This window comes from Acipenser ruthenus, chromosome 23 (genome assembly GCF_902713425.1).
Source record: "Acipenser ruthenus chromosome 23, fAciRut3.2 maternal haplotype, whole genome shotgun sequence".
NCBI lineage: Eukaryota > Metazoa > Chordata > Actinopteri > Acipenseriformes > Acipenseridae > Acipenser > Acipenser ruthenus.
Window position 1 is genome coordinate 20,828,500 of NC_081211.1, and position 68,445 is coordinate 20,896,944.

The 68,445-nt window shown below is 37.5% G+C and overlaps 2 protein-coding genes across 3 annotated transcripts; both read right to left on the minus strand.

Annotated features, from left to right (window-relative positions):
• Positions 1-12,213: 12,213 nt before the first annotated feature.
• LOC117413341 (protein diaphanous homolog 1-like) lies at positions 12,214-50,874 on the minus strand. 2 transcript variants are annotated; one of them, XM_058996800.1, is made up of 18 exons: positions 50,121-50,874; positions 30,411-30,437; positions 29,423-29,581; positions 28,875-28,976; positions 28,458-28,588; positions 27,750-27,836; positions 27,201-27,264; positions 26,652-26,791; positions 25,896-26,007; positions 25,677-25,787; positions 25,188-25,306; positions 23,067-23,183; positions 21,083-21,198; positions 19,585-19,649; positions 17,856-18,035; positions 14,686-15,309; positions 12,958-13,072; positions 12,214-12,281 (listed from the first exon to the last, which is right to left on the minus strand). In XM_058996800.1, exons 1-18 carry the CDS (start codon positions 50,226-50,228, stop codon positions 12,229-12,231), a joined length of 2,430 nt encoding a protein of 809 aa, XP_058852783.1. In that variant the 5' UTR covers positions 50,229-50,874; the 3' UTR covers positions 12,214-12,228. The 2 variants fall into 2 exon arrangements, with proteins under 2 accessions (XP_058852783.1, XP_058852784.1); XM_058996801.1 differs by lacking the exon at positions 30,411-30,437 and having other exon boundaries at positions 50,121-50,873.
• A 2,811-nt stretch (positions 50,875-53,685) lies between these two features.
• Positions 53,686-55,514, minus strand: LOC117412966 (small integral membrane protein 32-like). Its single transcript, XM_058997281.1, has 2 exons — positions 54,812-55,514; positions 53,686-54,440 (listed from the first exon to the last, which is right to left on the minus strand). Exon 2 carries the CDS (start codon positions 54,410-54,412, stop codon positions 54,089-54,091), a length of 324 nt encoding a protein of 107 aa, XP_058853264.1. The 5' UTR covers positions 54,413-54,440; positions 54,812-55,514; the 3' UTR covers positions 53,686-54,088.
• Between the last annotated feature and the right edge of the window lie 12,931 nt (positions 55,515-68,445).

Here is a 68,445-nt window from a genome sequence, read left to right on the forward strand (position 1 = left end):
AGTGCTCTCCCTTTATAACGCTGTAGTCGGGATACTGTGCCATTGAATTTCAGCCTTACAAAAACAAAATGCTAATGCTATAAAAAAAAGGCATTTTAGGGTACACTGGGAGATATAGCCATACCACCTTATACCGTAAGGGTTGTGCTATGAAGTGGGTAACATTGCATATACAGTAGTAGCCTAGTGTATACTTGCTGGTGGAGAGGTACTGTACTTGTACTCAAGATTAGAGGGGGGGAAAAAAAAGATTACAGAGCAAACTTGTACAAATTAAGGTAAATGTTTGCTTCTCACTTTTTCATCTTTGATCCAGCTTATGGTTTACACCAAAACTGCCAACTTATATTATCTTCCACAGTGGAAAATACAAAATTACTTCTGCCACGTTTTTTATTTTTTATTTCTCCACTTCAACGTGCTTGCATCAACACCTTGCAACCTGCACAGGCACAATATTAATTAACATTCTACTTTCTAATTATTTTAGAAAACGCTCCAGCTCAGCCTTGTAATTTATTGAATTTAAAAATGATAAATCATAAAAAAATGAAATGCAGGCCCACAGTTATCAGATCAGCTCAAGGCACTTGATTCTGATTTCTGTAACTATGCAAATTTTCAAGAAACAGAGTGCGTGCGTGTGTGTGTGTGTGTGTTTGTGTGTGTGTATGGGGGGTGGGGGGGGTGAGAGTATTTTACTGCGGAAATCTTATTATTTACACCCAACGGGGGTTTGGAAAGCAGTTCTACTCAAGAAAAAAAAAAAAAAAGAAAAAAAAGCTGTCATTATGAGGGTAGCATTTTTCATTTCATATATGGCATCATAATAACAACTTCAGAAAGAAGTCATCTTATGCATTATCCTGTTCCCATTTATGTTAATGAAGTTATTTTTTTTTCTTCTATGCAGGAATTAATTGTGTGTGCATCAATCTTCTTGAAAGCCCTGCATACTTAAATGATAAGCACAGGGTGTTAATGTAGCAATCTTGTCATCTGGCTCTTTGAAGCTACTTTTTTTTAGATCAGTAGCATCAAAAGTACAAAATCAGCTGGCTGCAATGTGACCCTTAATGTGAGTGGAGGGGGCGTGATGACAATGCGGAGATAATCAATAGGCACTCTACAGGACTTCTCTTCTTTTCAAAGGACAAGAATAAAAATACAAATTCAGCAGAATATGTTTTATCCAAACTGCTCAAGGGGCATACAAAATATATATATAAAAATAGACAAACAGTTTAGGAACTAGAAGCTACAATTTGTTATTCTTATTACAACATGCCCAATTAATTTCCAAATCCATTTAAAGCAGCAGCACACATTTTCATTGTATTTACAACCAATGCATAAAGGCTTTACCATTCCAATAAAATCGTATTGGAAGCATTCATTTTACAGCAAAGCTAACCAGAATCTAGATTTTAAATAGTCACGGGTGTCATTTCATGATATATTATCAATAAACAAGGAAAAGACCACGACACATGTTAATGTTATTAAACAAATCCCAAGAACCCGATCCCACTGATAAAAAACAAAACTGGAAAATGGTTCGGAATGTTTAGCACATAAAATGACAGCCGGTACAAGGTTTCTAAGGTTGCTATTAAATAATGGTATAGCTGGTAATAACTTCATAACATGGAAAATGTAGTTTAGATTTGGTACATTCTCACATCATAATTGTGCTCATTAATTGTAACAAAAGCAATAAAAAGAAAAAATTGGACATGTGCAAATGCTGTATATTGAATATTAATAATTAAGCAATGCAAATATGCCTGGAGAAAGGTTTTTAATTGGCCACACTGAGTAACTGTCTGTATGTTTCATTAATAAAGCCTAAATGAGTTTTCAATTTTTGGGAAAAAAATAAATAAATCAAATGCAAAACTGTTGTACCACGGATACAGTACCAAATTCTCAATTATAATAGCACCGTGCATGTATGTAAACTAAGCTACTAAAAACATCAAACTCCACTTTAAAGTACTCTCCCCTGGAAACTAACCATCTTAATTAATAAAGTGTTTGTCTTATGCCTGCATGCTTTTTTAACACATTCAACTGCATCTCTTGTCATAATTGCCACAAGTAGGATTCTAAATGGGGACAACCCCAACTATCCATGAAGCTGAAGCATGGCACAGTGGAGGCAATGAAGAGATTGATGAAACCAGCAGTCTGGAAAGCCTCAATGTACATCTCAAGGAACCCAGACACAAACAAACAAATAAATAAATAAATAAATATGTAATGGAAGATGGCATGAAGGTGACCACTTTAGATCTAAAGCCTGCTGAATTTAGTTGCACTGGTAATGCAGAACTAGTAGAGAAACATAGTCCTAGACACATCTATACTGCTAATACATATCGGACAAGGCAATACTTAAATATACAACGTATGTACTGTATATGTGTACAGTATGTATATACAGACGTGCTCAAATTTGTTGGTACCCTTACAGCTCATTGAAATAATGCTTCATTCCATCCAAAAGTGATGAAATTAAAAGCTATTTTATCATGTATACTTGCATGCCTTTGGTATGTCATAGCAAAGAAGCTGTGAAAAGAGATGAATTATTGCTTATTCTACAAAGATATTCTAAAATGGCCTGGACACATTTGTTGGTACCCCTTAGAAAAGATAATAAATAATTGGATTATAGTGACATTTCAAACTAATTAGTTTCTTTAATTAGTATCACACATGTCTCTAATCTTGTAATCAGTCATTCAGCCTATTTAAATGGAGAAAAGTAGTCATTGTGCTGTTTGGTATCATTGTGTGCACCACACTGAACATGGACCAGAGAAAGCAAAGGAGAGAGTTGTCTGAGGAGATCAGAAAGAAAATAATAGACAAGCATGGTAAAGGTAAAGGCTACAAGACCATCTCCAAGCAGCTTGATGTTCCTGTGACAACAGTTGCAAATATTATTAAGAAGTTTAAGGTCCATGGAACTGTAGCCAACCTCCCTGGGCGCGGCCGCAAGAGGAAAATCGACCCCAGATTGAACAGAAGGATAGTGCGAATGGTAGAAAAAGAACCAAGGATAACTGCCAAAGAGATACAAGCTGAACTCCAAGGTGAAGGTACGTCAGTTTCTGATCACACCATCCGTCGCTTTTTGAGCGAAAGTGGGCTCCATGGAAGAAGACCCAGGAGGACTCCACTTTTGAAAGAAAAACATAAAAAAGCCAGACTGGAATTTGCTAAAATGCATATTGACAAGCCACAATCCTTCTAGGAGAATGTCCTTTGGACAGATGAGTCAAAACTGGAGTTTTTGGCAAGTCACATCAGCTCTATGTTCACAGACGAAAAAATGAAGCTTTCAAAGAAAAGGACACCATACCTACAGTGAAACATGGAGAAGGCTCGGTTATGTTTTGGGGCTGCTTTGCTGCGCCTGGCACAGGGTGCCTTGAATCTGTGCAGGGCACAATGAAATCTCAAGACTATCAAGGCATTCTGGAGCGAAACGTACTGCCCAGTGTCAGAAAGCTCTGTCTCAGTCGCAGGTCATGGGTCCTCCAACAGGATAATGACCCAAAACACACAGCTAAAAGCACCCAAGAATGGATAAGAACAAAACATTGGACTATTCTGAAGTGGCCTTCTGAGTCCTGATCTGAATCCTATCGAACATCTATGGAAAGAGCTGAAACTTGCAGTCTGGAGAAGGCACCCATCAAACCTGAGACAGCTGGAGCAGTTTGCTCAGGAAGAGTGGGCCAAACTACCTGTTAACAGGTGCAGAAGTCTCATTGAGAGCTACAGAAAACGTTTGATTGCAGTGATTGCCTCTAAAGGTTGTGCAACAAAATATTAGGTTAGCGGTCCCATCATTTTTGTCCATGCCATTTCCATTTGTTTTATTATTTACAATATTATGTTGAATAAAATATCAAAAGCAAAGTCTGATTTCTATTAAATATGGAATAAACAATGGTGGATGCCAATTACTTTTGTCAGTTTCAAGTTATTTCAGAGAAAATTGTGCATTCTTTGTTTTTTGTGGAGGGGTACCAACAAATTTGAGCACGTCTGTATGTATGTGTGGATGTATTTAAAAGAAACACCCACATTAAGGTTTGCTTTGTCCGATTTTCCAAGCTGCCACAGGGGTTTTATGGCTTTAGCATGTCAAATTAGACAGTACAAGCCAATACCTAAAAGTAAAGTTAACAGTTTGTGGTTGAACTGTTTTTATAATAACGCTGTAGCTATTTTATTGATTCCTATTTCACTCGAACTATACGAGTTGTACCGAGTTTGTACAGTACTGTATAAAATAATTGATTTATTCACTGCAGTTCTTTCAACCATTTTCATAAGGACATTTAACTAAAAATAAACTGGTAAATACTATAATACTGTAAACGTGTGAGTTCTGTTATTTACATGCATGTTAATGCCATGGCTCATGTGCACCCATGGTTAACTCGACACCTAGGATAAGTCCACACTAAATGGCATCCCCATGAGGTGTCAAGTTAACCGAGGATGACTGTACGTATATATATATATATATATATATATATATATATATAAAATAAATTGAAGGAATTGAGAGTATTCTGGCAGATTCCCCTGAAGGCCTTAGAAAGCCCTCTGGTGATACACCCACACATGCACAAAACACACAAAGGCTCTCAAAAATCCCAGGCGTCATAATAATACATATTGAATAAACTCTGGGTAGCAGATAAACAAATATTTGAAGAGCACTACATCAAATAAAAAACATATTTGTATATAGCATTGGGAAAAAGAATACACTCACTGTATTCAGAAAATTTGCATTTATTGGATTGGATTGCCCATCTCGAAAATCAGATATGATTGGATTTCAGAACAAAGAGAGAACAGAAGAAATGTGACCCATACATGCAGAAGCACAGCACATCATTAAAACTGCAGTAAAGTGAATCATTACAAATTAATGTGACATTACAGAAGAAATGAAGAAAAAAAAATACAAAAGCCTTAAAAGCTTTTTTTTTTTTTTTCTTAAAAGAAAGAAAAAATTATAATTATGAAAACCCTGCATCTGATCATACTGTATCTATGCAGGATACATATAAAGCAAACAGGTTTTAAACATAATTAATCCTGAATCCTTAAACAGCTAGCACCTTATATTTTCAATATATGTGTTGCTTTAGCACGGCAAGTCTCTCTCCATGCATCTCCTTTGGAGATGGTAAACTATAAGCGGATACTAATGATTCTGTAAAAGAATTACGGAAAATAATTTTATGTGCGTTGCCAAAGCACACCACGTAAAATCCCTAAAGCGGATTTGGGTACAAGGTAGTCAAAATAAAGGCTGGTACTTTGTTAATAAAAGGGGGAAAACATAGGATGGATATATATGTGGTAGGTATCCACAGTAGCTCAAATTGGTCACTTTAATTTAAATTAGATACAAAAGAAAATAAAAAAAAAAAACAGCTACTGAAAGCTCTGAGATTTCTGTTGTCTTGTCAATTCTGGCAATGCTTTTAATAACGCTTTTGATCTAATAGATCATTAAATACTTAACTTGCAAATTTCAGCTTCCACCCTGAGTTAATTAGGTAGGTCATTGAATGCATTAGTCAGCCTAGGTGAAACTGGTTTCACTGCCAGATGGCACGATGACTGGTGTGTTCTGAAAGGGTAAAATCCCCATGGTTGATGAATAAGTCTTATACATTCTTTATATAAAATTGACTCCTGCAGGATGGTTGAACACATTAAAATAAGTATGTATAATTATATGTATTAATAATTGGAGGAATCATAGCACTGTCTTTGAACTAATTGGTCCAGCTTGCAAATCTGCACTTCAAAACACAACTGGATCAATCAGGGGGCTAGCATATTAAAATATATTAAAATTCCAGTAAACAAACAAACAACAAAAAAAGTAGCGTGAGTGTGGACTCTCAAAGAAACAAAATTACAGGCACTATTACAGATCAATGGGAATGTTTAAATCTAGTAAAATGGTTTAGTTTTAATATTGCAATCTTTCAGAAAACAATTCATAAAAGTGGTCAAATAAGTCTCCTAACTGCATATAATTTTGAACCCTTCTGGATTGTATTGTGTGCTCAAACAGACACACCTGAGGTTTTGTTTTAACAGAAAGTCCTCCCTGGAATCTAAAATATGGCAAACGTAATAACTTATATAAATCAAAGTACAGAAAAACCTTTAAAGGCCACTTCAATAAAATGTCCTGCAATTATCGCCGTTTTTTACAGTCCTGAGTTGCTCCTATTGGTGGCAATGTAAATTCACCTTCTGCAGTCATCTGCAGTCCCAAACATATTAAAAGTCTGTATTAAATTACCTCTTTAAGACCAACATGCTGTAAACGACCAACTTATTTTTCTGAAAAACAGATGCAACATTAAGAAACTAAAGCAATAAGTCCCAAACATATCAAGTTATCTTTTTTTTTTTTTATTTAACTGAAAACTTGGATGCAACTGACTTGCCCATTTGAATCAGAAATGTTTTTTTTTTTTTTTTTTTTTAAATACATATAAAAAAACTGTTAAATAAATTGTCAATTGAATTTGCGAGAAAATATAAATCCTATATTTATGTGTCACTAGAAATCAGGAGTAAGGCCACATTTTGTTGGTCCCAAGTTTTTATTTTTTATTTCAGTACAGTGATTTATAGCCATTTCTGAAATGTGACAGGGTTAATTAAGTTTACATTTGGTTTCTTTTTCGAATGTCCTTATTTTCCCATGCGGCTACTGATGGTCCACTAGTTTCTTTGGGGGGAGGTATTTAGTACTTAACTCCAATCCATGGCCCATAGCTGATAACTTCAGAAGGTTACTGTAGGCTGCTGCAGATATAGGTCAGCTTCTCCCAGTAGGGATTAGTAACGAGGGAACACTACTAGATTTCTACATCTACTTCTTTCACAATCTATGTATCTTTCAATGATCTCCAAACCAAACCTTCCCTCTCTCCATCCGCTTATATGCCCATGACAGGAAAAAGAGCTAAACAGATATAAAAATAGACAGATGGAAATAGACAGAGAACACTGAAAAGGGCACAGTGTGTTTTGTGTCAGATGTAATAACATTTTATATTGCATCAGTTCAGGCTGTGGTAAAAATAAATAAATAATCATTTTTTTAAAGTCAGCTATGACATTTTTAACTTTGATATTAAAAATGGATTAAAGCCTAAAGGTTTCAGATGCCTAAGGACCGTAATCAGTAGCCGTTGACAATCCAGATATACGGATACAGTTTATTAGTGATGATCTGCGACAGACAACTAATAAAACACATTGGCATTGCAATTGTTCTTGGAGCCAGTGATGTTCCTTTGCTTGTGTGTGTGTGTGTGTTTTTTTTTTTTTCCTGCCCCCCCCCCCCCCCCTCCTCCTCTCCCCCATCCCTGATTCAACCACAGTTCTGTGCAATGGTCTACAGCCATATGAACACAGAGGTTTTTGACTGACTTTCCTGATAAATACGCAGCAGGCTAAAACATTAAAGACAAATTACTTAATGCCATGCACACTGCCATATATCTTCTACATTAGCCTGTGCCCACAGAAAACCTGTAATTTCCACAGATTCAGTAACACATTATACATTAATGGGATCTAAATATGGTTCCAAAATGAACTGAAATTCAATGTGCATCTCATCTCATGCCGTATTTTTCTGACTTTTTATGCCCCAATGTCCCAACTTTTTTACATTGAAATGAAGCTTTATAAACGAATCCGAATTAGTGGCTGGCATGGTTTCAGTGAATTTTAAACCCTGGCTTAGCTCTCAAATCCCCTTATGGGGGAGTAGCATGTACACTATCTGAGTTAGCAGCAGTTCCCTTTCCGCGGCTAGCATACTTTACACAATTTGGCACATATCAGTGTGAGTGTTATTAAGCAGTTGACAGAAACAAGTGTTTGCAGACAGATGCTAAACCTACTGCTGCCCTTAGGGAAAGCAGGTTCTAATGGCTACTCTAACCTCTGAAGACAAGAGTCTGACAGTGATTCGCTGCAGGAGACAAATATAAATACAGTACACATGGAGGTAACACAGACATAATATAATGGCTGAGTATCTGAAGTTATGGATGAACACATGTATGGACAAACTAACTAAAGAACTAAATAAATTAACTTGTTGCATTGTGTTACAGTACATGCATGAACAATATACTTGCATGGAAGAAAAAAAAAAAAAAGGAAGGCCCTAATCTAAAGAATAAAAAAATCACATTGGATCAAATGGCTTGTAAATATGATGTAAAATATATGAAAAAGATCTGTATCATTGATATGACCTCAGGTTAAAACAATGTGGCAGTGAAATTTGGTTATTTTTTTCACCAGTATTTCCGAAGTCCTTACTGTACCTAAACGGTTTGTGAGATATAAAGCTTTGACAATATGGTTGTGGATTCTTTGTAAAATAACTGGCAAGAAAAGGACTCCAAAGTGAAGTGGAGTTTCCAAAACAGTGAACCATTACAAGCTGAAATGGTTTATGAGATATTGGCAGTTGTAGGTGTGACGGAATTGCATTTTTCTACAAGCTTCCCACACAGCGATATTAATGATGATTTCCATTACTTGAGAGTAGGTGTTAAAACTGCATACTAATATTGGACTCAGCGCTCGCCAAGATAAGCACCAACTAAGACATAGCTTCTTTTACTGTAAACTAATGTGATTCATCTGCGTTTTTTTTCCATCTGATGATGTAGATATCCTTCTGCCTGGTGTTGATGGCTGAAGCGTAATGCTGGCTCCAGGGATCAGGCTATTTTGCCTCCTTGGTGCATCAGCACACACAACGGCTGCAATGCTGGCTCCAGGGATTAACCACAGTGCGGCCTCCCTAGAGCATCAGCATGACAACCATGTGGATTGAGCTGAGTAAGGTACTTCTCTGGGGTCTTCAAGTGGGCACCTTCCATCCTTGGTGTTTTGTCGACTAGTCCACAACACCATAAGAGGGCTCGACAGTGATTCTGGTGTCCCAGCATCCCCCCCCCCCCCTCACTTGGCTAAGCCCAGCTTACTTACCTTCCTTTCTTTCTACTGTGCTTGAGGTCCCCAACCAGAATCTTTTCATCTCAACCTGTGCTAGTTGCTGCTCCTCTCTGCTGCTTCAGATAAGTTCTTCACTATGCGTTGCAACTCTTGACAACTGAATCCGATGTCTCTGAGAAACCGGGTTGTGGAGAGTGCCAAAAATTCTCGACAACCCATCTCCACTGGGCTAAACCTGGACTCTCCATCGTCGCTGTCCAACTTCAGCAGCTAGTTGAGCGTACCGAAGTTTCTCGCATCCACAGCATCCTCCTATGGCACTGTTAACTCTACTAGGTGAACAAGGTATGCTGATCCAGACCATAAGACAATATCAGGTCGAAGGTTAGTGGTGGCAATCTCAGGTGGGAAAATAAGCCGTTGGACAACATCTGGCATCATCTTCCAGTCTCTAGCAGCTTCCAGTCCAGTTGTCCTAGACGAGTTTTGGTTTTAATACCTTTTCTTGGAGGTTGCTCCCCTGGACGGAGGAATGTTGTCCTTCTTGTGTCACATATTGCTGGAATTGGTGGCAACCTGTTAGTCATGCTGCGCTTGTCTTCCAATGCTAAGGCCATACATCGCAAAACCTGGTCATGATGCCAAGTAAACCGTCCTTGGCTAGGACCCACCTTACATCCTGTCAAAATGTGTCTTAAATGTAGCAGGCGATGAACACAAAGGACACCACGGATCCTCTCCTACCCATAGATTAAGGATTCTGTGGTGATTGGAGAATATCACATGTTGACCTGATGAAAAAAACGATCCCGCTGTTGTCCATAGATCTCGCCAGCTGATCTTGCGTTGTTCCACACTGTCCCATCTCGTCCATTCTCCCTGCTTGGCTTGGGAAACTGCCTTTACGCACCTCATCCTCGCCTCCTGATTTTGCACCTCATTGACTACTAGCTTCCTCCATTGAGCTGGGACTACTTTGTGCCATGTAGGAGGAGCTGAACTGAGACCAAGGCCTCCACTTCCATGCTGTACTTGCCCCATGATATCACGGATACAAAGGGCAGCCTATTCATCTTCCACAGCTTCCTTTGCCGCCTACTTTCTTTCAGTTTTCAACACAGGTTCTGCCTCCCTCACACATTTGTCGTGTGACTCTACCAACGTCATTTCCAATCAAACCTTGGCACACTTATACTCCTCTGTTAGATCCGAGACTGGCAGTTGCAGTATCCCTTTACCATACAGTCCCACTCTGCTGAGGCAGCGTGGAACTCCTAACCATTTCCTGACATATGAACTGATTAACGCATCCAGCTTCTCTACTGTTATCAAGGAAACCTCATACACAGTGGCAACAGATGCCTGGGAAGTAAACCAAATTGAAAGCACCAGAGTAAGTTTGCCCGCTAAAGTGCTTCTGTCTAGGTTCTTCAACCCTTGCACTGCTTGTTGTCTCACTTCTCCCACACAAACTGTGTCCTTTAGGTCCCCACCATACCACCTCCCAAGACTTTTCACAAGCTTCTCAGACACGTGGGCTTGAATTGCATTCGTACCCATTCAATGTTACCGATTAGTTTGCCCAATAACCGATTAGTGCAGGCTGCTTTGTCATGTCATCCATGTACGCTCTAATTGGTTGCAGTCGAATTCCAGAAGCCAAGCGTTCTCCTCCCACTACCCATTTTGACGCCCTAATTACTTCCAAAGCCAAATTATTCCAATTTCTAGACACTGCCATGTAGTGGTGAATCCTGAAAAACAAAATTGCTAATTTCTGAACTAGGCTTTCACTAAATTTGTTATTGTCCTCGATACACTGAAGAAATCAAATGCTGCCCAGAGAAGTTCATGTGGTACTGAACCCTATGCAATAACTAAATTCTGGAATGTCACATGGAGTTCCTTCCTTTCCTTTCTAGGTGTTTGAATTTCTGCCAGATCACAATGATGTGCTCTAAGCATCTTGGGAAACCTGGAATACTGGCTTTCTGAACTGAAGTGTCAATGAAAATATCTACATCAATAAATCTAATTACAAAAAAATAAAATGTTTTGAAAAAACAAACACATTGAATTAACCCAATTTTCTGCAACAGACATGCACAGATGTAGTTTCTGAAAAAAATTCTGCCTGGAAAAAAAAAAAAAAAAAGCATTTTGTTCAATTAATGACCCCAGCCAGTGATTCCATTAACCACATTTCTGTTTTTTTATGTACCGAGCTGTGACCTTTAATTGAATATAATGAAACAGAAGAACTACCTTTGCTATCCTCTCTGGCATTTACATGCACCCTTCACACTGGTCTGCCTGACTCATTTTATAGATACAACTATTACTACCCAAGGGAGCTGATCCCATTAGCAAAGCTGGATTTTTTTTTTTTTAACCAAATGTCTCATCTGCCAACATCAACCATTTTCCCCATTAGAAACTTTGCAAATAGGAGAGATTTTCCCCTAAGAAATAAAGCCCTTCTACAGCAATGTGACATCCCTCTTGCTTTGAAAGCTGCTTTATAGGATTGTTAGTTAGCACTGTAGCTTTAAATCATGTGCAACTACACTGGCTGTTTGAAATTCTATTTAAGTTAAATTACAAGCACTAAAGGGGTTGTGACTTGATATAATGTTGCTACTTAGACAATTTACAGCTCTATAAACGTTAAAGACAAATAGCTTAAAAGTTTAGATATTAACTTATTTACTGGAGGGATCAGCATTCAACACCATCCCATCCTAATTTTGTGCAAGAATAGCTCACCACAAAGAATTACAGTATTTATACCACCAACTTGGCTAAGTTCCTGTGATTGGATATCATACATTTCTCTAGTTATCCACTACTGTAGATCCTTTTTGTTATCCTAAACTATAAAGTGCATTTGCATTAAAAGTTTTACAGCAGCAGTGTAAAACATGAGGGCCCCTCAAGGCAGAATTGAGTTCTGCAGGCAATTCTTAGCAAATTCTCATCAGCACAGCATTGTGCCTACACAGTCATCCAGAAAACCCATTTACAGTGAAAATGCACTAGATTAGCAAGTTTCCTTTTTTTTTTTTTTTTTCGTTGGTTGTTCAGGTAAAGCCCATACATCTTTCAGGGCAAATGACCAATGCTCTTTGTCACAGAATCCCATAGGTGCTTATAATCCAAACTTTTTTCGGCAGAGTTTCAGTGTATTAATGTAAAATATAATTTAAGAAATGCACTCTTACCTTTAGATGCTATAAGGGCCGAAAGTTGGGAGGAAAAAGAAAGGAACAAAAAGTTAGCAAAGTCATACATAACAAACCAATCCTACCACTAATATTACCCTCATTCTCAATTTTTAGGTTTCACGGATGCAGATTTGCTCTAACACTGGACTACTTTACTATCTTAGATAAGGTAGTGCAATATCAGTGTGAATCAGAGTCTGTGAAGCCAGCCACAGAACATTAACCATGTATTTGAATTGCGCTTGTTTAAAGCATACAAACGCAAGCTGGCTATATTTTCTCCCTTAATTTTGTGTGCCTTTAGTTTTGAAACAAAATCTTCAAAAGAGGCGCATTCCAAGACAAAGAACTGATGAGCAGGGTTAGGGTCAATTCCTGTTTTTCAATTCCAATTCCTTTCTAAAATCAATTCCAATTCCCTTTTAATCAATTCCAACACGGCATTGATCAAAATTGCAATTAGAAGTATTCTGTTCAAATGAGCTTCTCACAGTGGCAACAGGTTACTTAAATTGAAGTCACAGTTAGGCAATTACATTGGTTTCAAATGAAAGCAGTTGAACAATCACAACAGTTACTATGTCTAAAAATATCAATTCCAATTCCTTTGAAGGAATTGGACGAAAGTGAGGCAGGTATTGACCCCAACCCTGCCTTTTTTCAGTGAATCAAAGCTACTTACACTTGGTCTGTGCAGAGAAGGCCAGGGTGAGTTTAGCAAACAGTTCATTGTTTTCAAATTTATCTTCTTTCACCTTTGTCCAGAAACTCTTCTCAGACAGTTCCTCTGGCGCAATCTATATTATAGACAAGAATACAAGTTGGATGGTGACCAAAACACATATGGGCCTATACAGTATTTTGTTTCACCGAGGGCGAATTACCCACTCCAAAGTAAATCTACTTCATGGGCAATTTGCTTTAATTGCGTGTCCTAGGTTTGAAATCCCCAAAAAACATTAGACACTTCCATGTTAAATGAGCACTGTTGTTCCATAATAAAATAAATCACTTTCTTCCTCTGGCTCCTAGAGGTAGTGGTATGTTGTGACCCACTGGCTCCACATGCCAAGTTGCGTAGCTCTATTAATCACTTAGTCAAACATGGGAGACACTCTTTTTCACTGAAGTGGGTTCCTATCCCACAGCTATATATCCAAAACATTACAATTTTTAAGGCTAGTATCCTGTCTTCAAAACCTTAAACCAGACAAAGCTTTGCAAGTGTGTGTGTGTTTGCATTGTGAGGACCAGCAATTACAATTCATGTCAGTGTTCTAGTGTGGGTCCGGAGTTTCTCATCCACACTCCATAAACTTCAGTAATTTAAATCTGATAAAGCAGTTGTCAGTCCTTGATTACAGAGTAATGTGCCTTCAACTTTGGAGGTATGTGCCTGAACAAACTGCTCTTGTTCAATAATTCCAAGGCTTATTCTATAATACTGTGGGATATTTCTCAAAACAGTTACATAATCATTTCATTAAAACATGCATTATTTGTGGAAGTTTATGTCTAAGAAATTGACTTACACTTTTAAATCCTAACTACTTTTTAGCAATAGAATCCTGTTGTAATCAAGAGCTCAATTTTCTCATCTCCTTTCACAATGGGTCTATATAAATCCCTGTCAGAAAGGAATGGTAATTAACATATATTCTTGTTCAGTTTTCATAAGTCCTATCATACAATTAAGGTTTTTATTCTTTCTTTTTCTTTTCATCACAGAAAGTGTGTCTGAAAGGTACAGACTTCCATGGATACCAGCCTTTCATTATCGTGTGCCCGAATACAGGAAGGGGGGAGAAAAAGTGTGCGGCAGGATTTTGTATTATTAGAATTTAAATTACAAAAGAATGCTGTCCTTTCTAGCCAATCTAATTAACTTTCATTTGCCAGTTAAAAGAAATGGGATTATTAAAAAGCAGTTTCTGTGACACCCTCGTCAAAGGCCTTTCACCACTCAGAAAATGAAAAGAGCTCAATGAAAAAAGGAAAAGTATAACGCTCATGAACTCCAGAGAAGCTATTAAACTGTAGCTTTAGGCTAAAAGGATACAGTCAGTTTGGATTTTTTTATTTTTTTTATTTTATTTATTTATTTTTTCACTATTTCAGGCTAGCAATACCATACAGTAGCTCGGTTCCCAGGTTTAAATCCCAGGCACGACTTGGTATTTTAATACATGATTTTTAAGGGGGTTGAACATGAAGGGAAAACAAATTAAAAAAAAGGTGTTTGCTTTCAGCATTTTAGTTAATATGCATTAAACTGTATATTTAATTTATATTTTGTAATTATTTATCCTGGAATTACCAAAGAATCAATAAGAGAAGATAAGTATTTAGAAGAGATATAAATTGTTAAGCTGGTTGCTAAAACGGTCCTGTTCCCCTTATTGTATCTTACCTTTGACCAGTTAGCCCTTTTGAGTTGCACCTCTGGCTTGTAGTCCTTCTTGGGCACCAACCCAAACGGAAGAACTGGGACAGAAAACCCCCAGCCAGGGGGAGGAGGTGGGGGTGCCCCTGGCCCGCCTGGGGGAGGGGGAGGAGGTGGCATCCCAGGTCCACCTGGAAATGGAGGGGGTGGAGGGGGCATTCCTGCTTGCCCCGGCAATGGTGGGGGTGGAGGCGGCATTCCTGCTTGCCCCGGCAGCGGAGGGGGTGGAGGGGGCATTCCTGCTTGTCCTGGTAGGGGAGGAGGTGGAGGGGGCATTCCTGCTTGTCCTGGTAGGGGAGGAGGTGGAGGGGGCATTCCTGTTTGCCCTGGCAACGGAGGGGGTGGAGGGGGCATTCCTGTTTGCCCTGGCAACGGAGGGGGTGGAGGGGGCATTCCTGCTTGCCCTGGTAAAGGGGGAGGGGGCGGAGGTGGTGGCATTCCCATTTGCCCAGGAAGGGGAGGTGGAGGAGGAGGCAAGGGCATTCCCACATGCCCTGGTAGTGGGGGAGCTGGTGGTGGTCCTGCCACTGGAACTGGCACTGTGATGATCTTGGTTTTTGCATCTTGCAGTTCTAGAGACAGCTTGTTAATCTGAAGAAAGAAGAATACAGATTGTTACGGAAACAGATCTACTACAGTTTCAGCTGTGTCGGTTGGCCTTGCAAACATAATTACCTGTAATGGTTACTTCTGACAATCTGAGTACTGAGAAGCAGTTACCACAATGCAACCCATAAGGATGATGCAAGTGCCAACTTTCAACAAACATGTACAAATTGAAGTAGTGGATTAATGTTTTAATATTGATTTGTATGTATTCAATTAAAATCAACTGCACTGGTAGAGAACATGTTACTACCATCAAACCTATTACCAACCAACCCAAGTTAAAGTGACTATTTTATGCAGTCTTGCCTCAAATCACCACTTAACTCTTTTTGATTAGTTTTCTACAACTGGTAGTTCCATTGTGCTAATGTAAAAAAATGTGCAAAATCTGAATTTGCAATTCTGCTTGAACACCTGGAAACACAGCAAGTCCCATCACGACAGGAGATACAACAAACTGGCTTCAGCGGCAATGAGATCATAATGACCTTTTTCTGTATAAACTGGTCTTACATCTAAAGGCACTTCTATTGGTTACAGAAGCTTAGTCATGACTGATTTTAATGATCACACCTACAGTGTTCATGAACAGTCAGAAGCAATACATAATGTACATTTGTTACCACACTATCCTGTCAGATAAAATACACATGCCAGATTTTGAAAATGTCTCATACATCCTAAAATCAGATACATCATTTTAAAAACACCACAGCAAGACACATTTCTTTGCCTCGACTGAAACTGCATGAGGTAGTTTTTCAATTGTCATCACTTTCAGGCTGGAACCCCGTGGACACTGAAGAGCATCTTTATCCATATTAGAGACCAGTATTTCATTCTGAGACTCTGGATAAGAGACTTTTACAGATTGACAAATGACCCTTGAGGTAAAACTTCCTTTGATGAATGTTAACAAATAAACTGCAACTCATGTATGTGTACTTTCTTAATTAAAAAAAATAAAATAAAATTATATATATATATATATATATATATATATATATATATATATATATATATATATATATATATATATATATATAGTTTTTTTTTGTTTTGTTTTTGTTTTTAAATTAAGAAAGTAGACATACTGACGGGTTTCAATTGTTGTTGTCTGTAGCAGAAAAAAACTACTAGAGTGTATTTTGAGAAGTGAAAGCATGTTTAGCATGGTCGAGCAGACTAGATGCACTTCTATGATACTTTAACTCACTTTGACAGTAGATACAAGTAACCCTCTTTCTATGCAATGAACCGTCAGTTTAAAAAAAATAAATAAACGTCCAATTCACAAGTCTTTCAGTTTGAGTGCACTGCTACAGAATGTGGTTCCATGACAAATTTTATATTCAAAAAATGACTACTCATTCAATCCTGGCATGCACTGAAATTACACATGAATTACAGTATGCCAAGAGGGACAAGACAGGAGCGCCATCTCCCAAAACAAGAAGTTAAATTGCAGAAGTTAATTGACAGCCCTAATTATATATATATATATATATATATATATATATATATATATATATATATATATATATATATATATATATATATATATATATATATAAATAAATAAAATCACACACACAATCAATCTCAGTTAACTCACAGAGATGCCATTTAGTGTTGACTTATCCAGGGTGTGTGTTAACCACCATGCGTGCACATGCACCATGGCATTAACATGCATACAAGTAACATAACTCACACATTTACAGTAATTTATAAGTTTATTTTGTCAAATGTCCTTATGAAAACGGTTGAAAGAACTGCAGTGAATAAATCAATTACAGTACACAGTACTGTTCAAACTCGGTACTCATATGGTTCGATTGAAATAAGAATTAATAAAATAACTACAGGGTTATTTTTACGAAAACAATCAAACCACAAACTGTTGACTATACTTTTAGTTATTGGCTTGTACTGTCTAATTTGACCAATTAAATAGCAAAAGTTAACAATGTACATTATACAGAATTAGTTCGGTGAACAAAAACAATAAACTTTCAGTTTCACACAGAAATCAAGCATTGTCGACTGTTTCGAATGCAAAAACATCTGCTTTGAAAGTTCTGCTGACAAGTTTGTTATCCCAATTAACCTGAGCTTTAAAGCCAATTGAACAAGAACTCATTTTTCGCTTCTCAATCATTGTGAACTGATACTGTAACCAGCTGCACTTGGTCATTGCGAATGAATGAATGTAAGATCTGTTTCCAGTCAGAGGTCAGTCAAGTGAAACAAGAGTGTCAAGTAGAGTTCAGTATGTTTAACATACCTTTATCAAGGGAAATTATGTTTGATACAAACAGTGGAGGTACTTATAGGCTTTTGATGCCATTGAACTACACTCACTTATTTCTATTTAAATCTATTAATGTGTTTATGATTTCATTTTCAGTTAATGATGTAACAATCTACTATTCTTTTCTATGTAAACCTTCAGGCATCATGGTATTGAGTCTATGTATCCATTTTTTTTCCTGTAGATATATATATAGATATAGATAGATATACACCTCTTCTTGAAGGTTGTCAATCTTGCTCTGCAGTTGTTTGTTCTCCGTTTCTTTATTTTGCTTCTCCAAGATCACTGCTTCTTTCTCTGAATTCAGATCTTTCACATACAGTTCAAAATCACTCTCCTTCTTCTTCAGCTCTGCATGGAGCTCATGTCGGGCAGTTAGCTCAGTATCAAGCTGGTGAGGAAAATAGTATATAAAAGATTAAAAAAAGGTACAAATCAGTACAGTCAGATCTGTCAGCTAATTCTGAAAAATCCATGCAAATCGCTAACTTAAATGGCCGCTAATTACACAATACACTGTAAACTACACAATTATTGGTTTGTCTTGCATCACTAAAATGTATGAGGCCATATTTCCAAAGCCTTTCCTTTATTCTAGAATCACAATGCTGTGTTGGCAGAGGGGACGTTTGCTGTTGGGAATCTAGCCATTGAAACAGAAGGAACTGTCAGCTGAGATGCCAGGACCTTCATTTATACCACAGCTTCTCCAACACCACGATCAGTTATTTATAATTAAGGCTTTTCTGTTATCAATTTTAACTGCACTATAACTTATTCACTCGACAGACCCTCTTATAAACTAGGTGTGTTTGTGTCAAATCATTTTGACACAAACACTGTCTATATATAGACAGACAGACAGACAGACAGACAGACAGACAGACAGACACACACACGCGCGCGAGCACACAAGATGTTTCAGTGACTTTGACAGCAGTCTAATTGTATCCCAAGTCACAAATGTAATTATCCCCTATCAGACAGGCCCGAATGAAGGTCAGATTATCACTATAATCAGTGTGAAAAATGCTGCTCGGTAATGAAATTTCAGGGGGCCTGCCCGCACGTCACTGCACTTGCACATCTCCGCAAACGCTGACAGCCAAATTATTTTTTTTAAATTAAAAAAAAAAAACACATGGCCTTGCAATCTCCAGATAAGGGTCGACCTCTTTCTTTCCGGGGGAGCTATTACAGGTGTCTGATTTTCAGAATAAAGGAAACCATCGCGAAGCTGTCAGGAGGCACAACCTGCTGACACCAGGGTGCAGGGGTAGAGAGAAGGGGCTGTCGCTCAAAGGCAGAAATGAATTGCTTCAATGCAGCAAATATGAAGAGGGTGTCAAATGTTTTTTTTTTTTTTTTTATGACATTCAGATAGGCTAGACTTTATAGCAATTAAATATAGTTACAAAAAGAGTTTCTGGAGCAAGCAAATTGAAGCTTCTTGTGTTATCTGGGTCGAGACAGTGGTTGTAAAACACCTGCTCTGCTAAAATAATAATGCAAAAGGATCTATAGGCTACTAATCAGTTGAGTTGATGTACTAATGCATCTTCCCCAGAACAGAATGAACATTAGGTCAGATGCTAATACCAGTGAGCTTAGCAGCATCATCACTGGCCTCACGTTTGTGGTGCTGAATAGGTTCCATGCTTCTGTATCTTGCTTTAATGCAGCTAAGTTTATAATTTTGAAAGAAAAAAAGGAACATTCACAACTCAGTACATACTAAGTAATCGAAAGTTGTTGCTTCTTAATGTTGTATTTGAAAAAGCTTTAGGCCCTGAGAAAAGAAGATCCAAAGATTGAGCAAAAAGTAGAGGGGCAGTGAAATTGCTCATGCCAATATGAAGTACTGGATTTTAAAGCCTTAGTTGTCAGTTGCAAATTCCCCAGCAGTCAAATGTGTATTCAATTAATGTGGATTACTGTACCTTCTTCTCCAGGTCAATAGCTTTAGCTTCACTCTTCTCTACTTTGATCTGGTCTACCATGTTATCTGTAGAAATAAAGATTCAATAAAGTACTTTACAAAAAGAGACAAAGTTATTTTAAGATTGAATATCAAGTATAATTTTGTAGGCAAGAAATGGCTGAAAAAATCCTACCCCACCTACTTAATAAATTGAATTATGGTGGGATAAAAAACAAACTGCACATTTCTTTTAAAACCACAGAATACTTAAATGATGGTCTTTTTACTCACTGCAGATCAGACGTGATCACTTAAGTTCAATCAATGTTAAGTGAAGGAAGAATACTGAAGGCAGCAGAGACAGAAAAATGACATTTTTGACACTGTTCCTATACAGGACCTGCTACTTGCTCCGAGTGCACTTTAATTTCTGATCATCAGAGCAGTATATGAAGCCCCTTTCACACTGGCACTCCTACCCGGGTCCCGACCTGGTTCTGGCTAACCAGGTCACAATCCCACGTAGTGTGAAACCACGTATCTGGGTCGTACCTGGGTTGACTAGAGTTGCAATGACCCAACTCAGGATGTGGGTCGACAGCTTTAGCCCAGGTCGAGCGAGAGAAAATGCATGACAGCAGTTCAGAAGCCGAGGATATAACAAACTGCCACGCCTGCGTGGCGGTTACACTTCCACACGGAACATTTCTCTTTATTCTGTTTAGACATATTTTTGTTGACGGAGGGAGACACACCATTAGCTAGACTGCAGCAGGGATGAAGAAATATTTGCCCATAATCAACATTTGGGCCGACAGTTCAATCCAGAGAAGCTTGGATGGAATTGATCCACGCATTGTGTATTTGCTTCCGTCACCCAGGTCAATCCTGCTTCTTCAAAAGCAGTGTGAAATCGCATAGCCGACCCGGATAGAGCATGCCAGTGTAAAAGGGTCTATGTGCTTGCTTCCCTACAGCTATGCCCTTAGTTGATTACTCCCAGTGATGCTGGGAGACAAATATGTTCAATTTTAATCCAATAGTAATACAGTACACAATTATGGTATGAATATTTTCTTACAATAATATAACTGTGCTGCTTCTTGAATCCTTTTATCAGGTTGAACACCTTGCTCATTTCTCTAAAAATATTATCATTATTATTATTATTATTATTATTTAAAATATATAAGAAACTAAGGCCTGGTCTAAATCAAAGTTGTGGCACCACCGTATCTATTAAATTATACCAATGGCATCAACATTGTTTTAATTCAGACCCAAGTCTAAAACATTTGTCTAACTCATAGTTTTACCTCTACATTTATGACTATGAATTTATGGAGGAGCAAATGCAAAAATAGAACTAACAAATGTTAGCTTGCTCCTAAACAACCTTTTAAATAAACAGTTAATAAACAATTAAGGCTTCTTTTGCTGCACCCCGGTAACCCCATTACCTTCCGCAACAGCATTTGAAAAAGGGGTAAAAAATAAATCAAAAGAATGGGCCTTACCAATTAATCCTTCTACATCAAGTTTAAACCTTTTACATCTGAAGTCAGGATCTGCACCGTTCTTATGCAAGATTATCTGGGAAATGCATTCATCTATAAGCTTGAAGTACTGAGGTCTGGAAAAGAAAAGCATTCAAATAAAACAAAAGAAGAAAGTCTTGACATTTAACCCAGCTGAAGTTATATTTTTTCTTAGATTTACCAAGGGGGAAAATAGTCCACATATATAAAAGTGCACGTGTGTTTAGTATGCAGTCTGCAGTTAAAACACTTACTTTAGTTGAAATATGCAGAAAAACTCTTCCTGAATTAGTAGATATTTTTTTAGTGGTACAAGACGATACAGTAAATACAATTAGAAACACAGGTGGTTTAAAAAAATAAACATCAATTGAAACAGGGGTATTTTGTATTTTTATTAAAACGTTTTTTTTTTTTTACGGTGGAGTAGAGTGACATCCAGTGGATTTTGAAATTGATTACACTTTTTAAAAATTAATATAATTTCTTAAACCTAAAATGTATTAAGCTTATCCAGTTAACTGTCAGAAAACAAGTGTCCTTAAACAAGTTGAATTTCAGGCTGGAGTTTTAATTTTGAGGGATTCATTTGCTTTTTCTATCTATTTACAGAATCAAAGTGCCCTCAGGTTGTTTGAGATATTAACTGTTTATATCAGGGTTAAAGCAATCTCCCTCTCTGCTGTATTTCCCCTTTCTAATTTCTTAGATGTTTAGTTTCTCTGCACTCTATTTCAGATGGTTCTATTGTGTGACAGAGTATTACCTTGGGGGTAATAGAATTGCTATGGTAAAAATCACTCACTCTTTTCTCAATCTCCATTCACAGCAAACCCATTAAACAGGCCTGCAATTCAGTCTCTCTGGAAAGCTTCAATAAGGTCTCCAAATGAAAAAGTGCACAATGTGGCACTAACATTTAACCCATTAATCACTCAGTGTTGCAGACAGCAAACTTCCAGCCTAAATTAAAATGAACAGGTCTAATCCCAGAGCTGTCTCGGAACCTCTGCAACTACCCTGTAGCCAGGCAACTGTTTTAATAATGCGTGTTTGTGTGAGAGTGGTGACACTACAGGCTGATGACTTAACACAGTCTGGCACCTGAAAGCAATACAGACACACATAATAGATATCCACAAATAAGAACATTGTGTGCATCTTAACTTCTGTTTTCCTTTCTACTTTTTATAGTTTCTGAGGGATGCATTAACTATGGATTAAATAAAACATTTTTTTTTTTATTCCTTGTAAATTAATTTAAACAAGAATATTTCACCAAGGCTGAGTTCTCATTTCTAGCAGGGAGCCTGAGGCAATAGCCAGCTTTTTGTCACATCAATCACATATAGAAATACAAAGAAAATATATTGTGTAATTCCACATGATGAATTTGATGTCAAAATACAACTACAAGTTGTCAGAAGTGTCATAACTTGTTATTGATATAGGGTTATGGTGTTCCATAAAAAAAGAAAAAAGAAAAATGCATGAATAAGTTTAGGGACTGGGGCATGGAAGGGGTAAACAGACCCAAGCTGATGTTAAAATTCTCTGACAGCATCTCATGCGGATTTGCGGCAAAAATAAATAAATCAGTTAATTAATATAGAGGGAGGTTGATTCATACCAACCACGAATCACATTTAATCATATTCAAGAGCTAGCTATCTGTCAGACTGCCAATAGCTGTATAGTGCTTTTGGTTACGTACCTTGGTTAAGATGGCCTACCCACTATTTGTTAAGTTACTTTTGTGTGAGACCTGGTTCAAGTCTTGCATCATTGGGGAGGGGGACTGAAATATGATGTAAGGGGAGGGGGTTCAGATTTTATGCAGAAATCTTCAGTTGGCCAGGCATGTCAGTATATCGTACCCTATACATAATTTCTATATCACAACATAGATCAAGTAGAGGATTATCAATGAAGTGGTAAATCGAATGTGTAACCCATTCCTTACCTTGCTAAGTAGTCATTGCGAATGAGGAGGAAGTGCTGCAAAACAGACAGGAAGTAAGGCTCTGCTTTCGTGTCTTTCACAGTGTTTTGAAGGACCTGGAAAACTTCAGTCACATCAGTGGCCAAGTGGGTTAAGGATAGTTACAGACGCAATACAAAAACAACACACATAGTTCACAGTGCATCTGTATAAACTACAGGAGCCAGTCATCCACACCCCACACCTTAAATTTCATTGAGGTCAAAGTAAAATGCAAAGGACAATTTGGAGTAAATAGTGTGGAGATTGTCAATATAATATACACATTTTGGGCTACAATCTTATTTGCATTTGTGTATTTTATTTGAGATGGTAAGCCAAAATTAAGCAAATAATTCTTCATTGTAACTGCAGTACAAAGATGGGCACCCTGTCCTTGTGGATGTTCTTAACACCCCGAGTAAACCAAAGCCACCTGAAATAATGAGGCTCTTTTGCAAGTTGGCCAAAGTTTCAAAACTATCCATAACTTCAGGTACTGGCTGTCTCAACTGGTAACAACAAGGGCTCTTAACTTCACATACTGTACTGTACATCTGTTAAGCCAGCATATGCAGTGTATCTGAATTGGATGCAGAAATACGCATGTATAGTACCTCCCAGCAGTAACCCAAGATATCAAAGGTGATACAGTAGAGAGCATTAGGCAAATGTCATGCTGCTATTTAATAATGTTACTAATTTTTTTTTTTTTTATATATCCTCTGCAAACTTTCTGCATGAATATTTAAACACGATAATTGCAAATCACCCTACGCATTCTCTGCAATTGTTGTGTTAATGCTGCAGATAATTGTCTGTGTGTCCATTCAGCACATTAACTGCAGCTGGAAAAGGAGCCACGCAGGAATAATGACCCAATCAGAGCTCCTTTGTGCTGATGAATACCTTCTTGTCATGAAATAAGTGTGCAGCAACGATCTGCATAGAAATAAGGTAAAACTAGGTCATCAGATGCACTTTTTTTTTTTTTCCTTTAACAATCTTTTTGATTATACAGGTAATTTTAGTAAACTGTGTATGTGTGTGTGTGTGTATATATAATGGGGGGGGGGAGGGGGGGGGCTTCATTATGTTTTTTTGTTTTTTTTTAATATACATGTATACATTTTAATAATGAAAACCTTTGTAACTAATGCAATGCCTGGTGTATATTTCAAGTTTCAAACACATTGTGTTTTTTAGGTTTCATTTTGACAGGTTATTGGATAAAGTCTTAGTGTCCTTGAAGTGATATTAAAAGAGTTTGACTAAATTCTATATGCATAAATCCAATGAAGGATAACTGCACATCTTGTGGCCAGATAACACCCATTAACTGAACTGTAATCGGTGAGGAAAAGAATAACAAATAATTGAATAGGACATCAAAATAAATGCATAAAAAGATAAATTAATAAAGCAATTATGAATTACAAACACCATTTGCTACTGTGGGGTTAAACTATTCAATTTCAATTTATCTTAATTTGTTTAATACTATCAATTAAGTATTTCAATTCAGTATGTTCTGGGAGCCATCTGGTGGTGATTTTGATAATGGCAGGCTTTTAAAACTAACTAAAGAAACAAGGTTGGAGTTGCTCCAAACTGACATTTTGGAAAGGAAAATAGGCCAGCTGTTGATTTTTTAGTTGCGTAGCCTACCCCAAGAAGTAAGAGCAAGCTCTGCTAAGTAACTTGGATTTTCAACACACAGTACTTGTGATATTCAGTACTTAAATTATAAGATAAAATGACAGCAAAGATGCAAAGTAATATGAACACTTAAAGGTGCATTCAAAATTCATTTATCTACCTTTCAGTAGCCAGATCAAGTCGTTTTTAAGGCACAATATATGACCATAAAGACTCACACCACGCATGTAGCATTCTTCTTTACTGAAAGTGTGGGACAAGTGAATGAGTTATATTTTTCCTCTGAAAGAAGCACTAAGTTCTGTACCTGCAAGTTGAATATAAGCTGGGCAGTGAAAATGGTCCTGATGGTAAATGATTGAAACACCTTCACTTACTGTACCGGTTTATTCCAGTTCACAGTATGTGCATCCCTGACAAACCAGACACCAGTGCAAAGGATATTCCATCTCTATGCGGACATCTTCCAATCGGGCTCTCAGCTCTTCAGAGTCATCTTCTGAATGGTCATCAAACACAGACAGCTGCACTTTCAGCTCTTCATTCTCAATCTGACGCAGTTCCTAGATATACCCACAAACAAAACAAATGTCAGATCATGTCCTATTCATCTGTGTCAAATATACTGTAGCTACTTGAACATGTTTCAAAAAGTTTTATTGTTACCAGCAAAGGTTCTTTGTTCACTATCAAGTCAATAGCCCTGTTTGAGAGTTGTCGCTGGAACCCCAAATACTATTTTATGACAAGTAACTTTCTAAAATGACCCTAAAGAACCTTGTTAGACTTAAATCAAAGATTAACTTTATAATTATATAATTCTTAGTGTATTATGTACTTATTTTGTTGTTTCTGACATTTCAAAAAGGGTACCCGCTCCAAAGCTAGGTATGGTTAACAGGAAAATGCTTAATAAAAACAAACAAAAAGTACCGTAAGGATATCTTTCAGCCCCTGTCTCATCAGCTCGCTCCGTATGTGAATTCTGAAGTCCAGTTCATCGCCTTGAGTGATGAGGGCGTTGATCAGCTGCATGCAACCTGCCTAAATGCAAACCCACATGCTGTTAATTCAAGAGATTCTATGTATTGTACATTCAATATCTAACATAAAAATGGACATGTTTCTGAAGTTCTTAAAATAAAGATTTACCTTCAAAGTTACTCCTGACTTTCTCATTCCAGAAAGCAGTGGCTGGAACCTCTCAATATCTTCATTCTCAGCATGCTCTGTAATGGCTTCCAGCACACGCTCACTGACATGCCTTGATACATTTTAAAACATTTCAGAATTAGCAAACTCATACACCTTGAAACTTTACTTAGATTGTGTTTTAACACTAAGAATCAAGCTAAAGCAATCCCTAGCACAATTAAGGTTAACATTATCAAGAATGAAATGACCTTCTAATGATCTGCAATGAACAAACTGAAAACTGGATGCTACCTCGGTCTGAATGACACAAGGATAGAGAGCTTTAAAAAAACTTGCTAGTAATTCCTCTTGGAACGGAGAGACATTCTAGCAGACAAATGTATCAAACAGAGTAGACACATTCTCATTTTAGTTAGAATGTACAAAGGATAAATATTTCATGACTTACATTCTAATCTATAAAGCACATAGCCAAGTGTTCAAAGGTTAGAACCTGCGTGCAACACTGAATTAACAAGAATTCCATCTGAATAAAAAGTAAGAGTTTTTGAAATTGTTAAAAGCATGAAAACTCTTGATCAAATCTGCATGAATGGATCTTCTATACGTGATGAATCAATCTCATAGCAATACAAGTAGGTATCAATAGTTTACGCATCTATCTATCTATTTGGGGCCATTATCTGTGTTTAGAACCATAAAGGTACATATGATGGGAGCCATCACAAAGGTATCTACAGCACGATTACTTACAGATTGTCAGAGTGATCCAAGATACAGATCGCAGATACCAGTTTCACAGCATCTACCATGATGTGAGGTACTCTGGGATTGATGGCTCGGACAAGCAGGGGAATCCCATCCTCCGATTTCAGCATGGCTTTTATACCATGCTATCAAAGAGAAAACAAACATACACTGATATTTAAGGATGAAAAAAAAGCTAATTTATTAGAACACAGAAGTGCCCAAATGTTGAAAATGGCTCAAAAAGCAATAATTGTTTAACATTAAAATAATAAGGTTAGAAATGTGCATGTACATGGTATACATTCAAGTTTATAAAATAGTGAGAGAGAGAGTGAGAGAGGGAGTGAGAGAGAAAGAGAGAGAGAGAGAGAGAGAGAGAGAGAGAACCCATGTCTGCATGGGTTTTGCAAAGTGATATATAATGACAAACTGAAATTATAACCTGTAGCACAGTGTCTAAATACTTGTTGGAAGGTAGAGCACATGTTTCTAAATAAAATTACATCATATACTAGTTTATCATTTATCTAGTTTTTTATTAAGGTCACCTACCATGTTGTTCATGAAGGCTTTTAGGCACCTGATGACCTCATGTTGACACTTAACACCAATTGCACTATAAAAAGGTCAAATAAATCAGTTAATAAATATAAAATAGTTTACATTTTAATTACAAAAGGTAAGAAGACTGCTGGACAATAATATCCTGGCTAACATAATATTACAAACTAATTCTTAATAGGGTTGATGCAATACAAGTAGGTATCAATACTAAAATCTGCATGTTAGGGCACAGCCGAAGAAACCCAACCATATTTGATTTAAAATAAAAATACCTACACAATTTATGTTACACCTGCTGAGGGCATAACTGACCACTTTAGAGAGACGGTAAAAGTGTCAAGTTTACGAGGTACCATGTTTCTACAGTACCAGCTCCTTGACTTAGTTAAATATACTAAAATGAATCAATGAAAGCGAGTAATTGCTTTATACTACTGAAGCACCACATGGTATAAAAAAAAAATTCTACTGTGTTGGCAATGGGTCGGATTAAGAAAAGAAACTAAATAAAAACATTTAATGAAATGATCAATTTACCTGTATGGATCGTCTTTATCATCCTGTAACTTCTTCAAAATATCCAGCAGCAATGCCAAACCTTCAGCCCCGAAATTCTGGACCCAGCTGCAAGAAAATATACAAAAGCCATTTATTCCAAGTACATTAACACAAATGACAGATCCTGACACCTATATACTTTGCCGTAATCCTTATACATGGCAAAACGGAGGAAGATTAAAAAAAAATCCGCCAGTAGATTTGTAGTGAGATACCCAGACAGCTTGGAATGTTGTTGTTCATGCTATTTCATAAGTAAACCCAGTTCTACAGTATCAGGGAAGCATTAATACAGCTAGACAGAAGTTAAAAGTGAAGTAGTTCATCATATGAAAGTAATACGACCACACACTAGACATGGGAGTTTAAAGGAGTGCTAAGCAAGCTAAATGTTATTCTTTTTCAATTAGGGACATGCAGGCATTTCAAAGACCACATTATATGTGAAAAGTTGCTGCTGCTTCCTGGTGCCTAATCACTTCATGTGTACTGCAGTTCACTCCAATGGTTTAGCTGCAATGAGACCATGTGACCTGGAGCAAAGGTACCAGAATGCAGCTATTTAGTGTTTTATATAGTGTTCTGCTTGAAAGAAATGGCAACCCCGAATTGAAAAGTAAATGCAATTTAAATCAGGACCTCTCCTTTAACCCTGCCCGTCATCTTTAAATATTCAGCATTTCTTACCTAACAGGATTGTTATTGAGTGAAACTCTCAAGGACTCCAGGCAGCTTAGCAGCTGACCTTCTCTTAACCCACACTTCAGCTCCTGGATATACATCACCGCTGATCTAGAACTCTCCTTCTGACTTTGGCCCTTAGCAAAGCAAAACGAGACAAATAAGCCTAATAGAGGAATAACCGGAATTGTGATTTAAAACTAAAAAAAAACATTAAATCATGAAATAACCAGGGAGAACTGTAAGAAATACAAAATAGTAAGAGCAGGAATAATGTTATTTCATTTTTCTCAACAAAACAACCAATTTAAAAGACACAATGTCAGGAGAAACCGATTCATCTTTCTTCGATTCAGCAAAAAAACATTTTAAATAGATGAAAGTGGCTGGCTGACATTATACAGATCAGGTGCCTGCACTCACAGCTTTAGAGGTATGCAGATACTGGGAGACCATTTCTCTTTTAATGGAGATGTCCTTTGCTCGCAAGGGCTGCTGTTTTTCACCAATCAGATTCATATCCACCTGGACAAGAGAAAGAACATGTTTACCGTACGAGCCTATAGACACTCCACAAGTAATACTTTTCTCTCATTCACACTGATGAAGGAAAAGTAATACTAAAAGTTCACAGGTGAAAAAAAGGTCATGAAAGTCAAAGGCCAAACAGTTTATTTTTCTTAACATTCACACTAAAAAGTAGCACATATGCTGTTCTTTTCTATTTTACAAAAAGATCAGTTGAACACATTAAAAGGGCTGTTCCATGAAAATGGTGGGCTGGTTACATTGATAAGTCACCCATATCAGACTAATAGCAAGCGCAAGATTTTTACAGTCATCTTTCACAGAAATGTGTAAAAAAAAAAGTCTTAGTCTTGCCAGCATAACTTACATTACATTTGCATGACATGCCTGTACTCCTATTTCAGTGGGAAGAGAATCACTAAGACAGTAGGCTCAGAACCTACCAGCATCTGTTCAAAGAGTTCCAGCACAGTATTGTCAGGCAGGTCGTTAAGCATAGCAGACTGAGATGGGACCTCGTAATGTGAGGCAGAGGGGTGCCGCTGGGAGACATACGGCTTCTCTTTTTCCTTCTTCGTTCTCATGCTGGTGAAGCGCTCCAGCTGTATGGAGATGCAAAGAACAATTAGAGACATGCAACAAGAAATGATACTGTAGATCTTCAGAATGGACAGGAACTAGGAACGCCTCAAAAATAGCCTGACTCCACCTCACCTCTCCGGTATCATTTTATATTCTTTTTTTTTTTTCTAACATTAAACAGCAGCTTCAATAATAATTGTACATGATATAACACAAAAATATGTAAGTGTAGGTAAGGTTTGATTATCCATACATCTTTAAATGTATCAGTTGCAGTAGATGTGTTAATATCTGCTGAAAATGAATACATTTATATATTAAAAAAAAGGAATGGTACTCGTTTACACACTAGTGTTCTGTCATTTTTGGAGACTGTACAGATACTGTAGTAATATATACTGTAGTATACAGTAAACAGCATTCTTTTTCATCTAACCTACACTTTACCCAATGAAAGGTCTTTAAAGTGTATTAAGCAGACAGTGACTGGGTGCTCATTCATGTAGATACCGGATGACTGAGTATGCTCGGATGGTCAGCGGTCTTACTTACAATGTTAGCCACTTGTGTAGCCACAGTAACAAGCTTCGCAATGGACAGTTTGTGCCTGCAAGCTGTAAGCAGGCGGTAAGTACAATAATGTCCAGCACAATGCTTCCAGCCTTCAGCACGTCAGTTAAGGATGCAGACATTTTTTAAGCAAGCATTTGTTATCAATGCAGTTGCAACAACAGACGGCTCAGTTCATGTTATACAATTGTTGGAAATCAAGTTAGTAAAGAAAAGGTGCACCAGGGCTTCATGCAAGTACTAAGACAGGTATAGGCAGCTAAGAGAAAACCCTCCTACCTCATCAGGAAACAGTCGCTTCAGAGTCTGTGTGGAGTGTGGAAGAGAAAGAGAAAGAGAGAACAGGAGACAGAGTCAGTGAGGCACCCAGAACCCTCCCAGAAGAAACCAAAGAAATCTGGTTCCCAGGAGAAAAAAAGGTAAAGGAATAGAACAATCACGATATTATCAAATCACCTGCAATCTAAATAGTTTAGTCATTTTTACAAGATAAAATAAAACACACCTAAACAGAACTAATGAAAAGAGCTACTCCACCAAACTGCAATGCTAAAAAAAACACCAGCAACCTACTGTAGTTTAATTCCCCATTTCATAAACAAGTACAGTAGTCTCTGGCTAAGAGAACACCCCTCGGGAAGCAAGCGAGGTGTTCTCTTAGCCGTAGTGTTCTCTCAGACAGAGCTGACCATCGGACACAATAAGCTAAGTCCAATCATGATATGAATCAATAAATACAAATGTATTTATTACTTATGTCATAACACATGTCCCTCAACATATGAAATGAACAAAATAAGTAAGAGAAAAGCAACAGGCAAGTATATGTCAATACATTATAATAATAAACTGACCAATTAAATTAACAAAGCACCCCAACATACAGTAAAAATGCAGCAGCAGCTCTAGATTACTCTCACGATGAGTTAGTCAGTTTTGAAAATATTTTGAATTTGATGATGAGGAGTTATGTTACAGTACTGTATCAGTTTTTAATTGGTTAGCAACAAATCGCTATCAGTGCCAAAAAGGTATTCTTTTAAGCAAAGTTTCTGTTCCTTTAGGCAGAGCATTTATTTGGGAACATTCTGTTCCAGCACAAGATTGTTCCCTAAGCTGAAAAATTCTCTTAGGAGGTGTTCCTATACATGAAGACTACTGTACTCTAAAAAAGTGTATAATTAAACAGACAGCAACTTTAGTCTCAGCCTGCAAATTCATTTTGAAACCAGCAGATGACAGCACAGCTCCACTTATTAGGCCTACTGCTCAAGTACATTCAGTACTTTTTGGCACTGCCAGGGGGTGCTGTTTAATGTAAAATATAGTTGTTGTATAGTACAACTAGCGCAAAGAACAAACCTTTCAATTCATGAAAAAAAAATAGTGTCAGGACAATCATTTTCCTAAAGCCTTGTACATGTACAGTACAAGCACAAATGCTGCTACATTTTATGCAACATAACATTCTAAGTTACTGACAGCATGCCACACTGAAATATCCTGTACACTATTAAGTAGAAAAAAAAAAAACAATAATCCCCACCTAAAGTACACCATGAAGTCTGCAATTATAACAACTGGAGCATTTCATGAGCTCTACTGTACACCACCCACTGTATAAGGAGAGCCTGTTTCATAAACTAAAGATGGGGCCTTTTAAAACACAGTAAACATAATCCTATTTCAAAATGACAAAATCAAAAGGGTTTTAAAAACAACACACAGCTTAATTGTATTAACATAGTACGGGAATCAACCGGGTACTGTGCTTGTTTTGATTGGGGAGGTTGTACAGTAGTTCAGTCCTAGGGCAGTTAACTTTGCTTCATGCTGAAGTGTGCTGTCGGAGACTGGTACAGTAATTTGTCTCCGTTAGGAGAACAGTGTGGGGAATAAATCAGAGGCTAGAAAACGTATTACTTATGACCCCACCCTGAAGCAGAATGTAAACAGAGAACCACAAATTACAGAGTTATTATAATATAATATCCACATGTAGTTAGATTGCTATTCTCTTATATGTTGCCTGTATTCGGTAGGTCTGCATAACTACAGCAATCATTACTGAAGTCAACCTTTTCTTCTTTTCTATACTGTTTGTGTGCACTTTGTGCCCGTTTAATTTGCCATGATTACAGGATGTTGTAAGACTGTGGTATCGTGCACTTGTAAGAGAGCAGCATTGTAGTGTTGGCATAACAAACTGTATTTACAGTAAAGCTTTCTTCCATGCAGTAAACATGTGATCTTATGAAGTTAACTACAGTGCTCTTGTATCTCACTGGTCTGCAGTACTGTAGCATGTTAAACATTGTATTTTCCTTTTTCATATATGCATCAATTGTAATATAATCTGAATGTAAGCATGACCTACAGAATATAGTATTGTCTACTGTAATTTGTTACTTGAAAACTGAAACTACTCTGAAAACCACCTCCAGCTATTATTTAGTCATTTCTGAGAGTGGGTGTGGCACATCACTAAAATTAAGTAATGTACATACAGTATTTATTAGCAACTTGCTTATGTCAACCACACCCTAAACCTAATGTGTCTTTTACAATGTGTCTATGTAAACTGTATGCCAAACGTGTACAATCAACTGCTGTGCGTTTGCAAGGACCAACGTCATGCACTGAAAGATGTAAAGCATCGCCTGAACAGCAGCAAGGCAAGCCACTGATCACTTTTCCAGCTGTTGGATCATTTAAACATAGCACTTTGAAAAGCATTTCTATATATTGTTTTGTTACAGTAGGAGGGGGAGTGGGGCAGGAAGTTAGAAATTTCACATTGAAATTATCTTTGGTCAGGCAACAGCTACTGTAAACAAACTCTTTATCTACTACATGCATAAAAGCATGGGCAAAATAACATTTCCATGTTTGCATACCCCTATGCCACCTGATTGTGAGTCAAATATGCATCCCACTAGCACCTGGCACTTCTGTATAGCAATACATTAAAAGCACAGGCAAGAACCACATGCGGTTTCTGATATTTGTGCTTATCATGGTCTCGATATCTTTGGTCTTTTACAGAATAAAAGCTAAGAATTACTGTACCTGTACAGGTAAGGCATACAGCATGTGTATTTGCTGGCTGACTCATGTCTACCAGTAGGATGTCAACTTCCTTAAAGTTAATCATACTGTACCTTCTAGCAAGAGTGTGTTTTAATATGCAAGGGACAGGTCTCAGTAGCTAAATAGTTATTCAGGAATTCAGTTAGTTCATAAATTGCCACTCAGAATAATCCTTCAAGTAAATATTTGAACACAAACATTGATTCACAACCACAAATACATGCAGAGATCATTCCCTGTGGAGATCATAAAACGGTTTGATTGTGGGTCAATGATAGATACTTGCTGACCTAACTGTTACAGTACACAGGTCTGGTACTGTGTATTTGCTATGAACACCGTTTCACTTGCCCAAACCCTTTCATCAGAGGCAGATTTATTACAATAATATAGTCTCCCAGCATAAAGGGACAGTACTATGTGCTGTATAACCTAAAAACAGTTCAGTTGATGCATGCAGTGGTTCCTTATATCATGCCGTTACTAGGGCAAGATACAATTTACCTGATACTACCCTAGAACACTGAGACAAAAACAAAACTGGTACAGGGAAGTGGCCCAATTCAAGCTGATAAATTCAATTAAATGTTTTTTGTAAAGTACCACAGTTGACAACGTATTGTTCAATTTTTAAAAAGTCACAATATTTCTACAGTGCATCATGATTTACTGAAATGGATCCCACCCAGACTATGAAAAACCCAACTGAAAAAAAATCATCATCCATTTCACAATATACTGTGTATGTGTTATTAGCTAATCTATATTAGTGGTCTATCTGTTTACAGTATAATTTACATTAAGTGACATACTCAGACCATTTCCAGCCCCATGCTTCAGAATGAGAGCTGGAATAGGACATCTCCTTTCTCACCTTTCCTCAAAGCATTTCAGTCATTCCTACAATTGAGATTGGCTGGTTCACCATGAATTGAAATGCAGAGAAACAGATTCCAAGGAATCAAAGTGAAACAAGAATAGAGGACTAATTTTACAGAATGTTGGACAATACAGCTTGAAATACGGTTTACACATTAGAATTTCAAGGAATGTAACAAAAACATACTCCTAAAAAGGTAGGTCCCTTTGTTATTTTACGAATAAACAGCACATGTCGGTTTAGTTCAGAGCGACAGAACAGCAATACCACCTCAAGCAGGGCGGAATGGAATTCACAGCAAACAAACTGGGAAGTCAACTCAGTCTGGTTTCTGAAGATGCAGAGTACACTGAAAAGTACATAATGGAAGAATGCAAGTACAGCCGCAAAGAAATCATAACGTATAATATAATGGAAAATGACTGTGAGCAGGGGTTCCGTGTACTGTACACGCTTCAGATTAGGGGTGGGAATTCTGAATAAAAACATATGAGTACTCAAGCACAACACATTTTGAGAACTCAAATAAATTAGGCAATGTACAGTAGTGATAACAGTTCCTAAACAGTAATCTTCCTTTGGGAATCCACACTATGAATAGCTGGGGGATGTCATGTGATGATGCAATAGCTGGAGGATGTGGTGCAAAAGACTCCCAAATAAAATGTACCCCAGTAATCCCTGGCAGGTTTCACAGTAAAGGTGGACAGTACACTAAGCCATATGAAAAAGTATCAAACTGTCCCTGTGGAAGAGACCATTCTGGTTTAGAATCCTGTTACAGAGCAGCATTCCTTAAATAGTTTTGCAAGAGTACAAAGGAACAGCTGTTCACCTCAAGGAAACAGACTACTGTACAGTAACTCAAAAACACTTCTAATCAATCAATTAATCAATGTTCTGTTTTTCTTTGAACTAACAGAGTCAGTGCGGCCTACTAGCGGCTACAGTGGTGGCTGTGAGGAAGGTAACCTAAAGAACACTACTACAGTACAAGGTCTCTCCAAGTTTTTAAAACACAAATTCCAAAAATAAGTTTCTTAAAATAAACAACTGTCTTCTTTCAACTTCCCCAAAGCCCCCAGCAATTCACGTGCTGCCATGGGGTTAGGAGTTCACCGCTACAATGAAAAAGGAAATAAACAAAAATGCCTTTTACAAGCTTAACTCTTTTCAATGGCCAAGATTCAAAACATCTTCAACTGGCTCAGAGTGTCAGAAAATAAATAAATGTTGGCTTGAAACAGTAAAGGAGCCATAACAGACAACACTTAAAAGGGGAAGAATAAACTACAGCAGTGTGCGTGTGTGTGTGCGTGTGCGTGCGTGCATGCGTGCGTGCGTGCGTGTGTGTAAGACAGGCTTGCCAGCATTAATTACTGAATCCCTTGTGTACGAAGCTCACTCATTCTCATTCATAAGGGAGGCACAAAGAGAAATGCAATCATCTGGAAAAAGCCTCCATTTTCAGTCTATCACAACCTACATTTAATTCTGTATGTTTCCCAGAGGCCAGTACATGACCTGTGTTGGATCTTTGGGAGTTACTTCACCATACTGGAATGCCAGGCATTCAGGGTAGGTGGAGGGGTTCTGCATACTACAACAGATAAGATGCACATCAGACAGACAAAAAAATAAATACATTTTGCACAGTCCATCAATCTCTCAAGGCCCTTTGCTCTAAACAGAAAACATAAACCACCTTACAAGATCAAAGGACAGACTTGTATTAAGAAACATCAGTACAGTACAGACATATGTTTTTGGCACAGCAGTTACTGTAGCTAAGATTAAATGGTTGTTCAAAAACACAATGCATAGTACAAACAGGGGCTACAGTATGGTACGTGTTACAAATGTCATAAAAAAGAGAAGACAAGGAAAGCCCTCTCTCAACACAGCCTGAAAACACAATCAGAAATTTGCAAGCAGTGCTGGAGGCACTTTTGCCACTCCCTTAGTGCACATAGCAATGCTGGATTTCATAACTATAGAGTATTTGTAGGTATAAATATTTTACTTCCATGCACAACCGAGATATATTGCCAGCTGACAGACTGGCTTGGATTCCTTTCCAGTGATTTCATCCCTCATGTGTAAATATGCATCTGACAGCTACATGATACATCACATTTTAAAACTGCAATATCTTAACCTAACACCACCTTATACCAACTGAAAGTGGAAACTGGGATTGTTGCTTCAGTAACAAAAGGAAAATCAACATACAATACTTAATTTCACAAGAAATTCTCACATCTTACAAGGGGTTCATAACTGACAGTTTACAGTAATATGAAGATAAACTGCTACCAAGAACAAGACCGGTCTGCCTTAACCACATAAAAAAAGACCCCTGGAAAGAGAACTTAATTGAAATTACTTTGAAATGATTCAAGGCCTTTGAATGATATATTTTGATCAACATATTGTCATCATCATATGATATTTGAATAACAGTTACAGTATACTGTAGCTGGGAGAAGTGTGGTAGAGGCAGAGGAACCTACAGTAACCCCTAAAACCTTTTACAGACAATAATTGAATTACTGTAAGCTCAAAGGAAGTCTCAAGTTACCAAGCCCAATGTACAGTAGAGCCACTAGGCCATGCCATCTTAATCCAAAACATTTTAAACAATTACTAGTACTGTACATACATCTGCCTTTGAACATCCCTTTAAAAAACAAACAGGGAGGCCTCCTTCTTCAGAGGTGTACTCAATCATGTTTTCAGAAAAGTGCAAACCAAATACTACACTTTTCTTTGTCTAAATGACCTATTAGTCCAATAAGAAAATGTTATTTAAGGGGCAGTGTTATTTGTGTTTTCCTTTATAATGAGAATTTGCTTTATAATGAGAATTACAGGGCAAATGGGAGCCTTTCCCATCCTGTCTTATGACCGGTTCTGTGTTATAAAGAACCACCTTATAGCGAGGGAACACTGCACATTTAATTCATGTAAATGTATCTTGTTAATTACTACAATTACATTTCAGCTAATGTGTACTGTGTGCCCTTGTAATCCCTGATGTGCTGCATTCCTATAAAATAAATCACTTGGGTATATATAGAAGTACATTCAACAAATGAGTAAGATTCAGTGTTCAGTAATGACACTGCTGACTGGTTGCCATGACAGCCAGATAAACGGAATGCTTTAGTATGCTTGATACCACGGTAAGATGCAACAAGCTGGCAGACCATTACTTCATTCTTCCAAATCACACATGACACACCCTAAGAGCAGCACCACACTTCCTGCTGCAGCATTTCAACAGGAAATCATTGAGATGTACTTACATGGGGGAGTCATTACTGCAATACTTAAAACAGGAAACGGATACATGCAATTATTTATATTAGAATCCCCTGCAGATCAAGAAAGGAAGAGAGAGCAGACCCTTTCCTCTCCTTTACTCAGTGATATAATCATTTATTTAAGGTTTTTTTTTTTTTTTTACTAGATCTACTGTTCAACATTATTTCACTCTCACTTTATACTTTGGCATGCTGCTGGTGCCCCCAAGCCTCAAGCAAGGCAATCACAATGTGAAATGTTATTTATCAACATGTATGAAACTAAGCAAGTATTACTGATTTATATTTTGTTTAGTGTTTATTTGTAATAAGAAAACATTTTTTAAATGATTTTGCCATGGTGAATCAAGCCTTCTGTGGCATGTAAAAAAAAAAAACAGCCACGTTTCTGCTTTCCCATTTCATGGCTGGAAACAGCAGCTGTTAGAGGGTTCAAGTACAGGAGAAAGAGTTTGGGAAATGAAGTAACCCCCGATTTATTTCAGCTAATAGCATCAGTACAAACATAAGCAAACTTATTTTGTGACAGCGTTTAAAAAATAATTTTTCTATTCAATTATGTCTGTTACAGTATTCCCCCACTTCCACTTTGTTTGCAGCTCACAGACAAGCTTCAGGCATTTTCTTAATTTTACTATTATGACAGGGTTTCATTTTAACCATGCCATGCAATACCTCATTTATTTAAAATGTAGAAAGGCTTGAAAGTAGATAAAAACCTTTGGGGGAGGAGGAAATCTATTTAAATAAATCGACGTCGCCGATTGAGAGCAAGGGTAGTTTTCCTGCAACTTGTGTTAAGATTTACTAAAACGTTTTTTTGTCCAGTAACCATTGCTGAACCGTAACCCAAGTGGTGCTTCATCGACTTCACAGTGGCCAATTAGCGACTACACTCGAATGCCCTTATCCAAATAACTGCCCAGGTAAAGAGAAGATTGAGAAAATAAGCTGTTTTGAGCAAATACGGTTTCTAATTACAATAAACCTGGAGCGGCCCTCCAAGAATGGACATCCCTGCTTTATATGGTTAGGGCTCTGGACTCTTGACCGGAGAGTCGTGGGTTCAATCCCAGGTGGGGGACACTGCTCCTGTACCCTTGAGCAAGGTACTTTACCTAGATTGCTCCAGTAAAAACCCAACTATATAAATGGGTAATTGTATGTAAAAATAAAGTGTAAAAACCAGACATTACTCAGCAGGAGTGGTTAACTTAGAGTAGGGGTTTGAAGCGCCAATACTCTGATTTCTAGAGACTGCTGCTTTCCAAACAAATGCCCTACCTGTCTTAACATTTCCTGTCAGTTGATAGCAGTAGTCTCATACTAAAAGGAAACCGCATAGGCAGTTGCAAACACACTGGGCACTCTGAAAAGCACTCTCAGTGGAGCTCTCAACTCATTAACAAGCTGGGACTGACCTTTACAACACAGACTGCAGCAGGCAGAACAAGAGGTGGGTCAAGTGACAAGGGTGCGGCTGGTATTTTAAATAGAAGTAGTGTACATTGTACTGTTTCTAGTTACAACAAATGTAATACTTCCTTTCAATGACATAACGGTTAGTCCAAAAATAAAATAAAAAAGAACAATAACAGTACATGACTTGGCTCAGAATGTACAAGCTATCAAGTCTGAAGGAAATCTTTGAGCACTCAACAGATTCATTTTTACAATACTGTGTGTCTTGTCTTCGCTTCAGCATGCTAAGGGAGCAGTATTGAAATGAATCGAGCGTGTCAATGCTCAAGTCGTGAAGGGGGGGGGGGGGGGGGGGGGGGGTAAGAGGAAGTGGAGGACTACCTATTACCATCAAAACATTAACAAGTGTGGTACCGGTTACAGAACTGGGGGTTCACCCAGCTGTATACAGTAGGCTCTCTGTCTGTCAGCCCTTGGACCCACACCATAACACAACACAATGGAAATCTGTGTGTATTGTGTACTGTAGAAACACATACTGTAGGTCTTTAAAATGACCTTTGAAGCTGATTCCTTTACAGAAACAAACCGTTTTTGTAGCATTTATTTGTATTACAGTCTTTCACAGGACCCATAATTACTGTAACTACAGTATGGCAGCAGTGCAAAGCATGTTCTGGTTTTTCCCTCGTGTAGTATACTGCAGCAGCATTACCCACTGAGCTGTAGCTGCTGGTGTCTTAACCACATGATAATGGACATACTGTGATGAAGCTTCGTCAACAACATAAAGTGACATACAAGACAGCACAAACTGCGCACCCTCTGCAGGGAAGGCACACCACTTCTCCTTGTGGTTGAAGACAGGAAACAACAGTTGTTGCCAATTCTGTGCAACTCTGTGATCAGGCAACAGCTAGAACCCAGCATGCACATACAAAACAGATACTTTTGCAACCTCATCTCAAACAGGAAATTAGGCAAACGTCTGCAATGGTGGAGAAAGATGCATTATAAAATGGGAGCTCAAGGACAATTCCACTTGGGTCACCCAGAAAGAACCCATTCTTTGAGTTGTGCATAACCACGAGGGAGTGAGAGGATTGGTCTTGATCTGTTTAAAGTTAAGGTTGGGTTTTTCCCTTTGCCTTCTAAAGAATTCCCAGGTTAACAATGAAAGCGAGGCTGAGGTGGAAAGCATAAAGTTCTAACCGGAAAATACGTTTTCCCAGCATGAAGTTAATTGGGGGCAATGCGGTCTATGGGGATCACCAGAATTGCCTTGAAACGGTACTGTAGCTGCGCCTTTGTTTATTTCTTTTTGACCCTGCATGGTCTGAGTTTTGACTGACGGGACAGAGCAAGAGCAGTTAGGTGGTGCCCTGTTTCTATGCTGTAACCTGCCTTTAGAACCTGTATAATATAAAAGTGTGCAAAGTGTTTGAGGTCAGTTATTGAATCATTTGCGTTAGGTTTATATACACAAATTAGTTAAAGTACAGATGTAGCTTCAATCTAAACCAACTAGCATATTTGTCCTGCTTCAGGATAAACATTGGAAAAAATCACTGTACTACTCGACCATGACAGTTATAGACCTATATTTTCTTTCTTTCTTGTGTGCTTAACAGTCAATTATAACGCTACAGTATAAGCTAATACATTGATAAGCTAAAAAAAAAAGGAAATCATAAAATGTAGGAATATAATGTCAATATAATCTGCAGGAAAATGCAATTTGTTAAAAGACAAAACACAAATCCCGACTTCAATACACAGCACACTACACGACAAGGCATGCCAAAGCAGATTATGCATTGCTTAAAGCAACTCATTTGCACAAGCAGAAAAATACAAAATCCACAACTGTTGTTTGATGGCCAATCATAACATAAACACAACGACACCAACACTCGGATACAGTGGGTCAAATTATGAATTCAGACAAAACATATATATATATATATATATATATATATATATATATATATATATATATATATATATATACACACGACAGAGAGAGACTAGTATGGAACACTGACTCATACAGTTCTTGACATAGGGCGTACCACTGATTAGCTCGGTATTACCATGCTGGCAGCCTCGCTGCCCATCTCCTCTTAAGCAGTGAGAGATAGCAGACGTCAAAGTGACGTTACAATGCGGGATGCAGGTCCTTTGAAGATGGGGCAAAGCAGCAAACAAACATGGTTTACTGCAAGGTCATGGTCAGTGTGACATAGGGACTACAGTTTTTACTGTATACAATAGGAGTAAAATAGCCACCATTTCAAAATGTAACAAAAAAAAAAAAAGGTTCAATATAAGAGAAGACAAAATATGAATACATCAACCAAAGCCATCAGAGGCTGTATGCACTTATTGTAGCTTCTCATTGATCTACTTTATCTCTAATAATGGATGGGCTACATGTAGTACATGTATACCGAGGGAAACTCATCCCCCAAGTGGCTAGCCTCATTCTATTGTTAAAGTAATTATGAAATAATACTTTTAAAATACCACAGTACACCAGATAATGACACAGTACTGTACAATAAGTCTCCCTCCCAACAGAAGTCTGGCCTCAGACTGTAGACACTAAAGAAACTTTCCACACAAAACAGTGGTAATGGCTTACAATATGTTCAACCCCCCGCCCACACACACACACACACACACAAAGAAAACAGTGGTTACAGTCTACTATATGTTCAAATCCCCTCAATACAATGGTCCACTAGTCACAACCTTGAAACACTGGAAATAATGTTTTTTTTAGGGTTTTTTTGTCCTTTACTATCCACGGACTGGTGCCACTTTGTCTGCCAGCAAAGTCAGTTTAGGTTGACAGTGTGACCCTTTCCATCAGGACGGAAACTGCACAGAATAGATGCAATATAAACAGCAATGCCATCTTTCATCACTAATTGAATTGCTCTCACTTCCCCCCACCACATCATCTCGACTTCTGTTCCCTGTCGTTCCAGTTGCTGCTTTAACGCTGCTGCTCTGTTCTGTACTGGGGTGAAACCTTCACGGCTGGGCTGACAGACGTCCATCAGCACAAATTGCTTTATTGTATTCCCTGACCCTGGTTTAGGGTGTTGCAATCAGTTAATTATTTCTAGGTTCTGTTGTTCCAATATTGGGTTATTTTTATGCCTGGGGAATCTTAAATACTAGCAGGATAAAAGCCTGCATTGGGATGGTAGCAGTTGCTTTCCAGTGTTTTACTGTGAGATTAATAAACCGCCTTGTACTGCAAGTTTGACCTGGAATGCTGCCTGCAATTGTTTTGTGTTGGAAACAATAGCACATAGAAAAATAACTCCCATTTACAAAACAATCAGCCAGGATTTCACAGTAAATCTGCAATGTGTGAGAGGGCAGAACACTATCAGAACCTTGCGTGGCTGGAAGTTTGTGCAACCCTGTCCAAGGGTCACTGCAGGAACATCGAAGTCATGAGAAAAGTGGGCTTCTGTGTTTCTATATTTCACTTTTTAAACTACTTAATATCATGATTACATCTTTGACGAGAGTGATTGTGTCCGGCCCTGTTTCTAAAGATTGATGAATAACATTACACTTGGATACACACATTCAGAACACCCAGTTATCCTTGTTACTATGTGTGTTCAGCCTCATCTTACTTAAGCCTGTAAGACTAATGCTGTTTTGACAGCTGAACTTTTAATTCCATAAGTCAAGTACAGTATCCCGGGCACAGGGTAGGAGAGGGAATCCTACGGAAGCAAAGCTACTATAATAGGCTCATAAGCAAGACTACAGTAATACCCAGTTTCCTCAAACAAAGAGCTCTGTAACAAAAAACATCAGGTGATGGAGATCTATGAAACACACAACTTAGTTGTTTACTGTAAATACACATACCAAATAATACATTTGTATCCCTGGAGCCCAGCTAATAGATATTGAGCAATTGTGCTCAAGCAAATTCACCGTCTTAGGATGCATGTAACTGTAAGTACAACTTGTATTATTCAATAGGGCACTTACTGCAAGTAGTGCAATACCCATGAGGTGCAAACTACTTATTGAGTGTCACAGCAAGCTAATGTATTAATCTCAACTCTGGAAGCCTGGGTTTTGGATCCAGTCAGAAGCAAAACGAGTGCCATTGACCCTCACCTTTCAGGAGCACAATATGCACACAGGTACATAAGATCAAATACAATTTATTACAGAACCAGGCAGTTGTTATTTCAAACCATTCTGCACTGTGATGAGTTAATAAAGAAGAGTAATTCTTGTGCCTGAAACGCATGCAATGTTTCTTGTAATTTAACCTTAGTCTTGAAATAGTTAACAGCAGGTTTAAAATGTGCATGGATTTTAATCCTGTTGTTTCAAACGGTTTCACAAAGAAACCCTTTTATAAATCGGGGAACTGCAGATCTCCCGAAACAGTTATGCAGAGAAACTATTAAGATTCTAATTCCTCTGTTGTTGTTACTTTGCGCTAATCACAACCTACTGGAAATGAATGAGCTATGGCATAAGCTAGGGAGATAGGGGGACTGAGAATGTCTTTATTTCCTTTTAATGTCTACAATGATTTCATGACAAACTGCATGCCAGATGTAGAATGTCTTTCATCAGGTAAAAGATACACATTAAAAGTTTAGATGACAGAGTAACCAGGAATACTGTATTGAGATAATGGAGTCCAGAGGATCGTTAGATCCTCGATTATTTTCAGAAAACTCATTCACCTTGTCGTCATCCTTGCTTAAGTGTGCGTGTAATAAATATTCATAAAATCTATAAATACTGCATAGGGCAATTAATAAACTACAAGAGTTCCAGTTTCATAGCACCTGCTAGACGGCAGAGACTGCCGGCATACTGCCTGCTTATTGTTACACTGACAGCGTATGAACTGCAGTGACAGAGTTTCACAGTGCTGAATACTGCCTGCTTATTGTTACACTGGCAGCGTATGAACTGCAGTGACAGAGTTTCACAGTGTTGAATACTGTAAATTATTCTAACTAATGTCAGTGAGCAGTTCCCAAGATACTAAAAGTTCTACACACCGAAAAAGTAAAAGTGATCAAAAAGCATGAATCGATGTTTGGAGTGCATTCTCTCTCAAACAAAAAAAAGCTCTTTATCAACTAATATTTGCTAAATAAATGGAAACCAAGTTAATTAAATTGTATACCACAAATAAGAAATAAACTGCAACAAAACTAGTTTAGAGAAAGCCCAAATGAAAGACCTAATCACCCAACTAAAGGCATCAACATTCAGAACATATCCGCTTTAGGGATAGCAAACTTTATTTTGGTAATGGCAATTTGCATCAAACCAGAGGAAACATAAGAATTAACTGACAAAATGTTGTCAGCAAAATGCTGTAGTTCGTCAACATCCTTGCATGATACATTATTTAATGAAATATTTGTTTTCTATTGCGATTTGAAGACAGTATAACACTTGAAATACATATCACACATCAGTAATTCAATCGTGGGGTTTCAGAAAACAAGAATAAACAAACCATTACTCACCTGTCACCTGAAACCATTGTATTATGTGTTACTTGTATACACTGAAGCCTGTGTATACTCTATCATTAGTTGTTGAAACCAATCATAAAACTGTCAGTGCTGATTATATTGGCTTTAGCTTACTGACAACCAATTTAAAATGATATGTGCTCTAGCGCTTTTGTGGCAAAGTAGTCTCATACAGCAGTATCCTAAAACCCAATAAACACCAGCTATTCATAACTCATGCTTAACTACTGTAGGTCACATGAACTAAATAGTATGCACACCTGTTACCATTGTTGCTGTGTAAAATAATGTATGTTGTGCTTAACAAAAATCCACTAAATAATAATAAAAAAATGCTCTTAACTATAAACACCCATTTGCAGTGTGCAAAGATGGGTTGTGTTAAGGTACAAAGTCTTCCCAACAGTGCAGGTTTTTGTTTCATCCATAAACATTTTTGTTTGTTTGTTCAAAGCATGCATGGCTTTCCTGTGCATATACTATAGATTAACCTAAACAGTGTGTAACTAGTGATTGCTGTAGAGAAAAAATAAATCAATACAAATTAAAAGACAGGGAGAAAGACCTGGTTAAAACAACATCCTGGCACATTAAGTGGTACAGTACTTCTGGACCAGGTTCTAAACAATGTACTACAGTATACCAGTACAAGTGTTGGTGAATGTATTAACATTGACAAATATTCTGAAATAGATGCTTGACAGCCACTAGCTGTCTGAACCTTCGCTAAGCTGACAAGCTGATGTGGTCTCATATAATTGCATTGTAAGTATTTAAAACTTCAATGCAAATCAAATACGCCAAATAGCCAGTACCTTCATAAATGTAATGATTCATATTGCATGTGTTGGATTTAAGGAAGGGCTGACCCTTCCCAGTGATAATTAGGTGTTAGCTTAAACAACACCCATTAAACAACACAACACATTACTATGGAGACACTACAATAGTCAAAAGGTTGGTCTAATTGGTCATTTCTGAGTATGTTCCCCTTCATATTTAACTATAATGATTTTTTGGGGAAATGTTCCGTAGAATAAAGCAAGCTACTGTAAGGATTAAATAGGCTATGTGTTTCTTATTACCTGCACTGTCTGTTTTAGATTGTACAGTATGATACTGAATGTACACAAAATAGTACAGTACAAGATGACAAACTTCTTTTTTTTTTTATCTAATCTTATTTTAAAAATAATCATGACCTGGCATTGTACGTAGTGCATGGAATCACAACAGAGGGAAATTCTAAAGGTCATCAATTCACTTGGGAATGGCTACTATATTAATTTCAGTCTCACAGAAATGTCACATTTCCTGCCTTAATTTTGTAATTAAATAAACCATTCCATTTTAAAACAGAAAACAGCAACATTGTTAGGACAGGTCTTTAAACAATGCACAGCAAAAACACTAACATGTAGAAGAAATTACTCTTCGAAGAAAGTTCCAGTGGCTTACCACTGGCATTCACTACCGACTGGGGAAAAACCTTTAACACTGTCACAACAGCCTGCTGAATGATTATTTAGGGCCTTCTTTCTTTATCCAATTATCCATACTAAATTTAGCTAGACTTGATTCACAAGCTTACCAATAAGTTGAACAGCAAAAACAAAGCCAAAAATAAATACAATCGTTCAATGTTCTTTTCTTTTTTCTTGGGGGGGGGGGGGGGGTATTAGGCTAAGACCCTGTCTAGTTCTTAGAAAACAAACTATTTGCAGTATGTACTTTACAAGTTTTTTTTAGGCAGATATGCAGCATTCATTCTTCCAGTTTACACGTGCTAGTCCCTTGATACAGCACATGTTCATGTTTAGCCCCATTTAGTTTGATCTTTTCTTTAAGCTAATAACAGTTGTGCATTTCTTGTCTAATAATAAAGACAGGAAGCTTGTTAAAGAGGCAGGGTGGCTTGGGGCGGGGAGAACACCGTGATTCAACAACTTGTGTTCTAGCAACTGTAGCATTTTCTGGTTTAAGGAAACTGTGTAAAACTAGATCCCTATTGGAATCACAAACATTTATGTCAGTGCAAATGAAACCTGTTGATGGTTGAGATGGTAAGAACCTGGAACATAGAACAGAGCTCTTGTGGAAATCCTTATGTACGGTGTTTGCACTTAGTCCCTCTCCAAATATTTCTTTACTTTCATGTCCATCACAAAATCCCACATAAAAGATACGTGTCACACCATGGAAATCACTTTACAATGTACGCTGGATCACTCTAGGACTCTGACATACAAATAAACACTGCAACACTTGCTGTAAAGGATATACTTGAGGTCAACGAAGATCCAATAACTATTTCTTTACTCTGGAGACAACCTGTAGGATACACACTGACCGGATCCTTTATCTGTTTAAAAAGCCAGCGTGGTCACCTGAGAGAGATTGCACTAATTACACTAACTGCTTACAGAGTTTGCAAAAAGGCTATTTTACAGGCTGCATGCTTCTGCTGACTGCCTGTACTGCGAAGTGTGTTTTACAGAAAGTGACCTGCGCAAACAATCTTTGCAAAAGACCTGATTGTGAAAACACAATTCACCAGAGACCCCACAACCATATAGGAAATCATTGCTGGAGTTTTGAAGGCTGAAATCGGAACAATGTCACCAGTAGGTTCGTAACACATTACAGAATTCAGATACCGGCTTTGACATCTGGGCCTAATACTGTATCTGGATAGGGGTTTTACAGGGCAAGTCTTACATTGTTAGGGGGCTGTTTGAAAACCACGAGCCCGGTCAAAGCACAGAATAACACAGCCCCAGCCCGAGTATGAATATACTGTACAAGCATGATTTAGGAAGACGTCCTTTACACCTGGATCAGAATTCTGAGGAGAATCTCGATGTTTCGCTTCTGCAGATGCATGATCACATTGCTGGATCAAAATCCCACCTGGTTTATGGGGATTTGCAACGGACAAAAGACAAAAAAAAATCATTTTTAATAAATAATAAAAAAGTTGGTTTAGGCACACATTTTGGAGTTTATTTGACAAATATTACAGTAGTATCCTGAAATAAACACCAGATGTCCACAACTCATGCTTAACTACTGTAGGTCACAAGAACAATACCCAAAAAGATCATTTTAAATTACCTTTGCAGGAAACTGGCTGGCTAGCTTGGCAGCACCCTTTTGTGCTTTTATTCTTAGAAACAAAACATGGTCAGCTGTGAATGCACAGTGTTAGGGACCAGCTGAGCAAATTAGCACCTCCACAGACATCCATATTTTCTTCCTAAACTGCAAGGGTTTGTAAATGTTTTTTTGGCAGGGGAATGGCATTCACCCAAGTATTAATGGAGCAGATGGTCTACCTTAAATACACTACAGCAGACACTAATCCGGAGCCCAGTATTCTGAATTGACCTACTGTATAATCTGAACCGCACCATAACGAACACCATACTGCAGCAGTACAGACCAAACATCAGCATCCACAGTCCTATAATATATTTGTATAGAGCGAGACTGTGTTTTATTATTGGTTAAGTACTGATTTGTGATGTTATATAAATTGAGTTAGTATCGAAAACAACGACAAGAACAAATCACAGGGTCCAGTCCAGTCCAGTTTGGATAAGTGAGAGACTACTGTATGAATACAATTCCCAAGACCTGTGTAATGAATAACATACTTTCAGTGTTACCTATTCACACACTGCAAGGTCAGACCCTTCAGGTGTACTATGTAGTATTGTTGGCCTACATTTTTTTCTTTTTTGTCAATGGTTTCTGGTGGTTACAGGCCTCAACTACTTAGTCTTAGACGATGCTTTATCATTTGGCCCATGCATTACAGATTAGCCAACTGCAATAGCTGTTAATGTGTCTTTTCCTGTGCAATATCTTCAATGTCACACAAAATGCATTTTGCTTTTAATGTCTGCCATTATCTCTGACAGACTTCTGGGTAAGAAAAGCATTCAAGCAGCCCTGTATAGTAAAAGGAAGTGACTTTCAAGAGCAGTAGATCTTTGCAGTCGGCATGGCAACTCAAAAACAGTTCTATGGTGGCTATCAATTGTGAACATTCTGATTTTTCCAAATTGTCATTTTACCAACATTCCTTCCATACTGACCTGTTGCTTTAGGTCAGGCTTCTGCAAGCTTTCTCCCGCTAACCTAATATTTTGCAGGTTTCTTCATGCATATCAATTTGTAGGTATGTGAACAGGTCCTATCCAAATGTCTGTCAGCAACACAGGCTGAACAGGTTCTTGTACTGTACGCTGGCTGCCACAGCAAAGGTTCAAATTAAATATCTGTCATAATGTGCATCTAGGTAAGCAACAGCCCATTTAGAGTGCACTATAGCACAGATGACGAGCACTTCAGCAATATTTGCTGATCTTGGATAATACTCAATAGATACAGCCCTGTACTTGAATGGGATCACAAGACTACATTTTAATGTCTGCCTAAAATGGTCTGTTGATTGGTTCATCAGAAAATTGTTGTTTCATTTTACACTAAATCGAAAAGGTGTATATCAGAACAAACACAGGTGTTTACATGGCCACTCTATATCAACGTTTAAGAAAGTTGATAACTTCCTGAACTCCACATGGTCAGAAGAATGAGTATGTATTTACTGTACTGCTCCTTCCAGTTATAGTGTCTTTCCAGGCTGGTAGAGCAAACGCCACATAAAAAACAGTCACTCTCATTATTAATTAAAATAAAACACATCAGGAATTAATTGTCTCTAATTAATCCTGGTCAATCCAGAACTATATTGAACAAAATGTATTACAGCAACTAATGTATCACTCCATGATATGAGGAGGCTGTGTGGTCTGGTGGTTAACGAAAAGGGCTTAACCAGGAGGTCCCCGATTCAAATTCCAGCTCACTCACTGACTCACTGTGTGTCCTTGGGCAAGTCACTTAACCTCCTTGTGCTCTGCCTTTCGGGTGAGATGTTGTTGTAAGTGACTCTGCAGCTGATGCATAGTTCACACACCCTAGTTTCTAAGTCGCCTTGGATAAAGGCGTCTGCTAAATAAACAAATAATAATAATAATAATAATAATAATAATAATATACTGAATATTTTGCAGTCATTCACAAAAACGTCTGTGCTGCATGCTTTGTTGTTTGTTTTGTACAGCCCACAGGAGGTTAAACCTGGTGATGTCTGGCTTGAGTGTTCAGAAAGTCTGAGCTGGACGGCATGTTTCGGTCATTTTGTCTTTACGTTCCATACTGAATGTTCGGTTTAAAAAAAAAAAAAAAAAAAAAAACACCGCCTACAATTCTTGCAATGTTGCGTTAAAATCTGAAGATGTTTATTTAATTACAACGCATTTAACACGCTAAAGGGACCGACTGCAACACTTACTGAATTAAAATCAGATATCAAAGTAAAACAGCTGCATGAAAGATGCATTGACATTGTAAACTCATGCTTACTAAAGAAACTCCCTCCCCTGTATAGCCAGCACATTGGTACAACACGTCCCCCCATTGCAGAGCATTAAAATTTAACAGGATTAAAGGGTACTTTGTGTTATTTCCTAAACAACAAAACAAAAAACTCTCGGGGAAAATAAACATATTATTTTTGATCACTCTAAATGTGTCTTCGGAAGAAAGCGGGAATCCGTTTAATTTAGATGGCACTTATATATTTCTACATTCCAATACATACACCATATTCCGATGCTGAACAATAGCAATTAATAATTTAATTACTTACAAATTTCTTTTTCCCGTCTCCGTCATCCAGGTTTTTCTTCGATTTCTTGTCTTTGGTGCTTTTGGAAGAAGGCACCCCAGCAGACGCGGAACCACACTGCTGATCCATTTTGTTAAAATATGAATACAATACACAACCAACCCCGACGACTCCTTATTTCCCTTTAAAACACATAAATGTATATAACCAACGTGTATCCTTATCTTCCTTCCCGGGGGAGAATTCTAGATTGTGACCCCGAGGCCTGAGCTCAGGCTGTCGGGGAGAATTCTACTCCAAGTCCCCCTCTTTCACCGCTTTGCTAAAAAGGAGGGAAATTTAAACAGAGCTCAAATATCAGCAACTGACTTAGAATGTGTAGTTCTTTTACAAAAGAATATCTTTTTTTATCCTCTAGTCTTCCCAATAGGTGTACCTGTTCAGTATTAAATTATAATCCGCGAAGCTATTAGTTTTCGATGCAGTTGTATTTACGATTCTGAAAGTTTGTATTCCAACAAGTAGTTTATTGTTAATGTTTACTTGACCTGCACACGTTTTCCTTATTTTATTATCCAGGTTTCCCATAAGTTTGTTTCCATGGCTGTCAAAGACCAGCTACCCTAAACACTACTTGCTGTAAGTACGCTTCCTGTCTCAGCAAACCAGGTTAATACTAAGCGAGGGAGGGACCAAAATGGCAAAACTTCACCTGAATGCAGGAAGCAAAACTGAGCGATAGAAAGCCAAGCATAATCTTGCTCGTCTAGTACGTGCCACCTTCTGGTGAGAAATACAAAATGACTTCAATGCGTGTATCCCGTTATTTGTGTATTTGTTTGTTTATTTGTTAGTTTTTGTTGTTGTTATACGGTAAATTAGCTTTATTGAAGAACATTTAACCACACTGAAACTGAATTTAATTTTGAAAACTGAAATATTTGTGTCTATTAACTCTAAGTGTACAGCATGCTCCAACATATAGTATATTTTCCAAAAATGCATTATTGAAGGGTTTCAAATAAATGCATTGTCCTTTTTACTTGATTATGTATTGGTCCAATCTTCTTATGCATAAGTAGTCAACATTTTTTTTTTTTTTAAACTGTGTAAGTTATGAAACGTACAAGAAACAACCTTTCATATTATATGCAATCCTTATTTTGTTAAATCGAGGTCAATATCGCCACCTTGTGGATAATTATTTCAATTGCTAATGATAACGAGAGGTAAAATGTACCGCCAGGCATGGAAGGAGTGTTTATTTTAACACTACAACGCTATTATAATGTTAATTACAATAAGTAGGCATACATAAACGTGAATGGAAATGACTCCTGTTCTATAGCAGCTTGATTTATTCCAGTTTTTTTTTTTTTTTTTTTTTTTATTCTATGAACCACCATGTACAGGTTACAAGCTGATTTAAATGCAATGACTGGAGAAGTGGGTGGAAAGGATTCCGGGCCGTCTGAGGAGAAAGGTGATTGGTTGGTATTCACAGAGTGTTTTATTTTTTTCGTGTGGAAATGAGGTGTATGAGTGCTGTTCTTTGGAAGTAAATCACAGGTTCCTAGTACCTGCTTTAAACACTAGGTGGCGCAGGTCAGTAGACTACAACTTTATTATATCCATTTTTGTTTGTACCTGTTGTCTCCTAGTCTCTATGGTAACTAGTGTTAGTAGAGGGAGGGGCCAGGTACAACATATACATTACCTAATATGTGTCACCTTTAAATCATATCTCTCAGTTTCAGCTGTATTTCACTCAGTGGACTAAGTAGCCTGTCCCTGGACACATCATCAAATATCTAACCATAGCCAAAGCTGTCGGTAATGCTAGAAGTGTAACTGTAAAGGACTGGGTTATTCTTTCAATGTATACAGGTCTGGCTCTATTTACAAAATTTAAATGAACATTTGAAAGAATATTTTCTTAAGGCACAAAAGGGTTCATGAACAGTGAAACTGATTGTATTATTCAAAAAAAAAGCCTTAAACACTTAAGCAAGACCATTGTTTTTAACTTCAATGGTGAGAATGACACCTGTGTTAAATGCAGATCATGCCTAATTTGACAGCTTAACACAGCTCCTGGTTTCAAAGTTATGTAAACTGAAGTATAGGTTAAAGAAATGCTGCATTGGGAGTGCAGTTTGTTCATAGGTACAATTAGATTACACAGACTTGTTTAAAACAATCCATAAGTTTAATTCTGGGAGAATTATGCAGGAGTTAGTAGCGCCCATCAGAATCACAAAAGACTAATTTGAGAAAGCAATCTTATCAAGCTGAAGTTGTCTATTTATATTTATAGACTTCAATTCCAGATTGGTAATATGCAGATTTTAAACTCATCTGGATTGTCAAGGCTGACTGATCAGCAAAGCACCCATTAAAATGAATAAGGCAGTGGTATCACATTCAGGTGTCAGCAGGGTCTGCACAATCCAGGGTTCATATGCAATTGGGTTTTTTATTTAAAGCTACTCCTATGAGAGAAACTGTTCAGCTCAGTTTGAATATTGCTGATGTTTGAATTCAAAAACATTCTTATACCCTAATTATGATTAGGGATCCTTGGTGATTATTAGTATTCCCTTCCATAGTTTTCTTATAAAAGTTTCCCAGAGTAAAAGCATAGCAACGTGTAATAAAGCATCGTGAAAGCAGGACAAACCACAGGTAAGCATTGTAAAGAATAGCGAGGTATACTAATAAACCTGGCAAATGAGGGTAAACTATGGTAAATGAATAGTATAACCAGAGAAAAAGCATGATACAACTGCAAAAATGATTGTTCAAAAACACTGTGGCAAACTTTTATAAGGGTTTAGCTGGAAATCATACCTTCTTGGCTGTTTATTTAACATTGGCTTTGCCTTCAGGACAAAACATGGGAAACATATGAAATCTGGAGAGTAAATAAACGGGATGCCCCTCTCGTGACTGCAATTATATAAAAGCTGTATCTCACTACTGCAAGTCTGTTTTAGTCATGTTGGGCAAGACAGCAGATCTGACAGATTGTAATTCAGTAGGTGCTTGGTTGGCAGGTGTTTCCATGTACAAAACTAAAAACATCTCTAGTTCACAGAATACAGCAATCACTGAGAAACTGTCTGTATCTCTCTAGCATATCAAAATTCAAACCATTGCTGTCCTGGCTGCCAAAGGAGGTCCTCTATTGACAGCGTCATAGTGCAAAACCACTGTAGTTTTAGAACTGTATATTTATCTTCTAGACCCAGACGGTTGGTAATAATATGGGCTCCGGAACATCATCTCTGTAGGTCCTGGTGAGATTTTAAATATAACTTCTGTTTAAAAAAAATACAGCTGACAACCCCTCTAGAAATATCAACAAAGTTGTAACATGCCTTTTCTTTTTCTTTTACCAGGAAAACTATTTTGCTAGCATTGCATTTGATTTGATGATTTCATTCATAAACTAAGGCTAGGGTTGCCAACTTTCCATTTTTCCAAAACCGGACAAGACCAGCAATGCGATCAAAGTGACGGGGGGGGGGGGGGCCAGATGTCCAGTCCAAAGCCGGACACTTGGCAACCCTAACTAGGGCCCAGTGATTGCTGTAATTTCCAGCTGGAAAAAATAAATATCAAGCTCTACAGTAGGTATTTGCTTCAGCCGGATACATATCTTATTTACCCTTAATTTACCCTTAACTACGGGTGCTGGTTCAAAATAATATCAATACACAACAATCCCATACATACAGAGATAAATAAATATATCACATCAATCACATACAGTGTTACAAGCTTAATACGCTGAAATGTTACAGAATCCGTATTGTGGCACAATTTTTAACGGGAGTCCACGTTGTTTTAAATGGTGGTATTGCCATTATATACAATTAAAAATGGACGGTTTACATTTGTCGTCTAGAACTGCATTTGCTCAAGTTGAAATAAAAAAATATCTGTCCAGTTAATAATAGTTTAAATAAGTAGACAGTGGTTGCACGTCACACTCTAGCAGTCTTCCAAGAGGTCCGTGCTTCTCTTAGCGACCTGTCATAGGGCATGGTGGCGAACAAGGAGTTCTTCAGCTGGCAGTTAATAAAGAGCACAATCATCACCACCAGAACAAACATCACAAGGAAAATGACCACGTAGGTCACGAGATCAGGTTTACTTAACTCCCCATCTCTCATTCCTCTGCCGGTTGGCCGTAGCAGCGCTGCAACGCTGATTGAACCTTGGGGAGTGTTTAGGGTAGGTGCATTCGTCTGGGTCAGCAGTTCAAGGCTTGCGGCAACTGTTGAGTTTATTAATAATTCTTTCAGCATTTTCCCAAGTTTTTTAACATATTTCCAACTGCAAAACGAGGGGTGACAAAAAAAAAAGTGTTATAGCTTTGGAAGCGCATGTAACCTTGGTGACTTGTTGCTGCAAGCCCCCTTATTTGTAGAGTGATGCAATATTAGCTGCATTCCAACATGTGTATTATTAAACACAAAACAAACTATATATATATATATATATATATATATATATATATATATATATATATATATATATATATATATATATATATAATAGACACACACACACACACACACACACACACACACACACACACACACACACGATGTAAAGGAGATGCTGCGCGGACTGACTTACAGAACTTCTCCAACACAAATTGATTAGACTATCCCAGTTGTTTCGAATGTTGAAGTTTGACTTACTTGCCTTGGGTGATGGCTTCCGGTGAAGTGCAGCAGGTCGTTCATGGAGAGATGTGCAGCAGGTCGTTCATGGAGAGATAGTTTCTTGCATCACCTCACTGGAAATATTTAAGCCCTTTACGTAACAGCTATCTTGTTTCACAAATACTTTTCTGTATTTGCATAAACAGGGTTAATCCTGAAAATATGTTGCTTTTAATCTCAATGGGAAACAAATCGGACTTCTGCAATTTTCAATGTTTCTATCATTTTTCTCAACAAAATTATTCCCATGGGTAACAGGCGTATATAACAGGCGTTAAAAATGATTTCTTTTGAAGTTTGAGAGTTGTTTCTTCAAACGAATTCCTCAAGCCAGCTTCAATAAATGTCGGAATGATTCTGCTATAGCAACTGGACGGCAGTTTCCATTTGGAGAAAAAAAAGACAAAAAAAGCCTCCCAAGTATGTATTTTTTCTTGTCTTCTTTGACAGTTATTTTTTATTTTGTTTTTGTGATGATTTCTAACCTAACACATCTCATTACCTTATCAGTATACTGCCTGACCCGGTCCCACGATCTGTTTTGGACCATTCTAAACCCTATACAGTCAGTTTAGCAATGCCCCTCACTGTACATGCCAGGCTTCAAAGAACACAGATATGTGAAAACATGTGACGACCTTTTTCACAGCAGCTCTTCATTCGAGACAAAGTGAGTGGAGCAATTTCAGGGCTGTGCAGAATGTCTCGAGGAGATGGAAGGAGGGGGTTCTTGCTTAAAATGCTGCTCTTAAAGAGACAGAACCACAGATTGAGCTACTGTATACTGTATAAACCGGTATGTGGTAGGCTCATGCTGAATATAATAATAATAATAATAATAATAATAATAATAATAATAATAATAATAATAATAATAATACAAAGACAATTAGTAGTAGTAGTAGTAGTAGTAGTAGTAGTAGTCCTATTTATTGCCCAGAGGGCGGACTACACCGACTGCCCAGTGGCAGCCGGTGCACCGGCCGCCCAAAGGCGGCCGGAGAAAAAATTCAATTTAGCACCTCTATAAAGGGGTGCTAACAAGACTGGGCGATAACTAATAAACAGAAAAACCGGTAAAAGGACTGTAAATTAAATAAGCAAAACCAAAGGGGAGGTGGTACAGAGCACGCCCCCTAGAGCCCACTGGTCGACAAAGGTGGCCATGTCGCCAGCAGACTCCACGTGGGCGTGCTCTAACTTAACCCTTGATCGGACAAGGGCCCTGAACATGGCCCCACAATCAAAGAGACCCTCCCCGATCATCTTACGCTTCCTGGTCTTGTAAATTGCCAGTTTAGCAAGAGCCAGGAGCAGATTCACGAGGAGGTCCCTCTTCTTGGTGGAGCCATGAACAGGGTGCCCGAAAATGAGGAGGGTTGGGGAGAAATGCAGCCAGAACTGCAGCAACAGATTCCTCAGCAGCAGGAAAAACGGCTGCAGCCTGGCGCAAAGAAAATAAATATGTGCTACCGACTCGGACTGACCGTGTAGTAGTAGTAGTAGTAGTAGTAGTAGTATCACGGTGGCATATTAGATAACCTTCACAAGTCCTAGTTCACAATGGCACACTGTGTGATTTCATACACAATAACACAGCTATGTAACAGTTATTCTACTTTTGGAAGTAGGAAACTAGTGTAGTTATTTGCTTACAAACTACACAGGCTGGCTGCCAGTCCAGGGAATAGCACTGTCAGCAAAAAAGACAGCTAGGGAAACAGGGTTAACTCTACATAACTGCAGTACAAGTAAAATCTTTATCAACTGTTAATATGTATTAACCTATTTATGAACTAATTAAAAATAGACTGTATCTGCTTAACATAACAATCATAATATATTTAAAAACAGTCTTTAAACAAATGTAGCCTAATTTCAATGATAAAAAAAAAATGTCGGGATCTGGTTTTTGCAGAATTTACATTTAAAAAGGGGTTTTATTAATATGATAATGCGTACATATTGAATAAAAAGATATATATATCGAGATGGTTAGTACCTGAATGAAGTCAGAATGAAATGCAATTTTATATTTATATTGACCAGCTATCCAAAACGTGTAAGCTGTGCTCTGAAAAGTAATGCTGACAAGGCATTTTCATTAATGCTGTGCTCTTGAAATGTACCAAATGAAGTGTCCCATGACTGCTTTCAAAGCAGTGGTGTTAGACCTAGCAAGAGGACATTAAGACTGAACCATAATATTTATATAGTCATGTTTTTCTGGAAGAGTAATTAAAATGTGAATGGGTTTATCTGCATACCTTTAACAATTTCACAAGCAGTCCTTGGAAAAAAAAATGTGTTTTTTTAAAAGTTAACCATATTCCCAAATGATATATTCCTTGCCTCAACTGGAGGCTAATAATGAAAAATGTCCTTTCAAGATAAATAGACCTGTCAAAGAGTGATTTATTGAGAATGTGTGTGCTAGGCAGGTACCATTAAGGTACTGGTTATATACATTATTTAAGTTCCTTTCACACTTGTAGTTTACAGATGAATGCTGTGCAAAGCTAAATATAATTAGATAAATGGGCAAAACAGGAAGGCACTGAGGCCAAAATGACAAATAAAATTGCAATTTAGGCCGAATACACTCTTTATGCCATATTATACAACAACCGAACACTGATCTCCCACTGTTTTCAAAGGTTATTACTCAATAATGGAATGTCAAATAAAGGATGGCTGAGACACACCACTAATAAATTACACCAGTTTTAAAACCCCTGCTTACTGATGGAATGTTTTGAAAGGGCGCTCAAAAAAATGAATTATTAAAACATTGTTAAAGTAAGCAGTAAATACTTTTAAAACCTTGTAGTAAAGCAGTGTGTCCACTCTATTATACCATATATCACCCATAACAAAGCCATTATCAAGCCTAGTGTAATAAACAGTAGACTATAGAAGTTTGCTGGTTAAATTAGGTATCCCGTTAGCAACTTGCATTGTTTTACACAGTGCCATATTGGATCAGCTGTCCTTTACCTTTTGCTCAGTAGGAAATGTGATTGTCTTCAATGCTTCAGTTCCTGAGCTTCTCTGGAAACTGTATGAAATCTCTCTTCATTACCATCAGCCTAATATAACAGCTAGAGGCGCTTATAATTAATGCCATGCTGGTTGCACAAACTAAAATGTTTGCTAATGAACCGTCTGTGTTTTACCCAGATGCTATAAATGTTTTTTTTTTTTTTTGGGGGGGGGGGTTGGTCTTCATGGTTGTGGTAATACCTGAGCCAGCTGTTTGTATTGTAGAAAACATTTTGTGGCTTTTTTGTATACAGCTATCTAACTTCGTTAGTGATTAGACCCTGCCTAGCTTTTTTTTTATGAACCTGTGATCCCTGCATACTAAAGCTGGCATTGTTTACTTAAGCATTGTTGTGGAAACCCGCCCAACAGTGCTGCACTTGTACCCAGCTTTCAATACAATAATGGACCCATCCACTGTGCCAGAAATAGGAACACTGAAGAGACATCAAGCATCTTCCATGGTCTCCACAAACCCCAATCCAGTTGAGCATGTTTCGGATGAACTTGAGCAACACATTTGTCATCATGCTCATCTGCCTACCTCTCTGCACTAATTGCATGAAATACTAATCACTGAATGGATTCCAATCCCATGAGACCAAAAGTGATGAAGTCATATTTGGGAACAAAATAATACATTCACATTAATGCTGAACAACAGCTAAATACTTTAAAAGTACATATTCATTGTGTGTTAATTGTGTCCTTTCTGGCAGCATTGGCTCAGAAAGAAGCCAGAGAACAATATAGTAGATAGACAATAAAAAGGACATTACATGCAAATCAGGGAGCCAGTTTCTTATAATGCATGTACCAAACCCCAAATATAGAACGCTTTGAAGTGCTGTTGCCTTTTGCTAGATGTGTTTTTTTTTTTTAAATCACAGTTGCTTTTTGTAGCTCCTGGCAGAATATAAATGACTAATTACAAATACACATTAAAGTGGGATTATCATCTCTAGCAAATCACCTGCAGAACGAATGGGCAATCAAACAGTCAGAGGTATTCAATCAGCAAAAGAGCAGAATGTTTACTGTAAAAACAGAGCCATTAGTAACAGAAGAATGACTGTTAAATAGTGAGGCAGCAGCAACATTAATGGGTTATCCCTCACATGGCTGATTAATGGGATATGCGAATATCATCCCCTTGATATTTCAGGACATGTACAAGCTGTATCCGGCTGTTGTCAGTCTGAGTCATGTTGGGCAACATAGCCCTGAACCTAATGATTATGTTATCAGCATACAGCTATGGCCAAAAGTTTTGTATTGAATTTTAGGATTGAGACATAATAATAATAATAAAAAAAACTACATGAATATATTATTTAACATAATTTAATCAAAGAAACTACAAAATTATATCACAAAAGTCTACCGGAAGCCATGCATCGTACAGTATTTCATGTTAGATTTTTTAAATGTAACATTTTTCATTTTTTGTCAGTTTTTTGTTAAGTATATAGAAAACTACAAACCGGTATGTAATTAAATATGTTAACTTAACATTATTCAACAGTTTTTTTTGTTATTTTTTGACTTTATGAAGCAAAATTGGTTCCTTCTATAGGGTGATGCTGAACTTTTGTCCATAGCTGTAGGAATGTAGACTGAAAAATGGTCACCTATCCCTCTAGAACAACACTCTACAAACGCCACACTTTACCAGTACCGTCCTGGCCTTCCTTGGTCATCTTAAACCATATTAACAGTTATGGTTGATGTTTCTAATTTTGATCTCCTGCTGTTTGCACTTTTTCCACTCGTTGCGAGTGGCAGACATACGAGTGTCAGAAATGGTAGGGAATTGAATAGGAAAAGGAAGCAAATAATAACCAGGGGCTGTTGACAGGTTTTAGAAAAACAAAATGGCCCATTCTTATGTATTTTGCACTGTGCTAAAGTCACTGAGATACAGAAAGAGATACAAGTGAGATTCAGAAAGACTTTGTGAAGGATACATATACGATATAAATAAGGGCTAATTTTATCTGAGGTATGGATACAGTGAAGATTTTTTGTAATTTATTTATTTATTTATTTAGCAGCTTAGTTTATTTTAGTATTACCTATTATTTCATCCACTGTTCTCATATTCCTGTTTCCTATTCCTATTTCCAGTCTGAGGATACATTAAACAGTGAAATCCAGTATATACTTTTTTTTTTTTTTCATGGGGATATTGCATAAAATACAGACACTAAAAAATATCCAAAATCAGGGAAAAAAAAAAAAACACTTATGTATGCAGCACAGCATAGTGCTATTAAGTCTAATAGCCTGTAGAAGTAATACAAACGGTACTAAAGAAATACTAACTAGTCCCCTCATTTGGTGCAAAACAAACTACCATTTAACATAGCTAATGATGTGCAAACTAGAAAAGCTATGACAATTATACACATTTGGTGAAATACATTTAAGAAATTAGCAGCTTTTAAATTTGCACATGCCATTTATAAATCTTTAACACACGGTGAAATTGGTCAGCAAGTGAAATCATGTTGCAGTGTGATGTGTTGCAGTTCCTAACCTGCACTGTTACTTTATCATCTGTTTTCACTGACCCTGATTAACTCATATATTGGACCACCAGGATTAAAAACTCAATTAGCTGATTTCTGAGGCACTGATTGGAAGTACCTAACGTTAACTTACTGTAGGCAAGGAGGTCCAGTTTAAAGTTATTCCAGTCGTCTAAACTCGTTATTACTTGTCATGCAATCCTGGCTCCTTTGTACAGTGGTTAAGGCAATGTCTTGGGAATGTGTGGTCGCGGGTTTGTGCTCAACCTCTGTCCTGTTACATAAGCACATTAGTAATATGAAACATACCACATTCTTTTTGTATTTGGTAATATAAAATGTTTCTAGTGGTTTCCATTTATTGTTTCATCGGAAGCCAGGACTTATCACACTTATCATCCTGTTAACACACCTTGCATAGATAAACAAATGTGGTTTTCTGAGAAATCACAGGAGTGGCTCTACAATAAGAGCTGGAAATGTTAAACTATATTTATTTAAATTGAATTAGTGTGTCCCGATAAAAAAAATAATTAAAAAAAAATACAAAAATCACATACCTTTAAATGTTTTACTCAGGTGAGCACATTGCTGGAACAAGACTTAAATATAATTCAAATAGTAATTGATTCGAACCCTTGATTTCAAACCCAGATTGCATGAACATTTAGGATAACCAAATACAGGAACAGAATATTCTATAGCAGAAAACAATACATAAAAAAAAAAACATATACGTAAATAAAGCTATGAGACAAGCTGATCTAAAACTGAGAAATGCATTTCCAATTGACATTATTTGTATTTCTGTTGACACAGAAGAACTACTTTTCCAAAGACCTACTTTCATTAGAATGCATCCAAATTGCCTTGGAAAGACTACTGGCAATGTAAGATCTAACTGCTGAGAATATTCCAGTCATGCTATATGCTTACTGGGAGAGCTATCTGTTCAGGCAGAGCGTGAAGATTATTGCAGTCAGACAGGGAGAGTCATCAAATGCTCTTGTGTGACTGCTGGGGTGGAAAACCAATTTTGTTTTGAACATTTTCTAAGCCTGCAGTTGACAGTTTTTGAAACAAGCGAACAGCGTAAAATCAAAAAAGATTAGTGACTTGTTGGCATGGTAATCTAAAAACCCAGACTCTGGATATTTGAGTTACAATGCATTTAGACCTTCTTTAAATTAACGTGGTGGCCTTTCTATGTATATATGGCAACAGACAGTCTTGAATGCTCAGCTTCCAGGTAATATACAGTAGAGCAATAATGTAATGCAAATATAAACTAAACCTATGGAATAGGCATGTGTGTCTCATATACAAGACAGTGGGATCCTATTCCCAAGGTATTAACTCATTTGTGAGCTGGTTAAAGAAATGTTTTAACAGACCAATTTATGTTTTGAATGCATTGTACTGTTCTATGATTGTGTAAAAAAAATATCAACAGTCTAGAAAGGTGTTGTGAATATCAAACTGTATTTTATTTATTCAAATGTTCTTTAAATATAAATATTTAAATATAAAATTAACTATACACATGTACTGTTTGTAATATATATATATATATATATATATATATATATATATATATATATATATATACATATATATATACAGATATATATATATATATATATATATATGATGTACACACATTATAATATAGTGCTCCCTAGTTAATTACGTGTAACACCACAGTAACAGAGTCGCTAACTACATAGTAATTACAGTGTAATTACACACTTAGTTATATAGTAATTACATTGCAACTAAACAATCAAAATACAGTGTAATTACAAAAGATGCCAGTAACTGCAACCTTTTCTATTATGTAATCAAGCATGTTGTTGCATTGGTACTATACAATCATATTTATTATTACAGTGTTATTAAAATATTGTTAGACTAACTTAGTGTGAACTGATTTTAAATAACATTAAATAAATGACAGAAGCGCCCTTATACTGCATAGTACATGCATACTTTAATGTGAACATGGCATAACCACGAATAAAGCAACTTCTCAAAATATCATATCGAGAAATTATTATTATTTGTATTATTAGTATTATTATTTATTTTTTAGAGAAATTAAAAGCAGATTAAAAATGTCCTTCCTGGCACAGTCAGCCTCCTTGGTTCCACCAGCTGCCAGTGCCCGCTCCCCTGGGACCAGTTGCTTCATTAAAATAGGCCACCTATTCAAAGCAGAAAGCAAAAGCTCAAGTAAAAAATGATTAAAGGAAACTCTATTTGTTTGAATGGTGCTACCAACAATATCTTAGCAGAAAATTACATTTTTAATTGGACTGCAATATCTGCTCTTTACTCCTTTACATATTTAATGTATTATTATTATTATTATTATTATTATTATTATTATTATTGTTGTTGTTGTTGTTGTTGTTGTTGTTGTTGTTGTTATTAAAACCAAGTCCTAAAAGATGCCTACCTTTAAAAACATTCCCTTTTACCCTTTTCATTAGTCTCCCTGGCCCATCTTTCTATGATGCAGAATTGTAAACATGTATCTGGTTCACAAGCTGCTGTTTGCTGCTGTATGGCTACACTGCTATTTAGATGACCTTTAGTCAGAACCACAAGAGAAACAGGCAGACACCCCTGAGAAACAATTACCAGCTGCACACCTTATCCATGTACTTCATACATACTGTGCATGTGGTTTTGTAAACCTACCTTATCCATGTACTTCATACATACTGTGCAGCAGTGTGGAGTAGTGGTTAGGGCTCTGGACTTTTGACCAGAAGGTTGTGGGTTCAATCCCCAGTGGGGGACACTGCTGTTGTACCCTTGAGCAAGGTACTTTACCTAGATTGCTCCAGTAAAAACCCAACTGTATAAATGGGTAATTGTATGTAAAAATAATGTGATATCTGTATAATGTGAAATAATGTGATATCTTGTAACAATTGTAAGTCGCCCTGGATAAGGGCGTCTGCTAAGAAATAAATAATAATAATAATCTGTTTTTTCTTTCTCAACACACCCAAATGCAAATAGCCTATTATCCTCCCAAACACGTTATATATGTATTTTATAGGGGCTCCCGAGTGGCGCATCCAGTAAAGGCTCTCTGCGCGGAGTGCAGGATGTGCCCTATAGCCTGGAGATCGCAGGTTCGAATCCAGGCTATGTCACAGCCGACCGTGACCGGGAGTTCCTAGGAGGCGGCGCACAATTGGCTGAGCGCTGCCCGGGTAGGGAGGGCTTAGGTCGGCAGGGGAATCCATCAGCGACCCCTGTGGCCGATAGGGCGCCTGTGGTTCTGCAGTGGAGCCGCCAGATCTGTGTTGTCCTCCGGCACTATAGGTCTGGTGGCATTGCTGTGGATCTGCAGTGCGAAAAATGACGGCTTGGCAGGAGCACGTTTCAGAGGACGCGTGTTCCAGCCGCCGTTTCCCGAGTTGGCGGGGGGGTTGCGAGCGGTGAGCCAAGGATAGAGATAATAATTGGGCATACTAAATTGGGGAGAAAACCGGGGTAAAAAATTAATAAATTTAAAAAAAAAAAAAAAAAGAAAAAAAAAAATATATATATATATATGTGTGTATTTTATTATTAGAGTTCTAGTATTTTAATAGAATACAAATGAACATTTTGGGATAGGAATACAATTTAAAATAAAGTATATTTCTATTAAAACCCGAATGAAACTACTCAGAACAATGATTGAGCAGCACAAACCAGTTTTATTCCTCTCAGAAAATGTGCATTTACCTTTACACCTGCTTCAGAATAGGGCCCTGAGAGTTTTGGTAGTACAGGGTCAAGTGTGAAATTCTGATTACTTTTGTTCAAACATAACATGAAAGAAAAATAATTTCAAAAGTACACATCACAGGGAACGCAGCATATTGGTGTTTGCATTTGTAGGCTCATGTGTCTCTGGGAAAGTAGTAGACCTTTAAGTGTTGTGTCTCTGAGGCAAATTCATTTCAAGGTGTTAAAAACTTCCATCATCTTTTCTTAGGTGCCTATGAGAGCCACACTGTTATATATCTATATTCTAGATGCGTTACCTAGCAGAAAGTATTATTTTCACAGCTAAAATGCCACCAGAAATGGTGTAAATTGGTAGAAGCAAAATGAAATGGGGTAGTGTGTATAAGATGCAGCTAGCAGTGGGCAAGATAAAAGTGACAACAAACAAGGAACGTTCAGCAAGAAAAAAAAACAAAAAACAAAAAAACAGACAGCTTTGTAGTGCCACTGCATTATCATTAACGATCTTTGGTAAGGGTATCAGAGAACCATCTCTTCATTGAACTATACCTAGACAACTTTAACCCAAAGTTTGCATGACCCTCCACTCCAAGCAGTAGTGGTTTTACAAGATGATTCACTGGGGACCATGTTCTGTAAAGTAAATTCTGAATAGTCGTACAAATGAGCCTGTTCAGGGTGAAAACGGAAGAAAAACAAATAGCACCTTAACATAACGGCCACTAAAGTACAATATGTTCCCATTGTTTTAAACTACTTTATCAGTATAACCAGCAAACACAATTAAATACAACAACAAATGAGCTGTTCATATGGTGTTCCTATGAAATTATATTAGATGTCATATGAACCTACAGTTATTTTTTAAGTGTAATGATTAAGCTGAGCTTGATGCCACATACTAGTACTTTACATATTAAAGGATGTGTTAAATCCAGTCTTGAAGAAGTTGAGAAGCACCCAAATAAACACTGCGTTTATCTCAAGGGAGCCGCATGTCACTTTTTACAAGTGTGAGAGCTTTATGCTTGATTAACACCAACAGGCCTGAATTACCTTGGGATGTTCCTCTGGAGTCTACATTCTGCTCTGATGGTTAAAACTCTGAAAAAGGCTTTAACATAATTGTGCGCATTACGTATCATGCCATGTAAAATCATAGATAAGGCTGTAAAAAAAACAGTTCTTTCATGTTTGACATTCATATATGAAAAAAAGCCTAATGGATAAGGATTTTTTGTTCCTGACCTGGAGGAGAGAGATTTATTTGCCCTATAATCTTTCAAACAAATTCTCTCATTAAGCTTCAAAAGGGGATGCTGCACATTCAATTTATCCCAAAATAAAAATAAAATAAAAAGAAATACGACTTCAGTGGAATATTTTTTTAAAACTTATAAAACAAACTTACGAGAGAAATACTGTTCCTGTTTTTCAGTGCTTTTGATGACTTGGAAACATTTTAGTGGCTTCTCATGCTTTTTCATAGCATTACTCATTGGCACAGCTTGGAAAGCAAAATCCTCTTAAAGGGACATCATCTACATTTTCTGAATATTTAATTTCTTAAGTGTTTGATATCCTGTCGTGCATGTTAATAAGCAGAATAGCAGATCTGACATATTTTGATAAAGAACCTAACAAATGCCATGAATAATTCTGGAGAACAGACTTCCACACAGATTTATAGTAACATCTTCCATGACAGAATGAAAGGTGGTAAATCCCTGTGTGTCCTCAAGGTGCTTTTGTAAAAGTTTTCAAATCAGTTTCCAGGCCTCTGTCTAGGCTATACCATCTTCACAGCATGTAATTTACAATATAATATAATATATATTATATATTTTTTGGTCAAAACGTTTAACCGTTTTAATTCTGGTCTTTCTCCATTTACTGCTAGCAATTAATTACAGTGCATGTGAACAAACTGTTGTATAAATCATATAGCAAAAATAAACCAAGGTTGTTCTAAGTCTGAAGGCAAAATGGCTAGAATCACATCCAAGATAAAGATGAGCCGCAGTGGCTTATGTGTTGAATTGAAATTATAGAAATATATTTAAAACAAAAATGTACTCAAGTAAATGTATAATTTTTACTCTTAACTAATTGCATTGCACCACCCATTTGTATATTGCTCAGATGCTCACTATTGCCTCTTCTATTAAATATGACTTTGCTTAATCAATCATTTTAAAACAATTGTAAAAAAAGGCCTTTATTTAAAAAAAAACTTATCAGGTATTTTGACTTACAACATTACTGTGTAGATAAAGCACTATGTACGGCATGCTCCATCACGGGATAAAAACAAATCAATTTAGAAACAGAGTGCCTATATCTTTATTTGAGGCTTCTTGTATTCCACTTTGGAATATCATAATAATGAAAAGCAATAAAACAATTCTAAAATATACTTCAATGAGGGTGGGTAAAAAAGTGTCACCTCTAAAATGAGCTTCCTTACAATCAGTGCACTTTTGACAGAGCCTGGTCAGCCACCTGACAGCACACCGTGAACGCACTGATCCAAGCCAGATATAATATTATAGCTTGTTCCACACAGGAGATCTTTCGAGGGGAGATCAGCCAGTACAGTGACAGAGGTCCAAGACAGATAAGACTAACTCACTTGACTTCATCCCTGATTGAGTCTGAGCATTTTCAAGTCAAGAATTATTTATTTATTTATTTTAATTTTTTTAAAAATAATACATCTAGTTAGGAACAGTCTGTGGAGTTCCAGAGTGGCTCATCTATTGTGCATGTGGAGTGCAGGGTGTGTTTTAAATCCTTCTCTTGCTGTGTTTTATGGGCAACTGTATGGAGTGCTTGTAGCAGGATAGCATCAGGAATGAGAGACTCAGAGACAAGAAGCTGTAGTTAAAGCGCTGTTGTGCATGTTTAATAAAATAAAAGATTCAAACAAAACAATACTGCATAAACACTGTTGTCAGGCTGGGCATTCACCTTCACACACAACACCGCACACACCGCACACCGCACACAGTTTAAAATCACCTACTCCCTTCACCAAAGGATTTCCCCTTCCTTATATACATGTAGCCACCCCCCAATTAGCACTCAGTGACCTAATTGGGGAATGGCCACACCTGTGACTGTAGGGCAGGAACAGATTTAACCCCATCCCTGCCAAGCTTACATTCCCACACACACTATATTTATAGCAGCAGGGCTTCTGCCCTGCCACAGTCCTGCATTGGCCTTTAGAGACAGCTAACCTAGGACTGATCGCCTCACTGTGCCACATCATTCACTGCTTAGGTTTATGATTGAAAAGAGAAGTCTTAATCATAAGTACAGCATATCCTAATTACAATTTATTATTATTAGTTTATTTAGCAGATGCCTTTATCCAAGGCAACTTACAGAGACTAGGGTGTGTGAACTATGCATCAGCTGCAGAGTCACTTACAATTACGTCTCACCCGAAAGACAGAGCACAAGGAGGTTAAGTGACTTGCTCAGGGTCACACAATGAGTCAGTAGCTGAAGTGGGATTTGAACTGGGGACCTCCTGGTTACAAGCCCTTTTCTTTAACCACTGGACCACACAGCCTCCTTTGAGCCTCATTTGATAGGGCCGCCTCTGATTTTATCACAGCTCTAGGCACCTCGTCATGCTATAGCATGAACAAGCCTGGGGGATGTCTTTTACCACTCATCTCAACATAGGACTTCCAACTGCTCAATACTTTCATCTTTTCTGCAAATCAACCCAGCATTGCTTGAACGGATTTAGAATGGGAGACAGTCTGAGCTAAAGGCCAAGAACCTTGGTTTTCCCACCTCTGTAATCAAGATTTTAATCATTTACTGCAAACAGTGATCCGCCAGTTACCTACTTCAGCAGGCTTTTTATCTGCAAATGGAGAAACTTGCATAGTCACTTGTACTGTGAAAAGGTGTCAGTTTTTTATGGCCCAATGACTGTTTACAATATTGAAATGGGGCAGAGTAAGAGTTTGGGGGAAATGGGAATGTGACCCAGTTTGAATGGTAAATTAGCCCAGTCACCATCACCATCACCTGTGGAGAGCGTAATCTGAATAATTGAATAAGTGCACCACTACCAATGTAATGGTACTGAAGTAATATCTGAAGTGTTTTTAGTTTGTGTATGCAGCATAATCAGTACAGTGAAATGTCAGCAGAAGAACACCTTTATCTTAAACGAGTAAAAATCCACTCTTCCTCCTATGAATATTCCAGGCCATTGTGGTGAAAACAGACCATCGTTTTTAAATGTGTCAGTATTCAGGC

What these genes read in the sequence shown, in the direction of transcription:
- LOC117412966 (XM_058997281.1), bottom strand. Translation starts at nt 54,412, where the DNA reads ATGCTGAAAGAATTATTAATAAACTCAACAGTTGCCGCAAGCCTTGAA.
- LOC117413341 (XM_058996800.1), bottom strand. Translation starts at nt 50,228, where the DNA reads ATGGATCAGCAGTGTGGTTCCGCGTCTGCTGGGGTGCCTTCTTCCAAA. An exon ending in AACTCTTTGAACAGATGCTG is followed by an intron (nt 28,977 to 29,422) that starts GTAGGTTCTGAG and finishes TCTCTTGTCCAG; the next exon opens with GTGGATATGAATCTGATTGG. An exon ending in AAAGGGCTAACTGGTCAAAG is followed by an intron (nt 13,073 to 14,685) that starts GTAAGATACAAT and finishes TCTATAATATAG; the next exon opens with ATTGCGCCAGAGGAACTGTC.